The sequence below is a fragment of the Lepisosteus oculatus genome, chromosome 1, assembly GCF_040954835.1.
Source record: "Lepisosteus oculatus isolate fLepOcu1 chromosome 1, fLepOcu1.hap2, whole genome shotgun sequence".
NCBI classification, from domain to species: Eukaryota; Metazoa; Chordata; class Actinopteri; order Semionotiformes; family Lepisosteidae; genus Lepisosteus; species Lepisosteus oculatus.
In genome coordinates, this window is record NC_090696.1 from 29258360 (window position 1) to 29330245 (window position 71886).

General features: G+C 42.5%; 2 protein-coding genes across 6 annotated transcripts; one reads left to right on the forward strand and one right to left on the reverse strand.

Moving 5' to 3' along the window:
- Positions 1-3873: 3873 nt before the first annotated feature.
- foxi2 (forkhead box I2) lies at positions 3874-8363 on the reverse strand. Its single transcript, XM_006629515.3, has 2 exons — positions 7704-8363; positions 3874-5669 (listed from the first exon to the last, which is right to left on the reverse strand). The coding sequence occupies exons 1-2, from the start codon at positions 8293-8295 to the stop codon at positions 5119-5121; spliced, it is 1143 nt and encodes a 380-aa protein (XP_006629578.1). The 5' UTR covers positions 8296-8363; the 3' UTR covers positions 3874-5118.
- An 8740-nt stretch (positions 8364-17103) lies between these two features.
- Positions 17104-42938, forward strand: pik3c3 (phosphatidylinositol 3-kinase, catalytic subunit type 3). Of its 5 annotated transcripts, none has more exons than XM_069189063.1 (26): positions 17104-17494; positions 18408-18596; positions 18782-18925; positions 19964-20093; positions 20748-20774; positions 22751-22837; positions 25515-25610; positions 27868-27939; positions 29276-29380; positions 29521-29613; positions 30026-30211; positions 30566-30708; positions 31946-32042; positions 34578-34642; positions 34983-35088; positions 35266-35382; positions 35616-35747; positions 35889-36017; positions 37280-37349; positions 37933-37997; positions 38212-38296; positions 39300-39374; positions 39858-40026; positions 40232-40322; positions 40679-40804; positions 42588-42938. In XM_069189063.1, the coding sequence occupies exons 1-26, from the start codon at positions 17427-17429 to the stop codon at positions 42600-42602; spliced, it is 2682 nt and encodes an 893-aa protein (XP_069045164.1). In that variant the 5' UTR covers positions 17104-17426; the 3' UTR covers positions 42603-42938. The 5 variants fall into 5 exon arrangements, with proteins under 5 accessions (XP_069045164.1, XP_069045167.1, XP_069045165.1 ...); XM_069189066.1 differs by having other exon boundaries at positions 31946-32033; XM_069189064.1 differs by having other exon boundaries at positions 17105-17494; positions 31946-32033; positions 34575-34642.
- Positions 42939-71886: the final 28948 nt, after the last annotated feature.

Sequence of the window (71886 nt, forward strand, 5' to 3'; positions counted from 1 at the left end):
ACTCTGGTCTCCTGCATTGAAAGGCAGTAATGCTAACAACTGCACCACTGTGCTGCTCATACTGTATGTGAATGTGTAATTTCTAATTAATTGATTGTTGTGTTCAGTGTATTTGTACAGTGCATGTAGAAAGTACAGCAGAATAAAACTTAAAAGGCTGTTGCAAGTATACTTTGGCAAAAACAAATTCTTTATTTTGCAGATTTCCTCTGGGTTCAATAGGTCTGTGTTGTTTTCTGCCTTTATTTTTTTAAAAAACATGCAGCTTCCAGGCCTGTGGTTCATCATTTCAGAAAGTCTATTAAATACAGAAATGTGAATCAGTGGTCATGGGTGTCTCCAGCAGACACCCCGCTCCTGGACAGACAGACTTACAAGCATCACAGCTCTCTCCTGATCCCTGCACTATCTGCAACTGCAATTGACACATTTAGACACACCAGTATAACCTACCTGGTCTATGAATGTTATACAGTAGGTGACGCATGTGTTGAAATTATTAGAACAGGGTATCTCAGATTTTGTTTCTTTACTATTATTGTATAACGCAGATGGATTTATGTCTTGAAAGAAGGCACAGATGGTTGTATTTTCTGGGTGAGATGGGGTGTTTCAAAGCGTGTGCCTGATGTTTAATAACACCCTATTAAAACAACAGCTGTCAGAAGAACCTCCACTAACCAGCAGTTTGTACACAGGGAGTGATTACAGGGAGGTGCAGGGAGGTGTAAGGCCCATTGCAGTTTGTATACTGGCTGTGATTACAGCTGTGAGCTCTATGCCTGGGTGCCAGTGCTTAGATACTCCTGTTTGTCAGCTCAATCCACCAATCAGGTGATCAAACCTGGCTGGAAAATGGAAGATCACGTGAGCACGCTCACTGACAGTGGATAAACGATTACAAAACATCAACCGTACATTACAATACAAACACATACTGCAATTACCTTGGATAGAGATCTAGTTGAGACAGAAGATATTCTGAAACAGAATTGAATGAATATGTATGTTGCTCCAGTAGCCCACTCTGTGATAAAGGTCACAGAAGGCTATTTTCACAACACATTCCCTTTATCAATCTGCCAAAGAGTCAAAGCTCTCTGGGTGAAGATGTGCTTTCTCAGAGGATTATTTTCTTGTGTGATGTTTGGCCCTTGTCTCCCTGTAGAATTTGAAATGAGTGCTTGGAATGACCTTCTCCATAGCATTTAAGACATTCCTCTATGTTCCTGCTGCAGGACAGTCAGTTATTTTCTTTTCTAAGAAATGAGATCGCATGCTGTAGGATGACTCAAGCCAATAAAGCATTTTGAATTTGCACGTAGCAATGCCTTCAGCTCTCCTTCGGCATTCCGCCCTCCAGCTCCCGCCCTTGAACCCCCGCCTTTACACGATATATTCCCACACGCGCGGCCACGTATTTAAAACGGAATAATCACTGTTGTTAAAGGCATGATCGCTATCTTCAATCGGCCTCTGGTAGTCCTAACGGCCTGGGAGACAAGGACATCTCTCTTTAATCACTGAAGCAGCCCATGGCACCGGAGGAGAGTCGGGTTCCTCCCGCGGGCCCGCTTCCTGGGGATTTAAAACGCTTCTGCGAACGCGTGACGGGGGAGAAACTACTGTTTTGCGCTTTCTACTCCACTTTCCAATTAATGTCTTTGCCCCTCTGCTGCTCGCTCGTTACGTTTTGGACATGGAGACCTATCGATGCTAGATTCTCTCAGTCGAGTGTGTAGTCATCCAGGGGAAGTGATGAAGATGCTGTATTGTGTGAGTCCAAACACACCCTACTCTCACGTACACCTCGCTACTCTTCAGTATTTTTTTTTCTTTTTTTTCAATGAAATACAAGTCTTCTAATTGCGCATATTTTATTCTTCTTTAGATGAAAAAGGTTACATTCTGAAAAAAAACATTATAATTTATTTCAATCAAAAATTACAATTTTAACAAGAATGGAATAATGGTTTTAATTAACGAAATTATTTTAGACCGAAATACTACGTAAACAATCTATAGAAAATTCTTAATAGTTTGTAATAAAATATCCCCTGTCAAACTCTGTGATAATGATTTGGACAGTGAAGACCTTAACGCATATGTCGGAAAAAAACTGTATTATTTATTCATTTGCTTTTTGGATTATTAGTCTGGAAATCGAAATTAATTAGTCTAAAACAGGAATTCATAACAAAATAAAATGTATGAATTTTATGAGCACTCAACTTTTAAACAGCAGTATAGATTTGTATTTTTTAATGCAGAACAAATTAAATATACACGTCTTTTTTAATTTATATATATTCTTATAAATTATGTATTTCTTAACTTTATTTGTTCATACAAAAAGGGAGGGTCGTAACTGTGGATTAAAAACGGATCAAAAAACTGCTTAAAACGGTGAAAATCATAACCCCCTAGGAGACTGGATGAGATCCTAAAATCAATTAGCTGGATCATTTATTGTCCTCGCGTTTGTAACTTCGTCGGTTCGTAGGATTTGTGATCTACGACTTCGACGACGTTCGCCGTTGTCTACACAGGCCTGGCTGAAGACACATTAGTGTCTAACAGACCCTGGCTCTTACAGTCCACACGCTCCCGGTGGCCTGTGTCCTGCTCCAGGCCCAGGTGTGCACCGCACTGCCCGAGTGAGGCGAAAGCGCTCTCTCGCTCCCCTTATCACATGCTATTGGAAGACGTCATTGGAACAGCAGAATGAAGCGTGTTTTGTTTTCTGTATCAGGGTCTACATATTGAAATAAAAACGAAATCAGAATTTAGACATAAATAAATACATTGCTTTAATCCGCGTATTGATGAGTCTTATCCCAGCTGTTCCAAATCTTATTGAATGTCTGCCATTATAGTTTGGCACGGCGACTGTCTTTAGTTTATTGACCAATGTGAATTGTTTTATGTATAAGGGCCTCATTTTTTCCCTCTGGGTTTGTATTTATTTTATGTTTCTGCAGATTAAACCCCACAGCCCACAGGAGCTGCTCGGTGTTCGGCAGACAGGCCCAGCTGTCTCCCACGTATACTGTATGTCTGGTCAGAAATGGATTTCCACACTTCATATGTACTGTACTAGACCACGACTCTGCAATCACCGTTGTACTTTACCCAAGAAGCTTTTTCGAATTCTACTCAAATACTTCATGAGGAAGCAAACAAATAATTGGAAAGCGCTTCGTAACCGCTTTATAAATATAAGAGATTAGAACAACTATCATAACATTCCCATTATTTTATCTCTTTTAACATTTAGATTAACTTTCTTTTAGCCGTGTTCTTTATAACCGCTTATTTTTCTACAAATTGTCTTGAATGAACAGCCTTTGATCCACGTTCCTTAGAGGCGTTTCAGTGACGCCTCCTCCCCCCCCTTGGAGGTGGCGGATTTCTTCCATTATTGTGACGGATTTGTTTCCCGTTGAAACGTGCTCTGCCTTCACGCGTGTGCGGCGTTTTAGTGCAGCAAGTGCACCTCGCTTGAGGGCACAGCAGCAGCGCTCCACTGGGCTCCGAACCTGCAAACCCACAGCCGCCCAGGTTTGCCGCCTTTGCAAAACGTGCATGTAAGTGGAATATGGAACAAACTATGATATCATATGAAAATGATTAAATTCTCTCTTTTATACTACATGTTGTCATTTTATGTAATGCTTCTCATGTCTTCACTTGACTGGCATTGTTCTCAATACCGGTTAGAGTGCCTGTTGCGTGAAATTATAGCGATCGTGCTTGTTATCTCTTCTTTTCTCCGTTATGTTATCCAGAGCCCACTGAAATGAACAGCACAGCCGTAAGAATCCCCTATTGTCTCTGTAAGGTTGTTCACTGTAAATTATTTTTAATTAAAAAAATACAACATGCACAGACATCCTTTGACTTGGCTTTTCTCATTCTGTTTACTAACCTCTTCAATTAGTCTGAGCAACCATAGATGACATTTATTTGGCTGAGACAATAAAAGATTTTATAATGAAGAGGTTTCAAGCAAACAGGCGTGCGCCGCTAGTTCAGGCTTCCTAAAGCTGTCAAGACGTCACCGCCGGTAAATCTCCGCCAGTTCTGGCGCCAGATCTGATCAGCAGCTCGGCTTTCACACTGCAACGCGTTGGGTCTAGTTCAGCAACACTTCTCGGATACACTTTGTCACACAATTTGAGATGCTTGGCTACACAATTGAAAAAACAGTGCAATCGAGTTTCACGCTCTGTTCTTCCTTTATTACTACATCTTTAGATACGGAACTTTTTAAAACCATTTTGCCTATAAAACTACTTAGGAAAACCTTACATTTGTACACCGCTATACATTTTATATAAATAATACAAATTTAGAAGCATAATTTACAAAAATAAAAAATACAAAATATATATTTATATTTACACGAGTATCAAACTAGAAACAGGTGTAAAACGTGATATAAAACCCGTTTGCTGTACTACAAATACTTTAAAAAATACGTTGCAGGAAGACGGTGACGGGCTACTGTGTGTTTTGCTTTGGCAGACTGGAATTCTAGACTTGTCCACAGAAGTCAGAATTTAAAAGACAAGGCTTGAAAGGCACATCTTCCCCAGAACAGCCGTCCTATCCGGGTCCCGCTAAGGGCACAGATCCCTCGGCCGACTGGAACACCGAAGTCCACCAAGCAGGCAGGACAGTTCACGTCTATGTGCATCAAGGTTTAATATTCCTTTACAATGTAAGGGCACGGACGCTACAAGTGCACCGTTTCCGACTGTTTTGCCTTGGTTCATCCATGTTGTAGGTCACAACACGACGGCTGAAGTAAAGGAGGTGCGGGGAAGTGGGGGAGGTGTGTGTGTGTGTGGGGGGGATCGCTGCTTCACGGAATCGCGTCGAGTTCCTTGGAAGAGCTAACGCAAAAGAGCGGTTTTGGTGCACAGTTAGTACAGTCACGGTTCCACTCGTGCATGTTCTCTTTAAAGAAGGTAAAAGGGCGCTTAGGTCTCGCCTGTCAGTGCCTGATGATAGAGGAACCCGAACTCAGTCCCCGGCCCTGGTCCACTAGCGAACATCCCTGTCCAGGGGAGAACAACATTTTTGTAAGACACTCCACTCCGGCTTCAGCTGCCCTTACACCTCAGTGCCCTCCCTGGGGTATATGAGACTGTTCACGCTGAAACTGTTGTAGAAGTGGCCATTGAACTGGTTGCCCTGGCCGCTGCTGAATGAGTTGTAGTAGACGCTGCGGCCAAGCTGCAGGCTGTCTGTCAGCTCAGCGCTGCCGCTTTCCTGCTGGGAGTTGGCAGGGTACGGACTCAGAGCCGAGATGTTCCTGGCGGACAACTCGTTCACCAGTCCAAGGGACCCCTGCCTGTTCACAGAGCCGGAGCCGAGGCCCGTCATGCTACTGAAGAAGCTGTTGAAGCAGGGGGCAGAGGGCAGGCCGGGAGGAGAGGAGCTCTTGTGATCCTCTGTGGCGGTGTCTAGCTCCGGGGAGGAAGGCTCCAGGAGCGTCGGGCTGTCGGCTGGCTTGACGGTTGGGTTCGATCGGCTCTCGTCAGGTTTGGCGTTAGCAGGAGCCCCACTACTCGAGTCCGACCTGCGCTTCCTCTTCCTGCGGAAGTTCCCGTTATCAAACATCTTTTCACAGTTGGGATCCAAGGTCCAGTAGTTACCCTTTCCTGTAAAGACACAGAAACATCGTAATTCGACGTTTACATTTACATCTACAGTATACCAATTTCCATACGCAATTTCATTGTAATACACTGCTAAGCTCCATCTGACAGTTCGTAACAACTCACTTTCTAAATGGGCACATTAAAATAACACTAAGATATACACTAGTTACATAAACATCACATTCCAAAATGCACAGTTTTCCAAACCAAGGTACTGTAACATAAAAGAGTAACCATTTAAATCCAAACAATTATCATCCCAGATGTTAAACCACCAAAAACATTCAGATTTAAACTAGAGAATAATTGCCCCATTTTCGCCTCTTCAGAAAATCTCACAAAAGTATGTATTAAGTAAATGTTTAGTCAAGGGAGTGACAATGTGGAAGCCTTAATGACAAAATCTCCAGCGCTAAATAAAAAGTGCTGCTTCAGCACGGGTGGAGTGATTTAGTTCCGACGCTCAAAGAAGTTCGGCAACAACGGCAATTACGTTTTAAGTTTTAGATACGCACTATTAGATATGTTATCAATTAATCTACAAAATAGATTGTTACTGAAATCACAAAAACTCCCAAAATAAGACCCCTTCTGATTGTGCGGTGTGGTGTAAGACTGTCAAAGAAGCCCACATCAGAAGTCTGACATCAGGAAGAATTTGATCGCGAAACGCGATTTGAAATGACAAAACCTGTAAATACTATATAGAGTGCGCGTGATTAGGCCCGAGCTGCTCCTGATCGGGCCAGGAACAGAACTGAACGCAGAATGGGTCTCTTGATGAATTTCTCTCCATGAGTTTTCCAGAGCCCGCAGTGCTTAGGCTATTTATTACACCTCTTGAAGGTCGGTGCTCTGACCCCTCGCGCTTTTCATTCTCACGCGTCAAGTGCGCAAACGGGGCGAGGAATCCAACTGTCTAAGACAGCAGTTTCTATCTCACCGCCGCTTCCCCGCCTGCTCGCAGAAAACTGGTTTTCTTCGTTTCTGTGCAGGTCTGAAGTCACCGTTTGTCTTTTAGAAGGCTGATCAAAGGGTTGGGTTAGCACTTCAGTGAAGCTGTGTTTGGCTTTGGTTTAAGATATTGTAAAGAAGTAAAGGAAAGCAGTACTCTTTTTAGTTGAACAAAATCAGCTCGTCGTCCTTGGACAAGCCAGTCCAAGCATTTTAAAGACAATGAAGTGAAGTAAAGTGAATGGAGCTTTCTCAGCTGATATGGCGTGTGAATAATATTGAGCCACGCGAGGTGAATTGACATAGTATTTGTAAGAAACATACTAGGGATGCAATACGTAAGTATTGGGATCAATACCATTTATTCGGTTGTTAGTTTTGTCTCACTCTGTGTATTTTAATGGTGATTACGTGTGTATTAATATTTAGAAGAATAATACATAAGTGGAGCCTGTAGTTGAGGTACCTTCGCATCTTTATATACTGCATATCTCTTCTTTATTTAAACACGTCGACGTTTTCTTGTTATGCTTAACACCTGATGTTTACAAAAAGTGTTGCTAATATTGTTTAATGTTGTACATAGTTTTATTTCTAGAAAGGAAGTTTAAGACCTATTATGTAAAGTACACGGCATGTTTATTTGTATTGTATCAGATTGGGTTTTCTGGTTTGAATCTGTAGTCCTGAATATTCCACGGCGTGTCTTATGCGTTTATCAGTTGCGGCTTGTGGCTGTACAAAAATGTTTTTTTGCCCTGATAAAATTAATTGTGATTAGTTGATATCGCTGGTTAATAAACGTTATGCATCATGTAGCTGTCTATTGAAGGCCACTGTAAGGCGTGAGATTCTGTCTGAGATGACTCTTTTTTCACCTGTTGGATTGATATTTAATGTTAGGCTATGTATGTTTGAAAAAAGGTGTGAACTGAAGATTGTTGACTCTGACTGACAATAATATGGGCCTATAATAATATGATATACATAACATGGACATATAATAATATGACACGACTGACAATAATATGGGCCATTCTCAGAACCGAACGTGTGTAAGTGGACCGGACTTTGACCCACCTGGATCGTCCTCGTCGCGGGGGACCTTCTTGAAGCAGTCGTTCAGCGAGAGGTTGTGGCGGATGGAGTTCTGCCAGCCCGCTTTACTCTTCTTGTAGAAGGGGAAGTTGTCCGCCACGTACTGGTAGATCTGGCTAAGAGTCAACTTCTTCTCCGGAGCGTTCTGTATGGCCATCGCGATCAGGGCCGAGTAGGAGTAAGGGGGTCTCACCAGCTTCAGCAGCTCCTCCTGGCTGGCTATGGACAGCCAACCCAGATCGGCTCCCCCGAATCCCGACGAGTTCGGCAGGAACTGTCGCTGGGAGCCGTACGAAGGCGGCATGAAGGAAGCTGAGTTGTTCCCATGGAGGTATGAAGTGGACGAGTTCACCCCAGGCCCGTTGAGCCAGAGGTAGGGGTTGGAAGACGGCGCGTAGTCCCCCAGTCCGTAGCCACCGGGTCTCTGCGTGCTGTGCAAGCTCTGCTGGTGGTACATGCTGAAATTGTCGCAGTACACAGCCATTTCAGGGGCTTCCTGGGTGCTCTTGAGGTGAGGATTGTGCGGGCTTGGTGCTGGTGAACTGTGGTGGGCTTGCGAGTCAATGGAGTTCATAATCCCCACAGGCAGCCCTGCTATGGCACAAAATGAACGTTTCCTCTCGGGCTGTGTTTACTCTTCAAGTTAGCAACAGCAGCAATAAATTCCAAGCGGACCGCGCAGGAATCCGGTTTTTATATCCCCTGCGAGCGCAGGAGGCTGACGGCCGGGTGCAAATAGTACGAAGCTGAGAGTCAACCAATCCGAAATTCGCATCCCCAGGACTGGGCGTGCTCAAAGATGCCTCACCACCAATGACAGACAAGGCAGGGGCGCTTCGTTTCATTCATGATTCGGCACAGGGAGAGCGCAGGGGAGACTGAGGGCGGGACGCAGTAACAGAGAAGTCGCCAGGCACAGAGCAACACCTTGCGCGGTCTCACTCAGGGATCCTTCTGATGAGTAACTTTAGCCGCACAGCTTTAGCTTTTCTGTCAGTGTGTCGAGTCGAGCGTATCAAGCGCTCCACAGGTATCCTCTTTCTATTTTTAAAGACATATTTTCGAAAAGGTGAATTGAAACGAGAATAACAACGAGATCACCCTGAGATTAATATTCAAATGGTCATTTTTTTTCAAATATTCGGTTCTAAAATCCCCAAGGTTGACATTAGATATAATGTTACAATATCAAACGCAACGAACACACATTTAAAGTATAATGGGAACTTTTTATTCATCAGAGTTTTCCTCAGAGTTTCCATCAGATCCATAATTGTGAGCGTATGAATTTAAATACGCTCAGGTATTTTTCAATTCGAAAAATTTGAAAATTTGTCATTTGAAGTTAGAGACTTCGACGGCGATGATGATGATGATGATGATTATTGCTGGAGGTTTTGTTCGGAGTAAGCAGCGCCTACTTGTATTTTGAGAGGAAATGTCGTCTCAGGTTGTCCCAGTTGTGCCGAACCTTCATGCTCACAAATTCAGATTCAAAGAGTTTTAATACTACGACCGACAAATTATAGTAAAAACATAGTGGACACCCGGCGTCTCGCGCCTGTTGCTTGCCGGGATAGGCCCCGGCTCCCTGTGACCCCGAATTGGACGATGAATGGACATACTGGAAATTTACAGTACGGACATCGCATACAACATTGGCTATAACGAACTTCAGGTTGTCGGCGCTGTGGGCTCCCGCATCTGCCCCCGAACGAGTGAAGGAGATCGCACTGAGCAGTTTTTCTTTTCCATCACAATCCCAAAAAATCTAAAAATACAAAACTATTACTTCGTTAACCACAATTATCCTGTGCGCAGTTAAAAAGCGCAGCTAAAACAAAAATATTATAGAGAAAAATGATCTGCAAACCCTTGCCAAGAGCAATAATAAAATATTAATGTTTTTATTAGTGAATAGTTAATAGTTAAATGTATATGCTGCTTTTTAGACACACCTGTTACACATAATGAAAAAAAAACGTTAACATTTAAACGCGAGTGTAAATTGCTACACAAAATTTTATATTGAACTTCATTCTGCAATTTCATTTTTAAAATACATTGTAAGACGGTTTTAAAAGTAATGTTTAACACGAAAATGAAATAGTTTATTTTAATTAAGGTGTATAAGTTTGATTGTGCTTAAGGTCGCTATTTTGCTGTCATTATTTTCATTATTAATAGTGATAGATTTGTCTAAACAGCGAAAGGGAGTAACTATAAAGGTTGTCTGAAAGAGCATTTTAAAAAAGATTTTAGATTAAAGATTTAAAGATTAAAGATTTTAAAACCGATTAAATGTATCGATTTCTTGTGTGATTTTATTAAATGTACATTATTCAGATAATTTTAAACTATCAAAACGAATCTTCATTAATCTCAGCAACAATTCTTTCACATTGAGAAATATCCAAAATGAGTGGTTTCTTGTTAATTTGTGTTCTTTTCCTTCTTGTCCTGTGATTAATTAAATGTATGTAACGTTAGAAAATAATGAAGCAAAGAATGTTTTCTTTAATAACTAACACTAAACCACCAAGCGATTTTTGTCACACAGTCTTAAAAACATTTATTATTGTTTTTCAGCTAGCTGCGTCCCTGTACACCAGTCATGTGTGGCTTTTTTAAAGATAAAAATATTATTTACGGAAAACCTTTACTCTTCTAATTCTGCACCACCCTTGGTTTAATTCGCAACAGGAAATGAATTTTCTTTCGCTTAGCAAAGAGCGGGCAAAAGTCTGCACCTTAAATTACTTGATGGATAGATTTATATGAAAAATAATGTTTATTAAAAAGTTTAACCACTCTGAAAAAAAACAGTAATGAAGAAAATACATTACATGTAACAATACTTCAAAAATCAAGATAAAAATATCAGAAATTAATTTCAATTCTACCAGCAAGAAATACATTATTTTAAATAAAAATAAACTCAGTTAAAGATTAACACCAGCTGCATCAGCTGCACAGAGAACATTTAAAAATAAATATCACATTGATAAACGTAATTTTCTAAAAATTAAAATCCACTTTATATATACAGCACAGTATATAAAGCATTTTAAGAATAGGAAATACACATTTAGAATCAGCATAGTGATAGACTAGTCATTAATCATTTTAACACTTTAACATAATTTAAACATTTTTACAAATTAGTCTTGGTCATTAGGTTGTAGATGTCAAAGTATGAATTATAATTGTAAATAAAACATGATTAATGCCACGCAATGTCAGGTGTGATGAGTTATTATAATGTTAACCTTGATAAGAAATATTTACTTCTTTTCATACAGAAACAACAAAAGAATTTCATTTCAGTACCACCTCCCCAGTAAGGACATCAAGCTGAGTGTGTGTCTGAGCAGGTATGATGAAGATATTTTGTCTTTAGATCGGCATATGTTTGTTTGGGAGAAAGGACTGGTCTCTGTTGGAGAAGAGAGATGAGGCTGGTGTCCTGGAAGGGCTCTGCGGGGGGACAATTTTACCCTCTTACCCCGGGGAAGGAACAGTGTCCTTAAAGGGTACTTCTGGGGCACTTTTACACTCTTACCCCAGGAGGACTGTTGTCCCAGGACCAGAGCAGCAGTGTGTTCACAGAAATCTTGTCCATTCAGGAATTCTTGTCCTTGTCTTTTTCTTACTGCCCACTGTATCATTTGTTTTAGAATGTTTTCATTCAGTTTCACCATGTTTTCTAAACGTAAAGAAAAAAAAAACTCAGAGCGAGCGACTTACTTCTGCACACTGCTGTGAGATCCACAGTGGTAAACTGTGCAGCACTGGGTTCTGTCCCTACTTGTGTCGAGCCTCTGTCTTTCAGAAACACGTCTGGCTTGACAGGTTTCCTGTGAATCTGTACGATAAACCTGAAATTAACGCCTTTCTGTGAACTGTAAAAACTTAAGAGTTTCACTAAAATGCAAGCCAGCGGACACAAGGGTGAAACATCCAGAGTATATGGACTGGCTGGGGTGGCTACAGTGTCCAGCTCAGAGGAGGAGTGCACTGTGAGCTGCAGAGATAGAGGAATAGAGAGATGGAGAGATAGATGGCCTGGTGCTGGAGTGAGGAAGTGCACTGAGAGCTGGAGAGCTGGAGGGATGGAGAGATAGAGAGATGGCCTGGTGCTGGAGTGAGGCAGTGCACTGTGAGATGGAGAGATGAGAGATAGAGAGATGGCCTGGTGCTGGAAAGAGGGTGTGCTAGTGTTTCTGCAGAGTGAGTGACAAGCCTTTGATGTGAAGCTCTCATCTCCCAGGCAGATCCAGCAGGTGCACTCACCCAGACATCCAGACACCCAGCCTCAGCCGCCACCCACCCCTGTCTCGGACTCGTCTCAGACCCCCCTCCTCTGCCTGCTCCCTCCCAGGACCCAGGTCCTCTGAAACCTCAGAACGTCAATACCTGGCCATGTACAGATGTGAAACAGATGTATATTTTAATTGAAAATGAAATACAAATACAAATTCTCATTTTAATTAAACATTGAAAGAGGTAGAGGAATCTGAAGTGGAGCTCCATGGTCTGTAACAGCCAATCTGGTGGGTTCAGTGCTATTCCTGGACCTCTGCAAGGACATCTGAGCCCAGACAAACAAACTGGGCAGCCTTGGTGTTTTAAATCACTGCAGATCTAAAGAGCTTCTTGGAGTGTCCAGAGTATCAATTTCGTCTGTGGGGATGGAGAGGGTCTTTCAGACACCCACAAGCCATTGTATGAAGAAGTCCTTCCTATTGTCAGTTTGAAATGTGCATCCCTGTAGTGTCCACTTGTGTTTTCTGGCTCTTATTTCACTGATGATCCTTATCTGATCCTTATCCACAGAATGTAGAGAAGCAGACAGGATATGAGTATATACACTTAAAGGAGAAGCATGCATATCATGAGATATGTTAAAAGTTAAATGTTAAAACGATATTAAGAATATAGTGCTGAGAATTTCAGTCACCATGTTACAAAAAAAGGCACTGCTGTTCTGGAATCAGTCCAGAGAAGAGAGAGGGACTGGAGGAAATTACATTGTTCAGTCTTGAACAGAGAAGACTACGAGGGACCTGATACAAGAATTTACAATCCTCAAAGGCACCGACAAAGTAAGCCCAGCAGTCTTCAGAAGGAAAAGTGTTTCATGAACTAAAGGACACATGTGGGGATGATGGATGATGGAAAGTGGATTCAGTGCTGAGTACGGGAGGCACTTCTTTACACAAAGATTTGTAGGGGTATATAACAACTTGACCAGCCATTTAGTTGAATGTTGTTGATGTTCTTTTTCAAAACACAGCAGGTGAGATCCTGAGATCAACTAGCTACTAAGAACCAAAGGAGCTACTGTAAATGTGCCAAATTACCTTCTTTTGTTTATAATCTGATTTATTTTGTGAAGAATACCTCCGGATGATTTTGTAGCAGATTTTTAAAATCAATTTATGCCTGTTTTATATCCACACAATTTCCTGTTTTCAGCGGGAAATTGTGTGGATATAAATGACTGCAATCTAAATTGATCTGGGTGCACTGTAATTACAGTTAGTGATATGGTTAGTATGTGGGGTGTTAATGTATTCAGAAGAGTGTTACAAGGGATTCATCAATTTTCTTCTTATATATTTTCTTATTCTGTGCATGTGAACAGATTTACTAGAAACGTCTAGGATTGTAGAAGAACTTCTTTACTGGGTACTGATGTGACTGTCTCCTTGTGCTTGGCCTTCTCACAAAGTGCTGGTGCTCTGGTTTCCTCCCCCAGTCCAGAGAGTGGGTTTGTGTCTGTGTGTGCCCTGCCATAGACTGGCATCATGGGTGCATCCTGCCTTGCCAGCTCCCTCATGAACCTCAAATGGACAAAGTGGTAAACAATGGCTAAGAAGGAAAGGAAAAACGAGCATCATCATCTTCCAATTAGAGTTTATGAAAAGTACTTGTCTAGAAGAGGGGGCCCTCTTCATTCTACAGTCAGGTGTAGTCCTCATCGGGGAAATACACAGTGGCCACTCTGCAGCAGCAATCCCCTGCACACAGATCTGGGGGAGGAGAGGGAAACTGCTTCCCCTACTGAGTTCAGGGGGACTTTTTTGGGGGGTCCAGCCAGGACGAGGATCATGCCAGTGCCTTTTACAAACCATGTCAGGGGGTTTTTACTTACCAGGCAGACAGCATCTGGGTTTTACAGCTCAACTGACTGATTAAAAAAAAAAACAACTGAAAATGAAATTTGATGCTATGTTTACCCCTTGAAAATTTGCATTATAAAGCAGTTAGAAAATTCATGCTGGCCTGTGAAGTGTACTAGCAACCCAGAAGAGTCTCTGCGTGAGTCCCTGACTCTTGCCTAGGTTGCAGATGACCTCCTGATGTCCGTCAACCGTAAGTTCCACCAACAAAACGAGACATTAAGTTTTCGTCTGAGCAATACATTTGAAATAATATGCTTTAAAGAGAATAAATGTAAGTCAGTTAGTTTCCTGAATTATGTTGGGGGACTGGAGGCTTCTGACAAAGAGAGGTATTCAGGTGTTAAAAGGCTGATGATCTCAGGGTGGTTGTGAAACAGCTCTTCACTGACCTCAGCTCCAACCGTCTCTCAAGTTACTGTTGCAGCACTGCTGCCACCCTGTGGTTATGCTTTAGAGTTCCATGCAAGCCTTAAAGGAAGATGTGCTATACACTAGTTTCCTATTTCCTTTTTTAGTCTTTATTGACCAGGAAAGAAGGCAGCATAGTGGTGCAATGGCTAGCCTTGCTACCTTGCAGAGCTGGGGTCCTGGGTTCAATTCTGGACCTTGCACCCGTTGCTTGCTGGGATAGACGTCTGCTGCCTTGTGACCCCTTGAATTGGATAAAGTGGTAAGAAAATGAATATATGACTAGAAAAGTAAACGTCCATTACCATTGCTACGGCTTCATATTAGGTGTTGTGCAAAAAGAGCTAACATATTAATATAATGGCTGATCTCAAAAACTGTCATAATCCTTAATTGAACCAGAAGAATGACTTAATGACGAGCTGGTTAAGATCAGTCCTGCAATGGACAGGCGTCCCATCCAGCATGCACCCTGCCTCTGGCTCCCTGACACCCAGAACTGGAAGAAGGTTTTTAGATTTAAGGTTAGAAGATGGATGGATGGACCTGGCCAAGAGGCTTCGTACCGCAGTAGCGCAGTGAGACGAGCAGTGAGATAAAGAAAAGATCAATCAATACAAGGTTAATAACAGACAAGGACAAAATACAGCAGGACGGGGCTGGGTTAACAAGCGCAGGGGTCAGGTGGAAAATATTTAACCACACAACTGAAACTCCCTCAGATACACAAGTGGTACCGGCTTGTTCTCAAGGTTGCTCTAGTCATACGTGGACGGAAATTACTTGCACCCAGAGTTTGTGGTCACACGTAGAACTGGGAATTATTCTTAATTATTATAATCAACACCTCTGCTATTCTATCCTGGTCTTTGTCAATTCTTGTTCAAAGGATGGTATCTTTTTTTACGACATAGTGTCCCCATCACTATACTGGGGCATTAGGACCCACACAGATCACAGGGGTGAGCACCCCCTGGTGGTCCCACCTACTAACACCAACCTTAGCTTTCCCTGGAGGTCTCGCATTCCAATACTGCCCAGCCTCACACCTCCTTAGTTTCAGGGTGTTGCCAGTTGTCAGTTGCAAGTTGCAGGATGATATAGCTGTTGGCACCATGTACTACGTGGACATTGTCACATTGGCTGGAATAGAACCCTAATGCATGGCAGGTGAGAATTATGTGTGGTGACCTTTCTGGTGCATTATGCCTGCCATCGCATCATCCAGGTGGATGCTGCACATTGGTGGTGGTGGAGGGGAGTCCCCATTACCTGTAAAGCACTTTGAGTGGAGAGTCCAGAAAAGCGCTAAATAAGTGTAAACAATTATTATCATTATTATTATTATTCTACCACTGAACCACTAATACTTATAATTCTTAATATTACCAAGGCATTTTTGCAGTTAAAGATGCACATAAAACCAGTTTTTAGTCTTTAGAGAGGATCATATCAGTGATCAGTAACAGCCTTGTGCCGGTTGCTTACCTAGATAACCTCTGGCTTTCCACTGATGGGTGGATCAGTGATGTGGAGGGTGGCTGTGCTCCATCTCGCAGCAGAGCTATTTTATACATTATGTTTTTTGTAAACATCACTACACTCCAAGATGGGGAATACAGACATTTGAAATGACATGACCTAAAGGAACAGGTAAATCACAATTTGGGTTGATAAAGGACACTCAGACATGACTTTAGCTTTAGCTTTCCTCCTAGGAATTGCAAATATTAAAACACTGTTCAAGCAGATCCTTAGATATTTCTAAAGCATTTCTTGTTCCAAGTTTAGCTTAAAGTAAAAAAAAAAAACAGTGATAGTTACTAAATGAGCTCAATTTAGTTTTCATTGAAAAGCAAACATTTAGTTTTATAAGTGTTTAGTAGAAAACAGTTCACAAGCCAGCAGAATGGTATTGGAACTGAAGGTACCGATGATATAGTCAGTGCAGTGGAGTATAAAATGTTATTGGAGTTGTTGGAGTGGAGGTGGATGTGCGAGTTGCCTGTAGTTGGAACAGTGGAGAAAAAGGAGGATTTGGTTTTGCTGCTAATTTTTGGAATCATGCTAGCTTTAATTCAGAGTTAACATCTTAAATTACATTTAAATAATCAATCTTCGTGAACTGCTTAGGGTCCCTAGGGAAGGAATAAAAACATCTGAACCTCACGATGTGTGTACTCTTGAAGGAAATATCATTAAGCAATCTTTAAAACGGGTATTCGAGAGGTTACAAATATTTTGCAGCACTTCATTAGGTTATTTTGACAAAAAAACATAAACTTTAAAAACATTTATAATAAGATAATTTAAGGAAGATTAAAGCAGCTTCTAATATATGCTATGAAATAGTGATCGCTATGATCCTTTCTGAATACAGCTGGATAATATGGTTGATATTTTTTGGAGTGCTGTAACTATACTGTCAAGAGAGGCTGAGTTAAAATATTTTATGACTTTGGGTTAATAATAATTGGGTTGATTATAATCTCAAAAGTTCTGCTTAGTAGGAGATTGCACATCCTTTTGCTTTATTTTAAAATTAATAATTTAACCTCCTTTGATCACCCATGTACTTGCACTCCGAACTCTTCATGTATTATATAGGCCTATTTAGCTCCTCTAATGAGGCAAAGCCGACGTCCATTCCTTGACTGTGACTTTAAGACCAAGAACGGCAGGAAATTAAAAACCGCCCCTTTGCTTCCTTCAACCAATCAAACAGTTCAGCAGACAGGAAACAGGGACTCAGTCCAGGAATGATGAAACAATAGCAGAACATTAGGATCTATCTGTATATCCACGACACTGGATGGGCTCGGCAATGATTATGTTTGTCTTCGAGTGATTGTTATTTTTCCTTTTTTGTTTTCAGAAGTGATAATTACAACATGGCTGTAGGGACGCAGAGCGTTTCCTCTGAATAGGATTGCCACGAAGAAGCGGGGGTTTGTAGAGCACACAAACAGTACCGCACGCTAAAAGAGAGACGGTCCAGAAGGACCGACTGTTGCGGTAGTTTCGGTGCTAACAAACCGCTGCTTTAGTAAATACAGCGGGAGTCTTACATCGGGTGCTGGGTGCTTTACGAGAAACTGAAGACCCAGCCATGTCGGAAACTGACAAATTTAACTACGTGTACAGCTGCGATCTTGACATCAACGTGCAGCTAAAAATGTAAGTGTTTTTGCTGTTATTACGGGATAAAGTTTATCTTTCGTATTGCAGTTCGTATTAATTAATGATGAGGATATTATTAGTTCCGGCAGACTCGCTTGTAATATTAATGAAGATGTTGTCTTTCACAAACAATAATAACCTCGCAGGGCTGGCGGTCACGCTCTCTCCTGTATAGAACTTCTATTAGAAGGAAAGCAAATCCAAATCCAAAACAAGGCATTTATCGGCCCTTTAAAGATGCAAGAAAAGTAAGGTAGATGTAACTTGCACAACACTGTGAGTTCTCCAAAGGTTTTTTTTACACAAGACGCAACTGCTTGATTTCCATACTCAATGAGAAATTCAATTAGCTTTTCCCATAATATTGTTAAGGTCAAAAAAGTTATAAACATGATACTGCAAAGTGATTGTATTTCTTTTCTTTTCTGTGGCTGTGTGTGTGAGAGGAGTATTGCAGTATTGACCCCACAGTCCCTGTCTCGGTTCACTGTGTCAGTATTGACCCCACAGTCCCTGTCTCGGTGCACTGTGTCAGTATTGACCCCACAGTCCCCGTCTCGGTGCAGTGTGTCACTATTGACCCCACAGTCCCTGTCTCGTTGCACTGTGTCAGTATTGACCCCACAGTCCCCGTCTCGATGCAGTGTGTCAGTATTGACCCCACAGTCCCTGTCTCGGTGCAGTGTGTCAGTATTGACCCCACAGTCCCCGTCTCGATGCAGTGTGTCAGTATTGAGCCCACAATCCCCGTCTCGGTGCGCTGTGTCAGTATTGACCCCACAGTCCCCGTCTCGATGCAGTGTGTCAGTATTGACCCCACAGTCCCTGTCTTGGTGCACTGTGTCTGTATACAGTGTTAATAAGGTTTTATTTCTGTACAGTAAATATACCTTGGTTATCTCTCCGTCAGAGGCAGTCTTGAGGGGAAGAGGGAGCAAAAGAGCTACAAGGCTCTGCTGCAGGACCCCATGCTGCGTTTCTCGGGGCTGTACCAGGAGAGCTGCTCTGATCTGTATGTCACCTGCCAGGTGTTTGCTGAGGGCAAGCCCTTGGCCCTGCCTGTCCGCACGGCTTACAAGGCCTTCAGCACGCGGTGGAAGTGAGTATGCACTGGTAGGAAGGGGTGTGCGTTGGGCTTTCAGATCCTGACTTGCCCCGGTGGGCACAGGAATCCCATGAGACTGAAGAGCAGAGGTTTTCAGCAGCTCTGAGCGTGCTGCGTGCGGTACCCAGCCCAGGCTGGGCCGTGGGTGAGCGTGAGTGAGTCCCTGTGTGTCTCTGCAGCTGGAACGAGTGGCTGCGCCTGCCGGTGAAGTACCCCGACCTCCCCCAGAGCGCGCAGGTGGCCCTGACCGTGTGGGACGTCTACGGGCCGGGTCGAGCCGTGCCTGTGGGGGGCACCACCGTCGCCCTGTTCGGGAAGTACGGGTGAGTGCTCCGGAACCCCTGGGCCCGCTGTACGGCGCCCTGCACGGCGAGGAATAAAACACGCCTCCTCACGTCACAGACAAGGCCGTTTTTATCCTGTGTCTTTCACTGTCTGAAAAGGCAGGTGGCATTTTTCTGCTGAAGCTGTAGTAATTTAAAGCCAAAACTAGAGCTGGTCAGTGAAGAGCTATCTAATAATATAATAATAATAATCATCATCATCATCATCATCATAATTTAATAATAATAAAATAATATTTTCCATTAATAATAATTCAAGAATAATAATATTAAAAATACTAATAATATTTGCTGTTTAATGGCATTGTGAGAATAATTTGGTAGATTTTAACCAAAGTTGAAAAGCTCCCAATCTATATGGTTTATTTTATTTTTAATTAACAAAATAAACTTGATTCCACAATGTATATCAATCTTACAGTGAGTACACTCTCTAACACTGCATAGGATTATTACTTAAAGTTGTAAAAAGTTCTTTAATAGTTATAAAATATTCACAATTCACATGTGGGCTGGATTTGCATTCTGATAAACAGCTACCAATTGCTTTCGTCCATGCCTTTTCCCTGTCCCAGCTCTGAAACTGTGGTCATCCAGTCCTCTGCATGAGCTCAAAAGAACAGGTTTTCCCTCCCTGGTCCCTGTACAGGGCCCACAGTCCTTTCCAGTGCTCCCTCATTGTGGACAAGCCCCATTTGGCGACGTCGCCCTGAGGTTTGCAGGAATCCTCTCCTCCAGGTCCTTCACTCCCTGCTCTGTACTGCAGTTTGTGCAAATACGGGTTTTGTGTGTTTGGTTGCTGCTACACTTGTGACGTAGATGCTCAGTGCTTTTTCACAGGATGGGCAATCATGGTTTCGAGGATAGTTTTGTGTGGCTATCAGAGCACAAAAGTTTAAACTGTTTAGCAGTAGCGGTATGAAGGAAACATGTTTGGTGCATGTTTAGTGAAATTAGAACCACTGATTTTAATCTTTTATTAATCGGATGTTTTTCTTCCCTCTCCCTTTCCCTTAGGATGTTTCGTCAGGGGATGCACGATTTGAAAGTGTGGCCAGGAGTCGAGGGGGACGGCTCTGACCCCACAACGACCCCGGGGCGCACTAGTAGCAGTCTCTCTGAGGACCAGATGGGACGATTGGCCAAGGTGGGGCCCATACATAGTGATTGATGGCATGGGAGGTAGTTATTCATAACGTCAGAGTGAGTTGTGCCTGACTGAAGCAAATTGATGGGTTTAAAAGAGTTAAGGGGCAGGACTGTGTGGTGGGTGGGGCCAGTTCATCTACAGGCTGGGTGGTGGGTGGGGCCAGTTCATCTACAGGCTGCGTGGTGGGTGGGGCCAGTTCATTTTAAAAGGCTAAGATGTGAGTGGGGCTATTTCATTGACAAAGGATGTGTGGTGCGTATGGTAGTTCCAAAAGGTGTATGGATGAATAAAACTAAAATTGAATTGAATATGAATGAGTTCATATTTCTAGGTCCCAGTACAATCACAAAACCCGTGTGTTTTAAATGTGATGTATAAACTTTAAACCTTTTGTCTTTAGGATTAGTGTTTTGGAAAGGGCATGTAGACTTTATATCAGCAATGTACCTGTAAAGTAATTGGAACTGTTTTTGGTTTCTAAATTTATGAACCATTCAAGCATTTCAGTCCTGCAGTAGCATTCAGCCAGTCCTCCTCTCCCTGGCCCGTGTGTAGTGGGGCAGGTGCCTCTCAGTGGGGGGTGTTTGTGTTTAGCCCCCATCAGGCTAAAGTGAGGGTGTTCTGGAGACTGACTAGCTTCTCTTCTCACAGCTCCCTGATCTGGAGGTGCTCAGTGATGTGAGTAAGAGCAGGGGAGGTCTCTAGGCTAAGCCCTTTCCTTGCTGTGCATGGGCTCTTTGTGACGGGGTGTGGATGGATAGTGTGTGTATAACAGCAGTCTTCACGTAGCTTCTTTGAAAACACTGCACAGAAACGCAAAAAGATTTATAGAAAAAATGTATGTAAACTAAAGCAGGAAACAGTAACAATAAGAAAAGAGGGAACAGAAATTACATTTGACCTGGCATGTCTGTGCATTGCAACCTGAATGTCCTAACACCCACAGAGCATGGGCGTACAGAGCTAACCAGAGCCCATAGCAGAGCAGACGTGTCAAGTACCTCCATCAGAGAAGCTGGGACATTTTGATGGATGCTCGGCATTTATGTTATCAGAACATAACAGAGGTTTCGCAAACAGGAAAGTCTGAAAGTCACGAAAGAAAGGTAGTTGACTTGACTGGCAACACATCTTTTGCAGGAGTACACAGGTCTCTTGCAAATGCATGAACATAGTCCTGAGGGACAGTCAAACAAATCTGTCATACACCAGATGTTAAGTTACCCTCATGACCTTAACAGGTTTTGATATAAGCTGGGACTGTTCTTGAGGTGCCTGTACAACACTCCAGGCACTTCACCCTTGCCTGGCTGAGGCAGCAGGAGAAATGTGCTCACATAGGTCATCTCCCACATGCTGCTCTGAGGAACAGGAAAGAGATGGGCGAGGAACACCTACCAGTGTTTACCTCACTTTCCGCTTCTTGTTAAATTTTAAAAGGTTGTTAGCGCTCGTTTGAAAGCTAAAACTGGGTTAGTTTCTAACAAGAAAAAATGTCAATAATTTAACCAAAGACAAAAAAGAGATTATACCCATAAGTGTATTGGATCTTGAAAATTATGGGTCTGTAAACAAAATTGACACTGTAACAGCTGACCGTTTGTGTCTTAAATTTGCATCCAATGTTAATTTTGATTTACTACTACTGTAGCGTAAATGACCTAATCAGAATTAATGCAAATGACCGCCCTTACTGGGAGAAAGGGGGAATGTTGCCAAGGTAGGAAAAGAGATAAAGAATCTACACTGTGTTAGAGATGAAGGGGATAATTTACTTTGAGCTGTTAAATTCTAGTCCATTTCACTCCTTTTAATTCAGATATATCATTGTTGATCTAGCCTGGGTAATTTTGCCTTTGGCTAGCCTAATTCAAACCTGACCAGTTCAGTCTAATCTAATCACATCTGATCAGTCCCATTCCAGTAGGTGAGCCAGGATATGAAATACCTCCATCTGAGTTACACAATCAGATCGGTTTGTACATCCTCAGCTAATAGTCTGTTAGAAACCCAGCAAGCCAGTTTAGCTGAGTGGCTGCTTTTCATCTGTGACTTTCTCAGAGTTATTGTAATCCAGCACAGGGGTTCAATGCTTTAGATGAGTTATTACTTGGGGATGTGTGTATTAACACTGTGGCGTTTAAAGATATGTTTGTCCTTCCTGGTAGAGCAGATCTGAGGGTAGGGCTTTGCTCATCAGTGCTGTGCAGGGGGAACCTAACACACCCATCGAACAGCAGTTTGATCAATTTCAGGTTTTACCAACCACAAGCTCTTTCCTAGTCAAAACCGGGTACTGGCTATGCAGACTTATTTTATTTTGACAACATTTTTGAATATTGATGTTGATTTAGAAAGTTTGAAATAAACTGATATGTGGGTGTACTATATTAGTATATTATGTTAAAGGGTGCACAGCTGGTAAAGCTGAGATGGATCAGACTGCTGTGTTTATAGGAGTCTTGTGTCAGGCCCTGCGGTGCTGGTTTGCTGCCGTGGCATGCTCAGAGTAAGTACTGGGACAGCTGTGCTGCACAACCTGCTCTTGCACACGTCAACCACCACTCGCGCTCTCTTTCCTGCCGTCCTGCCCTTGCCCGAACCTCCTCTGCCTCTACCCTTTATAACCTCTGTCCTGCTCTGCCCCTCTCCAGCTGACGAAGGCTCACCGGCAGGGTCACATGGTGAAGGTGGACTGGCTGGACCGCTTGACCTTCCGGGAGATTGAGATGATCAATGAGGTGAGCTGCCCATTGGTGCTGTCTGTCCATATGTCCCTCTGTGGGAATGGGAATCCTCCTCACTACCCCCCAGTAACTCCCCGTTGGAAGTATTTCGGTTAGTATTGGCGTATCGCATGTTACTACAGCTTAGTTACTAAATTGTTCAACTGAACTTCTTCAAGAGATGATCCATTCCTCAAGGTGCTGGAGTGCAGGTGTGATCTCGGACACATGTCCTTCCCTTTGCAGCAGTGTCATTCACTGGTTGAAGAGTAAAATATGTTGTAGAAGTCTAAACTGGGATTATCACTTTGAACTTAACAATAATCATGATAAAAATATATTTTATTTCTGTAAAAACAGTATTTTATTTGTCAATACAGTTTTCCCCCCTTGGGACACTTGAACAAACCGAGAGAGTAGAACCTCTATTTTGAAAGAGCAAAAGCATTGGGACAGGTGTCTCTTGTTAGTTCAGGTGTTTGTTGTTGGACAACACACTTTGACTTCAGTGTCACAATGGAAACCAAAGAACTTTCTGTTTAAGAAATTACCAGCATTTAAGTGAGAATATTTGAAAAACTCGTTACAACTACAGAATAGAAACCAGGCAGAAGAAACATCGGCAATATACTGAAGAAGAAAGACACCACAGGTATAATTCCCCGAACAGTTTACAGAAGACAGAGGCAGCAGGATTACAAACACAGCACCACAAGATAAGCACCAAGAACACAAGATATTAATTTTATTCTAATAAAACTTATGATTATTCTAATTTTATTCAGCAATACAAAGATGGGGCAGTGCAGTTTTGGGCCAGTGACACCAAGATAAACCTTTTCCAAAGTGATGGGAAGGTAAAGTGTGGAGAAAGAAAGGGACTGCAGAATGATGGTGACCCAAAACATACAGCCGCAACCAAGGAGTTAATGAGGAGAAAAAAGTGGAAAATCGTAGACTGACCATGTTAGTTTCCAGATTTAAATAAAATTGATAATGCCTTTTACAATCTGAGGAAAACACTGATGTCCCAGCAGCCCTGTTATTGTCTCAAAGGGAAAAGCAGCCAAATATTACATTTTACAAATCAGCTTGAAGTGAATGTGCCCCAGTACTTATGGTCACCTGGAATTACTGGGTAGAACACAAAGTTTTTTTGTTTTAATGTGATCAAATGTATACAACAGATTACCCAAAACCAAATATGTATTGTGTTTTTTAATTTTTGTTTTAATTTCATGATAACAAATAGAAATTACTTGACTGGGAAGCAGACATAAGTTTTGATTTTGCTCTCCCAATGCCTTTAACACTTATAGCTCTTTTAAATTCTGTAGTTTTGTGCCCTTTACAAACAAGACACACTTAACTTGAGCAACTTGAGAAATAGGGTGCTGTTGGTGGTCATGTGTTACCAGAATTATATCCTCATAAAACAGTGATGATTGCAAAATAACGCAATGTTATCTTGTAACAGCACAATAATAATTATGAAATAATCAGGCACACCAATTGCATGAACACCGACGAAAAGTACACAAGAATCCATGTTGAAATACTGTTTAATATGGTGTACCTCAAGATCAGTTGCCAGCCAGCAGCCATGATGCTACACAATCACATAGCATGTATTGGGACCACATGTCGCGGTCTCACTGTTTGGTCTGGAAATCTCACCTATTTGTAGTCTAGGTTGATTTTCAAAAACTTAAGTAATGAACATAAAAATTGAAATTGTTGTATAAACTTGCAATTCCATTAATTAACCAACGTACATGAATAAAAGTAACCATCAGTACAGATAGTATGCAATCACAGTTCTTGACGGAAAATCTCTTGCATTAGGATTTGGACCCTTGAGAGCTGTTATACAGGGTTTCCTTACAGCTGAATGTCGTCTCCTTACGTCACTTGCCACTTAAATTTCAAAGTGGAAAAAAGACTTATTGCCTCAATGAGCACAAAATAATAAACGGCACGTCAATAGCAAAAGGAACACTCTGATGGCTTGATACTGACAGAAAAGAGAATATAGCAACGTGTTTCAAGCACAAAGCTCTTCCTCCATATTCTTCTTTCTTGGTTGGCATCATGTGTAGCCTACATCTTTGATGAATCCTATGTAATCAAACTAGTTCTTGTGGTCAGATAATGTCCTGTTCAGGATAGTATTGTGTAGTTACAATAATAAGATTGCTTGTTAGTTCGTAAACTAGTACATTAATCTTGCCTTTGTAGCTAGATAGTAGGTAGCTACTGTAGATGGGGAGTGGAATTCACCACCTGGCCTTAGTTTTTTCCCCATGACATTGAAAAACTTCTGTAGTAATGAATAGAGGAAGTGTGAATAATTATCAAGTCAAAATCAGGTCGTGACACCCACTTGCGAATAAGCTAATTATAAAGATGAATAGTTGCACCCTCTACTGATGGGGAATAAAACACAGTGTGTGCTTGTCATAGTTTACGATTTCTTTATTCACTGGGACAGCTTGGAAAAAGGCCCTTTCTTAAAAGTTCATTACTCTTCCAGTGCTCAGATTACTGGGGCAGTTTCTGGCTCTCTCTGCCACATGAGGGAGGTGTCTTATGGTCCAATCAAAGCTGCTCATCTGAGATCTCTTCTCCTTTTCATTGTGTCCTGTTTATTATGACTTGAGGCCACCTTTATCCTACTTGTCTCTGTCTGCAGAGCGAGAAGAGGAGTTCCAACTTCATGTACCTGATGGTGGAGTTTCCCCGTGTGAAGAACGGAGAGAGAGAGTACAGCATCGTCTACTACGAGAAGGTCAGGGCTCTACAGCATTGCCTACTGCTCTGCTTGTCTGTGTCACATGAGCTTGTTGATTGGTTTATGCCTTCTGACGTGCTGCTTACCACTTAATACACTGTTACTCCATCAGGCCTCACTGTTACTTATCTCGCTGTTATTTATTTTATTACTGCCGTGTGTTTAGGATGTCTTTATGGCTGTACGTTGTATATTTTTATTGTATATCTTTAATTGAAAGAGCTAACCAAAGCAAATTCCATGTAACTAGTTGTTATGGTAATAATGTATTGAATTGAATTATGTGCTGTAAAGTTTCTAGATTGTTTCATTCTGTTAGCCATTTTGAGCAATCTGCCCAAACACTCTGTATAGAGCAACATGTAGGCATTTGGAAGGGTCCTTCAACTGGAAAAAAAAAATATTATGGATAACACCGGCTTCAGTGATGCTAATAATGCTTTCAGTGCTCTGTTGTGGAAAAGATAACTCTCAGGACACAGGGTTAACGGAACTCATCTCCTGTTTTGAAACTTCTGTTTTCTTGTCATGTTGTTTTTAGTTGGTGGTGGTTTAAGAATATTACACAGTGAAAGCGCTGCTCGGTATGCAGTATGGCTTTGACTAGAGCTAACAGATTGTGATTGAGATGGCTGAGACTCTGTGTGTAGGATGATAATGAGGCCCTGTGACCTACTGTGTTAAAAAGCAGTTTTATTTGGATGACCTGTGTGTGCTCTTGTGTGGTTTTTTTGCAGTTTTGGACAAGTAGTTTGTTTTGATGTGATTCTTCTATCTGTGTGTGTCTGCTCACAATGATACGGTTATACAGTTGAATGCAGAAGTTTGGGGACCCCTGGTCAAGTGTCATGTTTCACTGACTCTCTAAGTGAAAAGAAGTTAACACAACCTCTGCCGGGTACAAACTTAAACATTACGTATTTTTTTGCATTTTGATGCACAATTACTGTTTATTTACTTAATTTTAACAGATTTTAAAAAATAAAGCAGTGAATGTGGCATGTGCAAAAATTTGATTTATTAATACTTTTTTTTAAGGCCTCAAAACTTGATTGAGTCCTTAGGCCTTAAGTTAAGCCTGGTGAAGACAATTCTAGAGTTGAATAAATACTCTGACCCTTCTAACCTCTCGGGATGTTGAGATATCATTAAGAAATGGAAGTTAACTAGAAGTCAAGGCAAGATCTGGAAGACCCAGAGAAATCTCTGATAGAACTGCTTGTAGACTGGTCAGGAATGCAAAGAAGAACCCCCATATCACAGCAAAGGACCTGCAGAAAGGATTAGCTGACAACACAGTAGTGGTCCACAGCCTGTTGCACAAAAATTATCTGCATTATAGAGTCATCAGAAGGAAACCTTTCCTGCGACTTCATCACAAAAGCCAATGTCTTAAGCCAGAAACATTTTGGAACAAAGTGCTGTGGACTGATGAAACAAAAAATGAACTTTTTAGCCACAAGTACAAAAGATACATTTGGAGAAAAACAGGTGAACCTTTTGAAGAAAACAACACCTTGCAAACGGTTTAAGCATTTTTTTAGATTATTATATTTTGGTGTTGTGTGGCAGCCATTGGCACAGGAAATATTGTGCAGGTGGAAGAAAGAATTGATTCAACCAAATAGAAAAAAAATCCTAGATGATAATGTCCCAGAACCAGTGAGAAATTGCAGCTGAAAAGAGTTTGGATATTTCAGCAAGACAATGATCCAAAACTTACCTCAAAATCAACCATGAAGTATAAACAGGAGGGAAAGATTACGGTTTTGGAATGGCCGTGACAGTCCCCAGACTTTAATATTATTGAAAGTCTGTGGGGAAACCTCCAATATGCAGTGTGTGCAAGCAAGAACATTTCTGAGGTAGAGGAGTTCTGCAGGGAAGAGTGCGGAAACAAATCCTAAATCAAGAGTAGAGACTTAACTAGCTACAAGAAATATTTAGACGCTATGATTTCTACCAAAGGATGTGTTCTTCAGTACTGAGTGGCAGGGCACCTGAACTTTTGCACATACCACATTCACTGTTTTATTTTTTCAATCTGTAAAATTCAGTAAATAGGAGTTGTGCATTAAAATGTGCAGAAATATGTCATGTTTAGGTTTGTGCCCTGCAGAGCTTGTGTTAGCGTCCTTTCATTTAGATAGTCAATGAAACTTGCAGTTTGACCAGGATTGCCCGAGCTTTTACTTACAATTGTAAGCGCTGAATGGTCAGTTATGGTACAAACTTGATGGCTCTCTTCCAACAGGACGGCGATGAGTCTGCTCCTCTCCTCACCAGCTCTGAAATTGTTAAGGTGCCTGACCCTCAGATGTCCATGGTAAGTGTTTATGCATCTCATGTGACATCTTATGTCACTCTGTGTCACTCTTTTAGTTCATTTTCCACTTCCTTTTATATTTTGCTCTTTTCAGGAGTGGAAGCAGTTTGAAAGGTCTTGTAAAGTTTGGTCGTCATTTTCGAACAGCAATGCACAGGGTCTTGCTGTGTGTGAATTTCTTTAGTGGGAGCTAATATAGATGCCCACTGTTTCTGTCATCAGTCTGTGGCTGTGGTGCTCAGTCTAGGCCCTGCTGTTGCACTTCTCTGTTCGCAAGCAGCACACTACAAAGTACAAATGACAAAAATTGGTGATGGTTGTACCAAGTTGTACTTACAGTGTATGTCTGGGCCTGTGGCAGAATACTTCAAAATCTGTAGCTACTCCCTTCCTACTGTCTTTCTGCAAACCTGCAGTTTCTCCATCAGGAGCCAAAAGCTTTTCTCAAGTGTTGAATATAGAGTAAAAAGTGTGGGATTTAAAACCAGGGCAGTTATGCTCAAGCTTTGAAATCGACTAGTCAGATCTTAAAATACCATGTTCAGTTTTGGTCACTGCACCACAGAAAGTATATTATAGCCTTGGAATAAAAAAAGCAATAAGAATGATTCCTGATCTCAGGGGACTGTCATATGCAAACAGTTTAATGGAGGTAAAACTCTTCTGTGTAGAATAAAGGAGATTGAGAGGAGATTTGATCCAAGTATATAAGATCCTAAAGGGTGTAGATAAAGTTAACTCAAGTAATGATTTCTCATTCAATAGTGAAACATAGACCTGGGCTTGCAAATGCAAATTCATTTAGGAGAGAGTAAGATACGCCAGATGGTGGAGGACCAGCCGTTGAGCTCTTTTTAGAACTTGCTGGATAAAGTATTACTTCCACTTGTCTGTGAAACAGTCAAACAGCCAGTGACGGGTTGAATATCCTCCTTTTGTTTGCATACTCTCTTACATTCTTATGCATCAGAGTGCCAGATTTGTGTTTTTAGTAGAAAGAAACCAGGTGTGAGTTATCAAAGATCTTATAAGCACCGTGAGGTAAATGTAACTCTTTGTTCATTCATTTATACTGTATGTCTGTTTCCAGCCTGTAAAAATCAGCAACTCATTGATGCTGGAATGAAAAAGTAACACAATGCTAGAAGGTTCGTGTATTCATGTTGTTCTCATGATTCTGGCACTATGAGATCTGTCGTGGTTGGGTTTTTCTCCGACATGCTGTCACTTTCTTTCACCTTGTCTCTCTAATTTTGCTTTCTTCCAATCGCCAACTTGCTGTCGCTCTCTTCTTTCTGCTCCTCCCTGCTCACTCCCTCTCCCCGGCTGTCTGCAGGAGAACCTGGTGGAGAGTAAGCACCACAAGCTGGCTCGCAGTCTGCGCAGTGGCCCGTCTGACCATGACCTGAAGCCCAACGCTGCCACCCGCGACCAGCTCAATGTGAGTCTGTGCAGCGTATCTGAGGGAGAGGTCCCTCTGGGTGTGGACCTTCGGAGACAGTGTGTGCCTGTGACGCTGCAGAGTGAGTTGTGTGTTTGTGTCTATGGTGTCTCCCATCATCAATGTGTCTCTGGTTTTAGATCATCGTCAGCTACCCCCCCACCAAGCAGCTGAGCTCGGAGGAGCAGGACCTGGTCTGGAAGTTCCGATACTACCTCACCACTCAGGAGAAGGTCAGGACCTGGAGACAGACTTGACTATCCCTGTCTGTCTCGCAGTGGACATACTCGCACCTGTCCTCTCCTCATCTCCCAGTGGACGTACTCGCACCTGTCCTCTCCCTGTCTGTCTCTCAGTGGACAAACTCACGCTTGTCCTCTCCTTGTCTCTCAGTGGACAAACTCACGCTTGTCCTCTCCTTGTCTCTCAGTGGACAAACTCACGCTTGTCCTCTCCTTGTCTCTCAGTGGACATACTCACGCTTGTCCTCTCCTTGTCTCCCAGTGAACACACTTGCTCTTGTCTTCTCTCTGTCTTTCAGTGGATATACTCACTCTTGTCCTCTCTCTGTCTCTCTCTTAGTGGACATAATCTCTGGACTCTGGCGCTCTTTGTTAATATCCCGTCTCGGCTCTCTTCCCCCAGGCTCTGACGAAGTTCCTGAAGTGTGTGAATTGGGCACTGCCTCAGGAAGCCAAGCAGGCTCTGGAGCTGCTGGGCAAGTGGAAGCCCATGGATGTGGAGGACTCCCTGGAGCTGCTGTCCTCGCAGTTCACCAATCCGACTGTCCGCAGATACGCTGTGGCCCGGCTGCAGCAGGCTGACGACGAGGTCAGGGGTGGGGCCAGGCTGTCGAGGTTCAAGTCTCAGCCAACAAGCATGCGAGCGAATGAGTGTGTCTCTATATATATCTACAACCTTTGCAAGTGGCAGTAAGCAGAAAGTCTCCTGAGCTCTCCTGGGATCATCAGAAATAAACCAGTTGTGTGGCAGGGGTGATGCTTTCTGGTATCCAGATTTAATTGCCTGATATTTTTAGAAATATTTACAAACTATTATATTTCAGAGTTTTGAATCGGATCCCAGCAGCAATAGGGAGCCAGGTGGGAGGAAGAAAAATGTTGGTGAACTACTGAATTTTATATTTGGATTTGGAAATTACATCTCTTGGTCTTCTTCTCCCAGGATCTGCTGATGTACCTGCTGCAGCTTGTCCAGGCCCTGAAGTACGAGAACTTCAATGACATCCTCAGCGGGCTGGAGCCTGGGAGCAGGAAAGACAGCCAAGGGGGCCTGGAGGAGAGTGGGACACTAGGAAACATCGACAGGTAAGCCTGGCAACAGGAGAATCAACCATGGGGGCTCAGGAGAGCGGGACACTGGGAGATATGAACAGGTGATAATATTGACCCAGCAGTGAGGGCATTGAAGAAGGTACACAGGGATTTCTACACCATGAGAGGAATGCTCTGCATTATCAACCCCACTGATATTGTAACTCCATCGAAAACGAAAACGATCACTTTTGTCACTTTTGAGAAGGAATTAGACAGCAGACAAGCTGCTGTCAGGAATGCCAAACAATGTGTATAGGGCTGTGCTCATTATACCCTTACCATTGCTAATTAATATACAGAAGAGAATAATATAATATTGGGTTCAACTGAAAAGCAGAACTCCTACTACCACAAGGATCTGCTGAAAAAAGCTGAAGACAGAGGAGAGCCCCCTCAGCCTTTTGGGTTTGAAGCTCTCTGGCCTGAGCCAGGTGGAGACCTGCACATAGAAACTGAACAACACAGGCAGATTTGGCTGCTCGGAGAGGCAAGCTGTGTTCCCACTCCCAGGAGGGAGAAGCAGAGACACAGATGCACTGCAGGAAGTGCAGAAAAGAACTCATGGATTTGAGAACCCTTTTTCCTTATAGCAAGTCAAATCCCTGAGTTCACACACTTGCCAAAATCAGAAAGCTATAAATTACTGGGGAAGGGAGAAGGAAACACAGCTGGCAGCCCACTATGTGATCTCCTGTCACAGCCTGAGGAACAGTGAGCGATCCTCTGTGATAAACATATGTCACTGTTCTAAATGTTTACTAATTGCTACTGCTGCAATTCACCAGTTATGCCAGTAAAGCTCTTTAAATTTGAGAGAGAGTGGAGCAGAGGGGTAGAGTCCCCAGTGCAAGGTGAGCCCGGAGAGAAGGAGAGAGAGGAAGGAGAGTTGATGGAATAGACGAGGATCCTAGGGGAGTATAGGACATGGGGCAATTATCTGCCAGGCCGAACAAGATGTTAAGCAAGAACACGGTAATGCAGTTCTACATGTTTATTATTTCATTTTGTGTCTTTAATATTTTTCTGCTACTTGTCAGTATCTTCCAGCTGTATGGCAGGATCACCATACACCTTTCCCTGACTTGTCACCTCAAGAAGTATTTTTGAGTATTTTATTTCTGCTACTCGAGATGTAGCAGGCACAGGGCTGCATACTGTACGTCCTGAGTTCTTGGCTCATGTCTTTTTCTATGTTGGAGATCCTTTATCCACGGCTTCTGTTTCTCAGCTCTCAGATCCTGTCTGGTCCTGCCCCCATTGGCACTAGCGCTCCCACCCAGAAAGGAAAGGAGGCTCAGGACAGTGAGAGTCTGGAGGTGAGGAGGGTGAGGGTGACTTCCAACAACAGCTTCTGTGTCTCTGTTTGACAGGGACTGTTTAAACAGCCATATGTACTGTATCTCATAGATATTAAGCGTCCAGTGTTGGCCTAATGCAGGGATCTCTAACCCTGGTCCTGGAGAGCCCCAGTCCAGTGAGTCTTACAGGTCACCCTAAATCTGGGATCTCCAACCCTGATACAAGAGAGGCCCATTCTGTGGAGTTTTATAGCTCACCCTAAATCGGGGTTCTCCAATCCTGGTTACGGAAAGCCCCAATCTAGCGAGTCTTGCAGGTCACCCTAAATCTGGGATCTCCAACCGTGGAGAGCCTCTGTAGGTCACCTATAAGCTATTGATCAGTCAGTCAAGACATTCAAGAGAATGCTGGTCCTTGAGGGTTGAAGAGTACTTAGATTTTAGTTCTAAATAATCTTGACTTAATAGAGTTGTTCCATATCTTTAGAAATTGGATATCTGATGGTATTCAGACCCTGCTATATTGGCGCTGTCTGGGAACAGGGCTGGAAATGCATGTTTTAAAATGCAGATATGGGATCTCGGGTCTGAACTCCTCAGCACTGAAAGCAAGCTGGATTTTTTATTTTTCTCAGATTTAGACAATACAGTATCAAAGTTGTATATTAGGTATGAAAGACTTGATATAAGCATTAACAAATGAAGTACATGTACGAAATGAATGAGAATAATATTTTCACATCCCTCCCTGTATAATGATACTGAATTTTTTTGTCAATCTGTTTCTTGATGTTGCATTTGGTTGCACTGCAGACCTTATACAGTGGTGTGAAAAATTGATTTCTTATTTTTTTGCATGTTTGTCACACTGAAATGTTTCAGATCATCAAACAAATTGAAATATTAGACAAAGATAACACAAGTAAACACAAAATGCATTTTTTAAATGAAGGTTTTTATTATTAAGGGAAAAAAAAATCCAAACCTACATGGCCCTGTGTGAAAAAGTGATTGACCCCTAAACCTAATAACTGGTTGGGCCACTCTTAGCAGCAACAACTGCAATCAAGTGTTTGCGATAACTGGCAATGAGTCTTTTACAGCGCTGTGGAGGAATTTTGGCCCACTCATCTTTGCAGAATTGTTGTAATTCAGCCACATTGGAGGGTTTTCGAACCTTAACTGCTTTTTTAAGGTCATGCCACAACATCTCAATCAGATTCAAGTCAGGACTTTGACTAGGCCACTCCAAAGTCTTCATTTTGTTTTTCTAAGCCATTCAAAGGTGGACTTGCTGGTGTGTTTTGGATCATTGTCCTGCTGCAGAACCCAAGTGCGCTTCAGCTTGAGGTCATGAACAGATGGCCGGACATTCTCCTTCAGGATTTTTTGGTAGACGGCAGAATTCATGGTTCCATTTACCACAGCAAGTCTTCCAGGTCCTGAAGCAGCAAAACAGCCCCAGACCATCACACTACCACCACCATATTTTAGTGTTGGTATGATGTTCCTTTTCTGAAATGCTGTGTTACTTTACGCCAGATGTAATGGGACACACACCTTCCAAAAAGTTCAACTTTTGTCTCGGCAGTCCACAGAGTATTTTCCGAAAAGTCTTGGGGATCATCAAGATGTTTTCTGGCAAAACTGAGACGAGCCTTTATGTTCTTTTTGCTCCGCAGTGGTTTTTGTCTTGGAACTCTGCCATGCAGGCCATTTTTGCCCAGTCTCTTTCTTATGGTGGAGTCATGAACACTGACCTTAACTGAGGCAAGTGAAGCCTGCAGTTCTTTGGATGTTGTTGTGGGGTTTTTTGTGACCTCTTGGATGAGTCGTCGCTGCGCTCTTGGGTAATTTTGGTCGGCCGGCCACTTCTGGGAAGGTTCACCACTGTTCCATGTTTTCGCCATTTGTGGATAACAGCTCTCACTGTGGTTCACTGGAGTCCCAAAGCTTAAGGCTTTATAACCTTTTCCAGACTGATAAATCTCAATTACTCTGTTTCTCATTTGTTCCTGAATTTGTTTGGATCGCAGCATGATGTCTAGCTTTTGAGGATCTTTTGGTCTACTTCACTTTGTCAGGCAGGTCCTATTTTAGTGATTTCTTGATTGAGAACAGGTGTGGCAGTAATCAGGCCTGGGTTTGGCTAGAGCAATTGAACTCGCTTTCCAAAGATGTGATCAACCACAGATGATTTATGTTTTAACAGGGGGGGCAATCACTTTTTCACACAGGGCCATGTAGGTTTGGATTTTTTTTTTCCTAATAATAAAAACCTGAAACATTTCAGTGTGACAAACATGCAAAAAAATAAGAAATCAGGAAGGGGGCAAACACTTTTTCACACCACTGTATGTATCACAGAGTTAAAGGACTCAAGCGTTACTTCTGTTTCTTATTGTCTAAGATCTGATTATATCATTTAGCAGCTGATTGTAGAAGAGGTAGAGTAACTCGTGCAGTTTCTGTTTTTAGGTGGAACAATGATGTAATTAATACTCTGAGAGTGTTTAATTGATGCATAGTGTCTAACAAACATTACGTTGTGTGTTACAGCAGGATCTGTGTACTTTCCTCATCTCCCGTGCCTGCAAGAATTCCACATTGGCCAACTACCTGTACTGGTGAGAGCAGAGCACTGTGCTGTGTGGTGTTGCAGTGCGTGTTACAGTGACAGCAGTGCACTTTGCTGTGTGGTGTTGCAATGTGTGTTTCAGTGACAGCAGCGCACTGTGCTATGTGATGTTACAGTGACAGAAGAGCACTGTGCTGTCTGATGTTGTAGTGTGTGTGTATTATAGTGATAGCAGTGCACTGTGCTGTGTGGTGTTCCAGTGCAGGGAAGTGTGTGTGTGTGTTGGTGAGGGCAGCAGTATCAGGTGGCATCAGGAGAGCTGTGTGAACCAGTTTGCATGAAATTGCATTCTGGGTAGGCTGCAATATGCTAACTGTCTGTGTCCACAGGTATGTAATTGTGGAGTGTGAGGACCAGGACACTCAGCAGAGGGACCCCAAGACCCACGAAATGTACATCAACGTCATGAGGCGCTTCAGCCAGGCACTTCTCAAGGTCTGTCTCTCCTTGGTCCCTGTCTCTCTGTGCAGACGTGTCTGCAGCTCAGACTGAACCCCAGACATTACAGTAATACCATCACAGCACACTCATGCTTTTCTTTCTCTGTCCCTCTCTGGTGCTCTTGCCTTCCTCTTCTCCGTCTGCCTGACCCACTTGCCTCTTCTCTCTCAGGGTGATAAGAGTGTCAGAGTGATGCGGTCACTCCTGGCAGCCCAGCAGACATTTGTGGACCGGCTCGTTCAGCTGATGAAAGCCGTGCAGAGGGAGAGTGGCAACAGGAAGAAGAAGGTGAGCGTGATGGTGCCCTTCGGTGCCCATGTGGATGGTTGGTGTTGCACACTGGGAATGGTTGGGCAAGGAATCATCTTGACAACTTGGAACAGGTTCATAGTTGAAGAGTGAGGACACATGGTAAAAATCACAGTCATTGTGATGTACTTTCCCAGTGGCACAATGATAATTACTTTTGCACCCCAGCTTGTGTATTGAATCTGTGTCTAAGTGAGAGTCGTGTATTCCAGACGGAGCGTCTGCAGGCCCTGCTGGCAGATAATGAGAAGGTCAACTTGTCTGAAATTGAACCCATCCCTCTCCCTTTGGAGCCGGGGGTGCGCATCCGGGGCATCATCCCTGACACCGCCACGCTCTTCAAGGTACGAACAGTGAGCCCGTTTCCCGTGGCCTGCCTGTCTCGGGCAGTGTCGTGCTCGTGAGAATCATTTGCTTCCTCTCTGGTGTTGTCGCGGTGGCAGTCCCAGGCTGTCCTGACTCTCTTTCTGCTTGTCCACGCTCAGAGCGCCTTGATGCCAGCCAAGCTGATTTTCAAAACGGAAGACGGGGGTCGCTATCCCGTCATCTTCAAACATGGCGACGACCTGCGTCAGGACCAGCTCATCCTGCAGATCATCTCGCTCATGGACAAGGTCAGGACAGGACAGAGCCTGCTGCTGGAGCGGAGAGTATAGTTAAGGGGGGCATTCTCCAGCTGCGATGATGTAATTAGTGAAATACAACAGGGATAGTATTAGGACCACAACTCTTCTAATTTCTAGAAATGATCTAGGTTCTGCATTCCCCCCCCCCACAATAAAGTGCATATTAATACCCAACTGCTGAATTTGCAAACCTAACCTTATCCATCTCTCATGTGTTTGAGCTATTTTTGTACTGCTGCTGATGCTGCCTTTGTGAGTTGGTAGCTAAAATGAAATCTATTGCTTGTATCTTGTACCCCATCCCTTCATCCGTGCTCAAAGCTCATAGCTTCCCAATTGTTGATCTGTTAATTAATCTCATCACTGAGTTGCTGAACTTTACCCTTGTTCCTGTAGGTTTAAAACTTGATGTTATCATCTCATTTTTTAAAAAGCACACATAAACCACACCAAGCCTCAAATACTCAACTACTGTCTCAATTACAGTTTATAGTTTCTTTTATTGAACAAATTCTGGAACAAAAAATTGGCAGCTCAATTACATGTCAATGGCTTTTTTGAACCTTTGCAGTCAGGGTTTAGCCAGAGAGACAGCACTAAAACAGACCTTGTTAGCTGTTGACTTCTGACTCCAGGACACCAAATATCCTTCATGCAGCTTTCTAAACAGTCAGTCATGCCATCTTACTGGAGCTCATGGAAGAAATCACTGAGATTTCTCTTCACTGGGTGTGTATTTTTTAACTGCCAAGAACCAGTTTATTAGTCTTGGGTGTTATAAATCTGATGTTGCACCAGGGGCTCTCTGCACAGATCTTTAATAAAAATATTTACATTTAGCTTTTTGGCCAGATTATTCTCCATTATGGGCTTGGGTTCTTGAGTTTCACTCGGGAAAAGTGTAGAAACTGCATTTTCTCTGCAAATAAATCTCTCTGAAGTTAAGATCGGCAGCACTTTCCTAACTAAAACTTCTGACACCTGAAGAAGGCTCCATGGCCGAAACCTTGTGTTTTCTTTCTTCTCTTTTCAGCATGGAATAAACCTATTACCTGTTCCTTTGCTAACTAAAACTGCTCTGCGTAGCATGTTCCTCCTGTCCTGGGTAGTTTTCACTGATTCCCTTTCCTCCTTTAAGGTTTTCATGTTCACATCTATGGCACTGAACAGTATAGTTTGCAATAAAGGTGCAATAAAATAATCAAAGCAAATCAAATTGTAGTCCTCAACCTCACCCTTCTCTCTTCTAGCTGCTGAGGAAGGAGAATCTGGACTTGAAGCTGACACCATACAAGGTCCTAGCCACCAGCACCAAACATGGTGAGACCCGTGACACACCATGCGGTTCAAAGTGTTATCAGACTTGCAGTCCAGGACCACCCTTTGATTTAGCTCCTAGTCTACAGCTGAAGCCATATTGTTGAAGTCTATACCCTGTCTTCTCTGAAGGAACCATAGATACTAAGTGTATCAAATGGGCTAGATGGGCCAAATGGTTGCTACTCATTTGTAACCTTTCATATGTGCTCCTTTAAATTGATATTCCCAGCCTGTGACCCTCCAGAGACGTTTATGAATTTCTGGAAAATTAAACTTAATCCTCTTACAGCATGCATGCTTTTAGGAACAGTGCTGCAAACATAGTTTAACATGAGAAGAGTACCTCCCTTTGGTCACTGTGGGTTTTTATTGGGAATTACCTTTAGAACTAAAGGCTCCCGAGATAAACGGAGACTATAAGTAGCCAGTGCTTCCAATGTCTGTTTCAAGAGAAGAGCATCAGGATGTCAGGGTTGTTTTGGGCTTGACTGATCTAAGTTCAGTTTCTCATCCAGAGAATTGCACAGTATTCGATTGGTGCTGTTTCCTCTTTGTGAGTTGGTGTTTTTGCTCCTGTTCCCAGGGTTCATGCAGTTTATTCAGTCAGTCCCTGTTGCTGAGGTCCTGGCTACTGAAGGAAGCATACAGGTACAGTTACAAACTATCTGTATGGCTCTTTGTCAGTTCCTGCTTTTCCTCACTGCTTGCTGACCCCTGCTGTTACCTACAGTCTTCCACTCTCTGCTCCTGCCTAACCTGCCAGCCCTCATGTTAATACATCTTCTACCAGTTTAATCATTTTCTAATGCCTCCAGTCTAACCAGTCACAGCCTGTCTCTCGTCCCCCCTCTGATCTCTGCAGAATTTCTTCCGGAAGCATGCTCCTAGTGACAAGGGGCCATATGGAATCAGTGCAGAGGTCATGGACACTTACGTCAAGAGCTGTGGTGAGTCTCCCTAGTGAGCCTGCACTCACACATCCCTCCTCTTTATCCCTCTTGAGACCAGCCTGCCACAGCCTGGGCCCAGAGGCATGTTATTTATCACCTCTGTTCTCAACGACACATTTGTGCACGTGCAGAGAGACCAGTATTCACATTGTCCCCACCTGTACAGTTGAGCCACTGTTTCCCCTGTTAATGTGTCTCTGGTGTTTTATCTGTGCCTCAGTATAGCATGACTGAGCTTGTCAACATCTATTCTTGAAGTCAGAAGTGTCTCTTGTCCCATCTCTGTTGTGAGCCTTGCTGGTGCCCAAGCACAGTGTTGCCACCCTGTAACCTGGTCTCACCTGAACACTGGGCCTGGATAGGGATCCGCTAAGGAAAAATTGGTCGCTCCTGTAAATTATGTTTTTGGACTCACAGGTGGTGCTCTGTCCAGAATCTGGACTAAACTTTCTAAAACAAAGCCCCCAGTATGATGACCAGGACCAGTGTGCTGTAGGAGGTACAGTTGCTTTGATGAGCCAAGGTCCAGACTACTTGGTCATTAAAGATCCCATCACACTTTTTGAAAGAGTGGAGTGGTAACAGTGGTGTCCTAGTGGAATTCTGCTCTGGGTTTATTCAATCTGGTCTTTGTAAAGTTCCCTTTTAGTTGAACAGTTTATCACTCCTCCCCATAATCTTCTGTGCGGTGCGGCTACTGGTGAAGAATGACCTTTGTCTGTTGCTCAGGTAGGACTGCTGGTGCAGAATTGCTGCTGTGTTTTGTCCAGGTGGAGCTGCTGTATTTTGCCCAAGTGGGTCTGCACTTCAGTACTGGATAGTGGGTCCCCTGGTATAAGTAATGTTTTTTGAGATCCTTTGGGTTTTAAACAGCTATATAAATACAAGGCATCAGTATTTTTATATTATTATATGAGGACATACATAATATATTAGGTATGTATTTGATATTTGAACTGCTCTGTCTCTAACTCTCCTGCTAATCCACTTTGTCCTACAGCTGGATATTGTGTAATCACCTACATCCTAGGAGTGGGAGACAGGCATCTTGACAACCTACTGCTCACCAAGACAGGTTTGTCCATGATCGTCTTCACACAGCATCACACTAGTACATTCGTAGACAACCTCCTCACACTGACAGACCTATATAATCACTGACACACCTATCCCCACACAGACAGACCTGTGATAGTTACTGATAGTTGATCAATGATAGTTACTGAAAGACCTGCACACATGTTCATACCTGTCCTCACACTGACAGACCTGTACATCATCACACTTGTGTACTCACTGACAGTCCTCTATACAAACTGTCAAACCTGAATGCATGTTGATGCTATATTGAGTGTAGAGGGACAGAGTTGAGTTTGTTTATTGCTTAGGAATTATGTTTGACAGATGCTGTCTCACTGTTCAGAGGAACAAAGTCAGTAATTAGAGTAGTACAGAACCAATTTGTGAGGAAGAGTTTATCAGTTCTGGAGAACAAAGATCATGACCCACCTAATCTCTCTCTCTTTCTGTGTTTTTGTTTTGTTTTCTTAATATTCAGGCAAGCTGTTCCACATTGATTTCGGATACATCCTGGGACGGGACCCCAAGCCGCTACCGCCCCCCATGAAGCTGAGTAAGGAGATGGTGGAAGGGATGGGTGGCATGCAGAGTGAGCAGTACCAGGAGTTCAGGAAACAGTGCTACACTGCCTTCCTGCACCTGCGCAGGTACACACACAGCCATCTGCTGACAAGGAAGGAGCTGTCTTACAGCAAACTCTACCGTACCTCTACAGTAAATGCACACAGAAGGTCACAGACACTGCTTCACACACACCGCCCTGACAATACTGGCCTTATAGTCAGACTCCGTATGATTCAGAGGTGGTGTCCAGGTGTGATTGAGCTCGATTCCCTCCCCTGTGTCTCTCAGGTACTCCAATCTCATCCTCAATCTCTTCTCTCTCATGGTGGACGCCAACATCCCTGACATCGCCCTCGAGCCCGACAAGACTGTTAAAAAGGTGAGCTGGCAAGAAACTCTCCTGTTTTAAGATCATAAGAACGGTTCCAAAAGTGAGGAGGCCAATAAGCCCTTATACTCATTTTTGTCATTAGTTGCTGATTGATCCAAGGATCTCATCATGCTGTTTCTTGAAAGAAGCCAAGATATTAACGTCATGGCTGGGTAGCATGTTTCCAACTCCCACAATCCCACCCACATTCATGGATGGGTTTTATAATACAAATTTGCAACTGTTTGAATTGGGGTGAGGGGTGGTTTTATTGGCAGATGCCAATGGTGAGTGATCTATGTTATTGGAGGATATGAATGAGAAATGAGCTAATCTAACTGATTTGTGCTTTTGGCCTTACACAGGTGCAGGATAAGTTCCGACTGGACCTGTCCGATGAGGAGGCGGTGCACTACATGCAGAGCCTAATAGACGAGAGTGTGGGGGCGCTGTTTGCTGCCGTGGTGGAACAGATCCACAAATTCGCCCAGGTCAGCACTCTGCGTCTCTCTCCTGCAGTTGTGTTCCACTGTCTGCATCTCTGTGTGGGCCTGCATGTACCCGAGGGTCTGCGTGGGTACTGCTGTGTATTTCTGCGTTAATAACTTTGATCTAGGCAAAACGAAAGCTTCCGCCCAGCCGCCAGTCTTGAAATCCAGAAGCATCATTGGATGGTCCTGCCAGTGTCTGTTATTAGGGGGTGCTATCGGTTATCCATTAGCATCTGTTAATTAACACAGGAACATAATTAAAATGTAAGGCTTTTCCAGAAGATAGAAATGTATCAAATTTAAAGTTGCTTGTTCTTGAGTAGCGTGAACACACTAATTGCTAGTACAGTGCTTATCAGGGAATCATCTTCTCACCATTTGTCTGTCTGTTGAGTTTTCTTTTCATAGTGTCACCTTTCCACACATGTTGTTCAAAATGCCATTAGAGGTGCCCAGCGTCTTTCACTATAGCATATTAATTGAAGCATTCAGACAGGTACAAAGGAACTGGGATTGTGAAAATGTGCTATTCAATACTCTGCCTCAAGCTGATAACAGATGCTTTTCCCTGCTGCTACTCTTCTCCCCTTGGCCTGACCTGCTCACAGACTGCAGATGTCCACCCAGCTTATGTGCTGCAGAGCTCAACCAAACCCCAGTGGCCAGTTTTCAGATGAGTAGCTGCTAAGTAGAAATTTCAAGCTGAAAAGTAAACAGAAAATAAACCATTTTAGCTGCAGAAGCCCTTGTGGTGACAGGTGTGTTAACTGTAATAATATTTGTGAGCAGGTCATCCTGGGTTTACATCCCTGGGTTAAACGCACGTCATTTTCACCATTTCTGTGAAAAGCCAAAAAGACGCCTTCACAAACATTTATTCCTGTTGTGAAACTGCAGAAACATGTAGGCAGGCTGTTTCCTTGTCTTTAACTGTTGAAGAGAATACATTTATGATGACTTAGCAGTAAGTATACATATTGTTGGTTTGCTTTTACTGTTGGTTGATCTCTGAATATTTAAACATTAAAACCCCAAATGCTTTCAGCCTATGCTTACGTTTGAATTTGAATTTACACAGTAATTACTCAGTTATGTGTTTCTTGTTCCTATTTCTTATGTGATATTAATTCATTTTGACCTGACAGTGTTTACTGAGTGACATCCAAATACAATCCATTGGACCCAATGCCATTTATTGTATTTTTAATGCCTCTCAGTATAGCTAGACTTCTGGCCCTTTAAGAGCAATCCGTATTCTGCCAATTACTATTAGATTGTAATCTTGCTTGGTTTCAATGCAATAATTCGCAGTTTGGAAAATAGAAAATTATAGTCAGTTTTAACTGATTTTTCATTAAGCGTTTGTTCTGGCCAAACTCCAAAAAACAATTATAATTTAAAATACTGCATTTTTCAATAAGTGTTCCCCACATCTTTGATATGAGAATATTTGGTTTCTTGGGGGTGGAATTTCCACTTTCCTCTACAATAGCAGGCCATGTACTGTATGAAGTACACATGATATATAAAATGACATCAACAGAGTCAGAAATCATGGCAATATTTGTGTGTATATTTCTGATCTGGACAGCATTGTACAGTATAAAAAAAACTGAGACTCAATGGTTTTAAGCAGCAAAGGCAAATGTCCAGAATCCAGAATTATCAAGATCCTTACTCATTCAAACCCCAATAACTTACCTGTTCCCAAATGTGTGGGGGAAGGCTGTCTCATCCTCCCCCTGGAGGTGACTGATGGCACTGCATTACTTTTTTGTTGCAGTACTGGCGCAGGTGATGAGTTGCTTCAAGAAACAGACTACACTGAGGGACAGAAAGCTTTGCTGGACTGGCTGAGACTGCCCAAGATGACCAAGATTCTCACCTGGTTGTCTGGGATGATCAGAGAGGAGCACAGAGGCATCCCCTTAAACTCTTATAGGGAGGACAGATGAGCACAGCATCCTCTCCAGACATTCGCTGTCCTGCTCTGAAGAGTTCTAGTGCTATCGTGTGCAAAATACTGCACTGTTATTATAGGCATGATTGTATCATTATGTACCTATTTTTTAACAGGAGGGTTCGAGTGTTTACTTCGCCACATTGCCAAATAAATCAAAGGTGATTCACTAGCCTCTTTACTAGCAGGTGGGTCTTTTGTTTAAATGTCAGTGTGTTTTGTCAGAGATGTTAATCGACGGAGCTGTGAAGCTGATATCCTGGTTTCTTTCAAGAAATGGCTGGATCGTGCGATCATCCAATGCTAACTACCCAATGGGCTAGATCGGGCAAATGGCCTCCTCTTGTTTGTAACTGTTATGATGTTCTGCATCAGCAACCACACTACAGAGCAGGTCAAGTGGAGAAGTGAGAATGAAAGGAGAACTTTTGATAGGCCAGACTGGATGAATCCAGATCAAGAGTTTTGCCAGGACACCAGGCTTCACACCCATATTCTTACGCGCTATGTCCCTGGTCATCATAGCAATACAGAACAGTGCCCTTACTGGTCTGACAATGCCACTTACAATATCATCCTGATTATTATTTGGAGATCCCCATCCAAGTATTGACCAGTCTCAGCCTAGCTCAGCTTCTGAGATCTGAGGAGATCAGGCTCCAGGGTAGTAAATGATTCATGATTAGGGGTCGTGCAGTGAGCCTTGCACATCAAATTCCTGTTTAAAGAAACGGGTCATGAAATATGCACAGTTCTACTCACAGGAGATGAAACACTAAAAAAGATGCAAATAAATATTATGAATATTAAGAAAATTGCCTTTGTATTTTGGGTTCCTAGTGACTCTGTCAGACTGAACTAAGTCTGATATACACTTCAGTAATAGTGACAGTGTTCATCATTCACACTGGTGCTCAGTCTTCAAATGCCAATGTTTGCCTTGGCAAAGGTTTAATAATTAATGTGTTAATTACTTTCAGTTACATGGAAAATTAAAAATGAGGAACCATTCCATCTCAAGCTGTGCTGGGAGTCATGTGACCATCACTCAGTGGAATTTTACAGTTTTTTAGACTGGCAGGTGAGGCACGTGTTTGATTTCATTTGGGGCTTAATCTGCAGGCTTTTCTCATTTTAAAGTATTGGCATGTTTACAGATGGACACAGTCTGGTTCTTTTTAACGTTCATTCACAGACTTAAAACCCAGTTAAACCAGTTCTTACAGTACATTGCAGCTCACTCTCAGCTCTTACTCCAGCACTCTGGACAGGGCTGCTCAGTCGGCAGTATACGACTCACATGCATCTTCAATGCTGGACAGGAAGGGCACTGGTGACCAGAGTACTGATTCAGGTGGGCTGAGTTTATCATTTATCTGGGTCCTGGTCAGTAACGTCCCTACACAAGCAATTCACCCCAAACCAACACTCAGAAATCGAGGCTTTACACCCACTTTCTATGTTCATTATTTGATTGTCTTATCCAGGATGGCAGATATTTAATTTTATTAGCATCAGAATATGCATTTAAAAAATATATGTATGTGTGTCTTTATGTTTTCTGATTGACATGAATGTATCTTTTTTAACCTTATTATTGTGATGTATTGTATGGTTCAAAGTCAGCTCAATGTCATGGATGGTACTTCCAGGGGGTTAGACAAGGTCTACGGTATGTGCGCTGCTGTGTCTTCAGACTGAGTAGCCTCTGACCCACACTTCCACTTTCACAGGGCACTTTCCTGTGAAAGACCTTGGTTGTTTCAGAGCTGGAGTTCCACAGGTCCTCAGTTCTGTAGGCTTTTCAAACCATCACCAATTTCCAAAGACTCGGCAAGCCTTTTGAGACCAATTCTGCAGACGTATTTTAATAAAAATATTTAATTTAGACAATGATGTCTGTCAGCCCTTCAGTCTTCAATCAGATCAATAGTTTATAGGTTTTTTCCAATATTTAGAAGCAGGTGACCCCAAAGAATAACTGATTTGGGGTCCTACAGGAACCATGTTGGGGATTCCTGCTCCCCCTTCATATCTTATCTCAGTGCCTTTAGCGTCTTGTTGCTTCAGTTACCAGACTGATCATTGATCTGTCTGTTGCAAGAGAGATTCGTCTTATTGGGATGGATTCTGAACAACTGCATACTTGTTCTTACATAAATTATGTAACTTATACAGAATTGAAGAAGACAGGCACAGATAGACAAAGAGAAACGCACACAGAATCACGGAGAACCTCATAGACATAAAAACAAGGACGCATCTTTGGAGAAAAAAATGTTTGCTTAAAGAAAAAATAGGTGAAGAGAAATTGTGGTAATTTAACAAATCAAGATCAATTTTAAAGAAGAAGAACAAATTGAAAAGGTGTCGTGTTTATATGAATTTTAATTAAAATAAAACCATTCAATCTTACCATTGGTTCATGACAATAATTGCTTAATTTTTTTTTCTTTTCCGTTATAATATGCTATCTTCTAATAATTGATGTTCTTTGCTGAGCTGGTATTTGCTTTTTTAGATTGCAGGATCTAAGAATAGAAGAAGTCATTGTTATAGACAGTTCCTGATGAATGCAAGCAAGGATAGGGCCATTTGATGGTCTAGCCCATTTCATATTTAGCTTATTGATCTAGAGATCTAATCCAGCCATTCCTTGGAAGAAACCAGGATATCAGTTTTAACAACACTGCTGTATAGCTTTTTCCAGACTCTCACAACCCAGTTGAATTATTCATGGAAATATTCTTCTATGTAAATGGTGTAATAGCTGAGACAGGCTTTACTAATTGTTGAGTTTAGAGCATTAAATAATTATAATATCCGTTCCTTTCCTGATTTTGAGTGCCCATGTTTCCTTTCTCAATAGAACATGTGACAAACATGGCAAGTTTGTGTCATTTCCGGCCTAATTGTTAATTCCAACAGCTGTGAACTCATAAAGGAGAAACACGTCTGAAGAGTCATCTAGTCATCTTTTTGCTTAAAATTCAGCTGAAGTGCTAAAGAAAGAGTAATAAAGTTTCCAAATAAATGATTGTATTCCATTTAATCATGAGGCAAACACTTTAATCCAGCGTGACACCAACGCTGGCTCAGCAGCTGCAGTACACAAGCTTCTGAGCAAGCATTGTACTGAAACCCCCCAGGAGCTCTTGGCTGAGTGCCTCAATGTGCTGTTCTGGGTCTAAGTCTCTACACTTCAGTGCTGTTGGTGTCGCTGGTGGTCCAGTGGCTAGGTGTGCGCAGGGTCTGCTCTGGGGATGAGACATGAACCAGAGGGAGGTGGTAGGAGCATCAGTGTCGTCGTCAGGGTGGCACCCCAACTGCAGGCACTGAAACCCAGCACACCATGGGCAGACTCTGTTACAGAGGGCAGCCTCGTGCACAGGCACAGAGACACACTGAACCAGAAGAGGATACAGGGACACAGAAACACAGGGACACAAAGGCTCAGAACAGGACACAGGGACACAGAGATGCACAGTCCCAGAACAATACTCAGGGGCACAGAGACTCATTCTCAGAACAGGACACAGGGACACAGAGAAACAGAGACACACAGACTCATAACAGGACAAGGGGAAACAGAGACACACACAGAGACACAGGCCCATAAAAGTACACAGTGATACACAGACACAAAGATACACAGACACAAATAGGATGAGTGATTGGACAGTGTGGCGTATACTCACTTTTCCCAGAAGGTTGCTCAGGGCGATGTCGCTGTAGGCTGAGAGGAAAACTGTCAAGCAGAAGACGATAAGAATGCTGCTGAGGCTTTGGACAAAGGGCAAGTCCAAGTAAGCTGATATAGTCTATGTCTCCAGCGCCCTGAACTAAACAGCATAGTCCTTTCAGCATAGGGCACCTGTTGAAATTGGGCCAGAACCCCTCTGAAGTGAATTCATTCATGTTCAAATGGAAGACTGTCACTTCATGTACAGTAACTTTTTGTCAGAGACATGCAGAGCTTAGGGTGCACAACACTAAACAAACTTTATTAGCCTGCAACAAGTTCAAGAGCAACCTCCTCTTGTGTTATTCCAACAGCGTTTAACAAGACCGGGGCTCCGGGGAGGATGTTTCAACACGAAATAAAGATTTACAAGGCTGACGGAACGCGCTCAGCATAATCTATTTTAAACTGGTGTAAATCACAGCAGAGCCTCCCAGAAGCTCTGTTAGCAGCAGCCCAGAAGCTCAGGGGAGGCTGCCGGTTCAGGGAGGTCTCTTCTGCTCTGACAGGCTCTACGTCTCCCACCACACCCACAGCGAGCATCTCTCTGACTCACAGCCTCCCCCGGGCCGTCGCTGCAGTGACTAATGCCCTTTCAAAAAGTTGCTCTAATGAGTTCTGAAACTTGTACAAGCATGAAAACAAATTAAAGGACGATAAATAATGCATTTTACTGCCGTATTAATGGGACTTGCTCACAAATCACTGGCCCCATCTATCCCAGAGACACACAAGCGCTATGAGTGTCTAGCTGTGGTCCCAGAGCTCCTCAGCCCTCAGATTTAGACTAAAAGTCTTCACTAACCTACCTGTCAACAATAAATGTAATGAATGCACACAGAGTAGTGTATTTTACATTTTAGATTTCAGTTCTCCATAAAATCTTCTTATATTGCAGGCAGTAGCAATTCCAGGTAATACAGTACAGGTACTGAGGCTTGAAGAGTCTGCTTGCAAGAAATACTTATGTACTCGATGTAGACACATCATTTTTACCTTCGAGGAAATGTGGAAAGGCAAACAGAATGTTCGGACATTAATATAGAATAGCTGCCTTCTCAGACTAAGCTGTTGGTAGGACAGTTCAGAGAGAGGTTGAAACGATGTGCGTTCTAACTGCACCTAGTTACAATATCTAAAAATAGGTAGTGAAAGCATGGAAATGTATCTTTTGGCCATTGATAAGGGGAGAAGAGTTCAGTTCAACAAAGAATGAGAAAATTTACAAAAGATGTCCCATCCTGGTTTGCAAGTTTGGTAGAGACTTGCAGCTAGAATTGTTGCCAAATGTGCTTCCACTGAGTACTGACCCGGAGGTGAATAATTAGCAATCAATCAATGGTAGTTTTTGCTGACATTTCATTTCTTCCCTCCATAAATGTGTTCAGTTTGGACATTCAAGTTATGTTTAAAACTATTCCCTTAAAAATGAGTATTTAATATTTTATCATTCAAGAACATGGGGCATCATTGGAGGGAATTTATATTTTTCCAAGCACTGAATGGAGTTTTGAAGCAGAATGATCTTTTATGCCTTTGACTGCCCCCCTTAAAATGTGCGGTTTGTGATCAAAACATGGTTAAGTCAAGGTGCTTCTCCAATTTAGCTTGAAGCTGTCTCCAGAACATGTCGTTGTGTGGGTTTGTAATGCTGTGTGAAAAGATCTTACCACTGGCGATGGTGAAGAGGTGTGTGCTCCAGCTGAAGGTGAAGGACAGCCCCCCCACTACCATGCCACACCCAGAGCCCTGACAAGCTTAATACAGCGAGGTGTGATGCACTGCCAAGGACAGACACGAAACACATTGACAGTGTCCATGTCAGCCCTTGCACTTTACTGATCTGTTTCCACCTTATTCTATGCTCCCCTCTGCCTGCCAGTGTCCGGGTCAGCCCAGGGAACTGCAGCCCTCATTGTCTACTGATCTGTGCTCTCTGCTTATCAATGTCCAGAGCAGACTAGAGGATTCTACAGCCTTGGTTCTCCAGCACTCTGTCTCCAGCCTGGGCTCTGTGCTCTCTGTCAGTGTGCAATGCAGCCCAGGGGACTTTTCAGCCTTGGAGCCCTGTTGATCTTTCTCCAACCCGTGTTCTATGATCTGGCTGTCAGGATCCAACAGCACAAGGGACTCTCTAGGCCTGGAGACTGATTAGCCTCCAGCCTGTGCTCTACGCCCTGTTCTCTGTGGTCTCTGTTCTCTGCTCATCAATGTCCAGAGCAGCCTAGGGGATTCTACAGCCCTGGTTCTCCAGCAGTCTGTCTCCAGCCTGGGCTCTGTGCTCTCTGCAGTCTGTGGCTGTCAGTGTGCAATGCAGCCCAGGGGACTTTTCAGCCTTGAAGCCCTGTTGATCTTTCTCCAACCCGTGTTCTATGATCTGGCTGTCAGGGTCCAGCACAGCACAAGGGACTCACTAGGCCTGGAGACTGATTAGCCTGTATTCTCTGTGGTCTCTGCTCTCTGCTCATCAATGTCCAGAGCAGCCCTCTACAGCTCTCTTGCGTTACTGATCTGTCTCCAGCTAGTGCTCTATCTTTCCTGTCAGTGACCTGCAAGTGGTTTTTCTGCAGCTTTGATTTTACTCTTAAAACATCAGAGGGTTCCTGGGTAATTCCTAGGATCTAGCCTGCACGTCTGCTTCAAATGACCTGAAAGCTCAAACCCTTTTCTTTGGAGGCAGATTCCCTTCAGTGTTTGTAGCATCTGGACAGCAGGGGGCACTATTAGATAGTTTTTTTTTAATTTGAATTTCAGCATAACAGGAGCTGTGGTGTAACAGAAATATACAGGTGCAAGATACAAGGGGAGACATTTTTGTCAAAGAGCAAGTGGGTTTCAGGCATTAACCCTACAATGAATTGCTCATTTTCAGTTGTGGCCTCATGTCTTTCTTTTGGTGCTGAGTCGTTTTTTGATCTACCCTATCAACACCTGTTAAGATAGCAGGTCCCCTGATTAAATCTTTTAATCTCCATGTTTAAGACTGAAGAGATGTATCTCTCCTAATTTCCACAATCCATTCTTGTTCAGGAGCTCTTCTTGGAATTCGTTCTAAGGATGTCACCATTTTTCTGTGGTATGGTGAGAAAAGCTGAAGCTGCAATTTTCTAGATGCATAGTTTTCCTGGATTTAATTTCTACACCCTTTGCAATGCAACGAAGAATTTTTTTTGCTTTTTTATTGCTTCCCCATGTTGTCTTAATGAGGAGAGAGACAAATCTATATAAACCCAGATTCCCTTTTTGTGCAGTTTCCTGCAGCAAACTATCACCTGTGTCATGTGTACAGTGATGTTCCTACTATCTCTGCACTTATCAACAGTAATTTTCAATTTGCCAGGTGTCTGACCCTTCCATGGTTATATCAAAGGCATAATTAGTTATTGACACTGTTTCTGTATTTGCCACTGTCCCTGTTTTTGTGTGAGCTGCAGGTTTAACTACAGTAGGACCTATGAGCAAACCTTACAGCCCTTCACAAACAAGAACTGAGCCGTGTGTCAGAGCAGGTGACAGAGCAGTGGGCACTGTGCTTCTCAGCATCCTCCGGCAGCATGGCTGGTTGAGTGTGTTCTTGTTTATTCTGTAGAAGGTGGTGCTGTACAGGCTGTAACAATGTTGCTGTTGACCCCTGCAGTGAAGGGCACTCAGCAAGATCAGCGTTACTGTGGCTCTTAGCAATGTCATGTGCTGCAGAGAGAAAACACTTGAGAGAGTTTGAGAGTCAATTTGAATGAACCATTCCTGTTACAAAGGGAAGGTCTCACAAATGCTTTTATCCCATCACTGTAAATGTTGTTGCTGTGTTTCCTACTCATCACAGTTTGGGTATCATCACACTTGAGTATCTTCCTCTAAAAGTCCTATTGAAGGCGTGACAACTGTTTTCATAACACCCACATAGATGGGCAGGTGCTTGTGAATTTAAATTAATCAGAATTGAATGGATATACTACTTCCTGAGTGGGCTCGGTTTCTGGGGCTGTGTTGACTACATCAATAAAAGAAAGAAAATAATGGCTGTTTTTTTTAAGTTTATTCCCATTTACACACAAAATAATTGTGAAGTTTTGTGAAATTGTTGTGTTCCCCCAAACCGTAACATTAGCTGTGACCTGAGCGACACATGAACATCCAACATGTCCTACTTACTTTGTGTTATTTCCAGCTACAGTACTTCCCTTTTTTAATTGAAATAAGAGCTCTCTATGAGATATTCAGGAAGCACATCCAGCTAACCTGTAGGATTTTCTTTTTTGAAAATGTTGTAGAAGCTCCAGTTATTTTTTGGAAGTGTTTTTGTCAGGAGTCGTGCCTGAATCATTCCTTCCGTTGTCCACTCAGTTCAATGGGATGGTTTCCTGGAGACAGTGAACTGAGCACTGCTGCCGTTTTACCTAGCCTGCCTACGCATCAGACACCCACACACAGACAGGCTGCCGTGGAGCAACAGAGTGCACTGATTGGCACTCAGCTCTGTCTGGGCTTTCTCCAGCAGCCACAGCATGCTCTCTCTCACACTGAGGACTTCTGGGATTGCTGGGCTTTCCATATGCCAGTCTCTTGCTGAGATTGAGGACTTCTGGGGCTGGTGGGCTGCCCCTCCACCAGTCTCCACCTGAGACTGATGATGCCTGAGATTCCTGGGATGTCCTGGCTTTTTGCTGTAGTACGACCCTGACCCAAGTCACATCAAGACACAGACTACGATTCAAAGGCCTGAATCATACTGCAGACTAATGTCCCAAAGAAACACATTTTTGGGGGTGTTGAAGTAATGCACAAGAGGTTAGCTTTTACATTTTTCTCAGACCTTCTGTCTTGGTTTTTTAATTTGAGACATCGGCTGCTTCTAGCACTTGTACAGTATGTGGCACATTAATGGAGGAAATCAAATGACCAAATACTATTTTGATAAATAATTGTACAATCCTTTTTTTGTTTCCTTTTTTAAACTTAGGCCAATGAAAATAAATTAGGTCAATTAAAATCAAAATGCATGATTGTCCAATCTATCCATCGCAAATTCTGAACCCGAACAAAAAATAAGATAGTGGTTCTTTTAGAACACAAAATAAGCTTTGACAGAAAGATGACACCGGGTAAATTGGTTTGTAATATGCTCTTGGTGTACAGGGTAAAACTGTAATGAACACCTTTGCCTCCATTTCATTTTCAGATAGAGCCTTGAATGCAGAGATTTTTTACTCTGATCCTGGAGGCCCACCATCCATCAGGATTTCTGAGCATCTTTAATTCACACTTTAGGCACCCAAAGAAAGGAGCAATAATTACCTTAATTAGCTGAAGACCCTGCTGGCCCAAGGGCAGGACCTTGCTCTGTGAAACCCTGCCCTCACATCCCCATGTCTTTCACAATGAAGAATCACTGACTGAGAGGCCAGAGGAATTCAGACAGGTGAGCTGGGTTTCAAAGCTTTTTTCTCCAGGACTACATGTTCAACCATTTCCTAAAAATTAATGTAGATGTCAACAGGTGTGATTTTAAATAACAATTCCTACACTAATATAGCGCTTTTCTGGACAGAGATTTAGAGAAGGTCCTGTTTCACTAACATGTTTAAGTTCTTATCACATATGTTATCAAAGGATATCTATAACAAACACTGTAGAAACTGTTGAGGAAATTCAGAAATATTTAAATACATTTCAAGCTAGGGCAAGCACCTGGCAAATGATGTTTAATATGGCCATGTGCAGGGTTTTGCATGCAGGTAGTTAAAACATAAAACTAAAATACAAAATTCGAAATGTTGAAACAGGAGAGCCTACTCATGAGCAAGACTTAGCGTTTCTATTGTCTCATCATTTTCACCTTCTGGGCACCTACAGTTAAAAGAGTAGAGTTTAAAACAAGAGATGTTATGTTAAAAATTCATAACACTTTAGTTTGGCCTTATTTAGAATACTGTGTACAAGTTTGGTCATCAAGTTTTGGTTATGAATCAGTGCAGAGAAAAGCATCCAGATGCATTCCTCAATTTAAAAGAATGTCCTACACTGACAAGCTGAAGGAACTGAACCTTTTTAGTCTTGAACAGAGCAGATTATGAGACCTAATCCAAACATTCATTATTCTCAATGATCCTCACAAAGTCAACACAGCTGATTTCTACAGAATAAAGAGTGAAATTGTCTGCTGTCAATTTAGGAAGTTACCACAAATAATGGAATGCTATAGAGGACTATACATTGTGTGCTCTGTGCAATAGACAGTGGTTCTCAAAATTCTATGGTCCGTGGACCACTTACACCAAGTGTAACTTTATAAAAGGTTTGGACCCGCTTTGCGTCAGTACTTTTATCATTTTAAATCGGGTTGGGTGGGTGCGGGTAAAAAAAAAGCCGACCCGTGCATCACTAATGGCAATAGACTGCTGCACGGCAGCAAAGACATCGCCACCAAACTGACTGTCTCGTTTTCAATGTGTGACATCATTTCATTCGTGGTGCATAAAACGGAAACACTGAAGCGACAGGCGCTAATGGGGAGAATGAAGAGGCGAGGTGGTCCGCCATAACTCAAGCTTCATTAAAACACAAAGGCAACAGAATGTCCCTACATCAAAATACTGTATGCTCAAAGATTTGGGAATTTTTGACAAGACGCAACTTTATTCAGTATCAGAAAATGGAATGAATAGATTCCAGATGCCATTCTCCTGCCCCAAAGCTTGTCTTCCATCCCTCTTGAGCAGAGTATGAGCAGAGAGTTAGAAAGTCCCTGTCTCACACTGTCTGAGAGGCTTGATTTCCAGGGCCTTCCAGTGAAAACACAAGAGAAGCTACAGTTGAGAGGAGGCCATTAGGCCCCGTGCTTCTGATGTACTACAAGCACAAAAGTGCACAAGAATCAAAGTACTGTCAGTCTAATGCAGAAGATATTTTAGGAGACTGACATTTTGCTCTGGCCTTCCTCCTTTAGAAACTACAAATCTATCCTAAAATTAGTCACTGTGCAGCTTGTTTAAACCTATTTGTCACCTCAGTCTGTGAACAACGTCAGTTTAAAGAGCTGGGATGTCACAGCTGTAGCTTTGTAGCAGCTTGTATTTATTTATTTAATACTCATGCTAAGGCATGACATTGTGGTTAGCATTGCTGCCACACAACTCCTGAATCCGGGCTTGACTTTGGTCTGAGGCACCTGTCTGTGTGGAGATTGCAGTTTTCACTGGATTCTCATGCTTTTTACTGCATTGGATTCCTCCTAGCAGTAGTAATAATAGTAGTAACAGTCCCAGCAGCAGTACTATCTGTACAAATAGTAGAAGTATTAATATTACTAGCAGTAGTAGTAATAGTACCAGGAGCAGTATCAGAAACAATACCAGCCGTAGTTGGTACTAGCAGTATCATTAGTACTAGTAATAGGTACTTTTGTAACAATTTGTTGCTGATGCTGGAACATTTCGGATATAGTATTTTCTCAGCTGGAGGTGCCCAGATCTAGTGGTTTCTGAGCTAGAAGTGCCAGCCTCTACTGGTTTCAGAGCTGGCCGTGCCAGAATCTAGGGTTTCTGAGCTGGCAGTTACTGGAAGCTCTCCAACCGGAAAATAGTGCAAAGAGTGATGTGATATTACTGCTTTCTTGGTGATATTACATTGAAAAACATTACACAGAAGCTTTTGATACAAAATAAATACATAAGAAATTCTTTTGCACTCCTGGCCTTCCATGAATTTTCGGAGCTCAGCCATATCCCCATGTGTAGTACAGGAATCGGAAGCAGATGAACTGGGTCAGGGGTTTGTCTGGTGCGTACATCCTTTGGGGACTCTTGTCCTGCAGGTGTCTGTCTGTCTTTCTCTCTGTCCTGGAGACTCTGGTCCTGCAGGTGTCTGTCTGTCCTTCACTCTGTCCTGGAGACTCTAGTTCTGCAGGTGTCTGTCTCTCTTGTGTAGCTGCCTATGCATAGCTGTCTGAGTAGGGGAATTGAGGTATTGGGAGTGAGAGGTCTATGCAGATGGCTAAACAAGAGTCTGGAAGATTTGAGATAATCTGAATTCAGTGCAAACAATGCAGACTGTATAAGTGAAAATCAATTAGATGATGATTCATAATACTAATACTAATTAATGTATAATTAGTAACTAATACTAATAATGTAAGAAATTACAGTGCAGTTTGGCAAAGGTTTGATATTTGTTCTAAAATGTAATGAAAAAAGCCATTTTCTGGAGAACACCCAAGAAGAGACACACAAGGTGTTTCTTCTGTGGTCTCTGAGGTCTGGCATTTTTAGAAAAGTTATTATGCATTTCCAGTTGCTCTTGTGCCCAGGGGTCACAGACTCTGCTGTCTATTTTCAAGGGCCACAGTCTCCCCTGTGCACATATACTGTAGTTGCTATAGGAACAAGTAATAGGTTTATTCCATGCTGGAAAGAGAAGAAAGAAAACACAATGTTTTGGCTGTGGAGCCTTCTTCGGGTGTGAACAACCCTCAGACTCCATTGTACATTTCTAGGAGCACAGTCTCCTCTGTAATTTTCCAGGGGTCACAGTCTCTCCAATGCACATCCTAGGGCCACAGACTCCCTTGTGCATTTCTAGGGGCTGCAATTTCTCTTGTGCATCTCCGACAGGGGCCACAGACTGCCCTGTGCACATCCTGGGGCCAAAGAAGCTCAAGTGGCCCTTGGGCCCTGCATGGCTATATGTGTCACAAACTCAGAGCAGCAGTGAGTGCCCTCGATCAGGAGAACATTTGTTCTGCTGCCAGACAATGTGTCCCTTCTGTCCTTCATGTCTGTATTCACTTATATAACACCATGGGCTGTAGCGCTTTCAAGGAATTTGCACCATTATAAAAGACTTAATTCAGCAGGTAAAAATATATAATCCTTACTGGTGAATAAAATGAAGCAATACCTGTATTTCTAAGACATCTACATTATCTTCCTCCTCTAAGCCTTTTCCCAACCATGTCAGGGGGGGAGAGGTGATCAGATTAGTGGCAATGGGCCCCACTGCAGTCCTCGAGAATCTGGCAATGAAACCTCGCTGCAAGTCTCTTTGGTGGGAGGAAATTAGAGCACCTGGAGAAAACCCATGCAAGCTATTGATAGAACATGCACACTCCACACAGGATCCTGAAGCCGTGAGGCAACAGTTCTAACATTGTGTCATTGTCAAGTCAGCTCCTTTCATCAATCTAATAAAAATAACAGTAATATGTCTTGCACTGACTCACCTAGACTGTGATTCATCCTCTCATTACATCTGACGGAAGCTTCTATCTGTTCATCGGCCTTCTAATGCTATGAAGTAAAACAGTTATGACTTCTCTCTGCTTCTCCTATTCAAATTTAAATTCTATTTATGGCACTGCCAAAGCAATCATGGGATTTTATGAACCATTCCAGTAATGCAGTAATAATATGATAATACAATTCAAACATGAATGTTAAGTTGAGAAAGGAAATTAAAATTCAATTGACAAAAGAGAGGGAAAAAAGACTTTCTTACGATACAAGAAAAGCAGCAATAATGATGACAATTACAACGCAGAACATAAGAATGATTATGAATTAATTCATCTTGACCATTAAGTAGCTAATTGTTTAACTGATCTGTGTATTGCATCCAGCCATATCCTGAATTTAACTACAGTATTATCTTTCAGAACAATGGCCTAGATAGTTTGTTAAATACTCCAACAACCCTTTGCATAAAGTGCCTCCTGTTCTCAGCTTAAATTGCCCTTCAACATAAAGTAATCTTCACCTGTCTTTTCTGGTTCATGTTTCTGTGTTGATGCTGAAGAAGTTAATTGGGTTAACTTTGTCAGTGCCTTTTAGGATTTTGAATACTTGAATTAGGTCTCCTCATAGTCTTCTCTGTTCAAAACAAATAAGGTTCATTTCTTTAAGCCTGTCAGTCTTGGAAACTCCTTTGCAGCCAATGTCTGGATTGATTCTACGTCAGCAATATCTTTTCTATATTTTTTCTGTAAATGTCTGTAAAATGGTGACCAAAATTGAATACAATATTCTAAATGAGGGTTTACTAATTTCTTATCATAAAAAAACATCCATATATTTTTTAATAGATATGATATATATATATATTATACAGGTATAACTGCAATAGGATGGCAGGGTCAGACAAGATGACCCGCCATCCTTGGTCACCTGACTAAGTGCTGGAGGCCAATTATATGCTGGAGGCATATAAAACCAGGAAGCTGAGGCTATTGTAGCTATTGTAGTCATAGCTATTGTAGTCATGTGACCTATAGAACTTGTGAGTGTTGTTGAGAAGAGCTTTGATGTCTGGAGAAAAGTGCTTTGTGCCAGTAAATACACTACAACACTGCAACACTCTGGTAAAACATGCTTCAACACCCTCTAATTCAACCCCCCTCTAACACAACACATTGCAGCTCTCTGTTGCCTCACCCACTGTGTTTGGCTGAGACTACATGTAATGTTTTTGCCTTTGTTCTTACAGCACTGTTACTCAGAAACTCATTGGGTTACTCATTTTGTGAACTCCTTGAAGATTATGTTGCCTCACCCCTGCAGGATATAACAGTTTAAGGATGAAATACACGCACTGTGTGGAAACCATATGGAAATATAAGCGCTGTTTGGAGCCAGTGGCTCCAGCCCCTGAGCTGTGGTCAGTAAAGGGCTCGCACGCCTGACACAACAACTAATCTGTCTACAGGCCAGGACAGTGCAGTGAAGCATGTAAAGCAGACTAGAAAAAAGGTAATCATTCCTAATTAGCTCACTGTTAACAACAAAGCGCCAGCTTCTCTTTGCAGCTAAAGGGATGTGTGGGATAATTGCCATGTACATTTTCAAAGCAAAAATTATAGAAAAAATTAGATGCAGTAATTACTGCTATTTCTGGATGATGAGCTGTGAAGCAGGAGCTGTGCAGAAATGAGAGCCATGGGGCATCAGCTAACTGGGCTTCGATGAGCCTGGAAGCAGGAATCGTGCTTGTCCAAGTGCTCTCTGGGGAGCCAGGTCAGCTTGTGACACACTGTTTTTATGGCCAGGCTTTGGTCTCTGAGCCTGTACTTCATCAGGGTCTGTTTCTCCTTGCTGTCTTTTACTCTGGTCAGATACTCAGGCAGTTTTTAGGCATCACTTGTACTCCAGTTTGTGGTCTTCTTACATTGAGTGAGGTAGTGTTGGTCTGGTGCTGTGATTTGGTTGACTTTGGTTTGTGTTGATTTGTGGTGTTTTAGTTGTACTGTCCTGAGGCTGGCTGGTGTCAGTGAGCTTCAAGACCAGCTGGCTGTGTAGGCTTTTCTCCGGGCTCATCTCTTGGCTCTGCAGAGCCTTGTGGTATTAATTGTTTGGTGTTTTTCTCTGCATATGAAGAAGGTTTTACTAAAATCTGCATGTAGGACTTCTTTGAGCTGTTTCACCATAGGGCAATGGGTTGGATTATTCATTCATATATCTGCAGCTGAGTTTTGGTGAGGGGGTTGGTATTGTGCAGCTGTCACAGACATTCAAAGGGACTAACCATGGAGAGGAGGAGAGCGGAAAAAGACCCATATGCGTAGCGGCGGAACGGGAAAAAGGCCCGGGCTCGTTCGTGCAAAGAGGGTGAATCTGGGTGAATCTGAACTGCAGGAGAGTGCACATGAAAGGGACTTGAGTGTTTATATAGATCCACCCTCATCAGGATAATGTGGAGAAATATTAAAAACGCAAGCAAAATGCTTGTGTATGGAGCAAAAAGCTTGAAATACAATTCCGGGGAAATTATACTCAAAGTTTACAATACATTCAAAAACCTCACATAGAATATAATAGAAGTGTTTAGTTTCGGTCAACACACCATACAAAGTATATTGTAGTCTTATAAAGTAAAAAGAAGTGCAAGGTCTCAGAGGATTGTCCTATCAAATTAAGAGATGTGATGTGATGATGTGGAGGAGGAGGATTATAAAATGATTAAATTTGGTCTTGCATGATTCCCTTCCAAGTATACAGTAGTTGTACTTAGACGATAGGGCAGTGAAAATGAGCGCTGGTAAGAAAGCCACAAACAAAGGGGCTCATCTGAGTCACACTGAGCACTTCTGACTTTGCTGTGCTGGCTCACTCCCTGTCACATTCCTGAAGAACATTGTGCTTCCTGTCTAGATCAAAGACCCTTGGCTGTACATATTCCATGACATGAGCATCTCTCCAGCAACATAAAGGTTACAGAGAAGAGGGCACAGGGGCCTTTTTACCCATCTAGCCCATTTAGAAGTAGTAATCGATTCAAGAACTCACCCAGTTGCTGTTCCTTTTGCAGTTTTTTCAAGTTGAAAGTAGTGCAGCAGTGTTTAAGGAAAACAAGCGTTCGATGGAGGGAAAATAGGAGTTCAGCTTTCAAACATTAGAACTCAACCAAGAGTCCAGGGTGTAATCTCACAGCTGGGCCCCATCTGATTTTCACCAACACAAAGGGGAGAGAACTTAACTGTGCTGAAATGTTCTGTAATTGTAATTCAGTGGTGATATTGCACTGGCATTTTCTTTTAGGAAAGTCGTTGTTATTCTTTAAAACTCATTTAGAATTTGTGTTTTAAGTTGTCTAACAATGCAAAAACAACCAGCAATATAGCCATGGACGTTTTTTTATTATCAGCTTGTAGTGAACATGATGGAAGTACACTCCTGATATTTGTTATTTTAGCAGACGTCTTGTATTCTCTATGCCTTCCTTCATAACTTATTCAAACATTGGTTTCCGCTGCAGAAAACACAATGTAAAATGCCATCAAATTATCAAAGTATTTTCTGTCTTGTGTAGAAATATTCTCTTCCCTGTCTGTCTAATCTTTATTCATGAAAGGGAGTCTAGGAAAAATACCCTTGAACAAGTCAGTGATGCTTTGAGAAGTGTGTGCCAATGATTCTGCTGCACATTTTCATTCCATTTATAGTCAGCGGATACCTTTCGGGAGAGTGTAGTCAGTACCATACAAGACCTGTGAGTGAGCTTGGGCCCAGGGCCAGCCCTTAGCATAGTGCACTAGGCGACTGTTTAGAGCCCTGAGGCCACCAGGGGGCCCCCTCAATGTGCAGCACAACATTTCTAAAAAAAAAATTGACAAGTTTATCAATGTGACACAAAAAATTCCCTCCAGTAGCTCTTTCTGTCGCTGCTGTGCTAATCTAGGCTGTTGAAGTTTGTTAGTTATAAATTAATAATATGATTAGTTGTGAATGTAAGTGTAGTAATTTATTTCACTGCTGACACATCTTCACCGTAAGATGACAGTATCAGTGAGCTTTCAGTTGCTGCTACACTGAATGCTATTCATTCAATTTAGGAAAGTAGTAAATATTGTTAATGATCAGTTTTATTAATCTTTCATTACATCTACTTACTGTACTTGTAATGAAACATTACAAGTGACCTTTTACTCGCGTTGCAAACAATGTTGTAATGGTTAAAAATTAAAATCATGTTGTTGCTACTGGTAAAGCACATAGGTATCAGCTACCCAGTGCAGAAGGTTAGGGGCAGGGGCTTACTGGGAAAGACACTGGGTAGCAATACCCACTCAGACACCTCCAGGAAAATACATTGGCACTTGACATGTCTTTCTGGAAGGCTTCTTGGAAAACATGAACAACAATCCATTGCACAATGCACAAAGTAAAGGTTTGGTGCACCATAGTGCTTTTCCTTGGTAAACTAGTATAATACGCTACACATAGTAAAATGTTACAACTATCTGAAGTTAATACACCTTTAAGTAAAACTCTGCTGCATTTCATAGTTTTGTCTATTAATAATTTAATAGTGTTGTTAGAATGGCAGTAACCATGCAATGCATTGTTCCTTGAGTTCCTGTGTGTTATAACAACATTGTTGTTTTGTGTTCTATGCAAAACGTGAACCTGTGTCACCAGCTTTCAACCACACAGGTGCTAATGCTACACCTGGAGATGACACAACTTTGATAGTTCTCAGTGCAGAGTAAGTGCCTCAGGATATAAGAGGGAGTCCAGCAGTTTCTCTCAATGCTTTGCTAGAGGCTCAATGTTTTGTTTGAAGTTAGTAACAGTGTGTAAAAAAGCATTAGTTGGTGTGGCCTCGCTTCATGAGTGTGAGGCACCTGTCCGCTGTACTGCAGACATGAGGACACTGATCTGCCTCATGCGCTTCCCAGAGTTTCACCTCCGCACAACGAACGTGTTGTGTTTCCTGGTACAGCTTATTTTGGAGCACAACTGTGAGAGCTGCAGACGTGAGAAGGCATACATGCTATTTTTCAGTTTCAAATGAAATACCAGTTTCCTCCTTAAGCAACACTTAAGCAACATCCTTTTTAAAACACATCTTGTTGTACATGACCACCTGACAGAATATTTTCTAAGATTTCCCACTTGTCAGAAAGCCCATATCAGTCCAGTGTCTTGGAATTCCTTAAAAGACCCCAGCAAATAGAACCATCTTTGGCTTCAGTCATTATTCAAAGCACTGCCTTTCTTCCCAACAGCACAACCCCACCTCCAGGATTATAAAAGTTATACTGTAATGTTGTTGTACTGAATCCTTCTTTCTTTGAGTTTTATCCCATCAAGAATACAAACCTGTGGAGCTAATTCTGTGAGGCTGTGTGTATCTTGATTGTGCATGTGGCAGATGTCTCTCTCAGCAGGGGCAGATCTGACTGCTCAGTGGAGAGAAGCCAGCAGGAGAAGGCCTTCCAAGATGAAGCAAGATGAAGAGCTGGAGCTGGGAACAGAAGAAGGGATCACCAGTGAGTGTGAATGAACTGCACAAGCAGTGTGGCAAAAGCCTGAGGAGAAGCTGCTAAACAGCACATCGATGTGCTCACCCTGGGCCCGTCAGTGTCTCACTGTTATGGACAGGAGTGACACTTTCATTCTCTGCAGCATTTACAGAGCAGAAAGACCAGCTGGGTAGAAGAGATCTGAGTTTTTCCTTTCACCATTCTGAGCTCCCAGAGAATAAGACGCACTACCACATAAAGAGACACGAATGGATGTAGCTAGCAGAGTGCCGACAGCGGTAGACTTCCCGTACTTTGTAGTTTCATCACATGACTATCCTACTCAGTCAAGTGCAGGCCTGCATTGTGAAAACTGTTTAGCTGTTCCAAATTTTAACATATTAGATTTCTGGCACTCAAAATGTTTTCCTTGTTCACAGGGTATTGAATTTTAAATAATAATGCACAACACATTCTTTTCAGAATGGATTACGTTATCAGGTATGTGACGTTTTTCTTCACAGCAACAACAATAGTGCTAATAATAATCACCAGCAGAATGACCACCTTGTTCTTGTCATGCACCAGAGGTTAAGCAAGGCTGCTCTTATTAGGACTGTGATAGGAGACCTCTGGGGAACAAGGTTTCCATTGTTGGTGGAAAAGTAGGCAGAGCTTTTCCCTGTGGACCACAATGTCTATGCCAAGGTTCCATTATGGTAATTGGGGACACTACTCTGTAGGAGGTGTCATCCATTTGGATGAATCATTACTGACTAAATAGTCATTAAAGATCTCAGATCATTCAAAAGTGTACTTCTGGCTGAAATTCAAACTGAGTTTGCATAGTCTAGCCTCCCTAAAGGTCCCTCTTAATTTAAATGGTGATCTTCACCTGTGCAGTGGGGCTACTGGCAAAGAATGTACTTCACTGGTGGATGAGGTGGATTGGATTCCCTGCTAGGTAAAGTGCTTTGGGATCCTTTTTGATCAAATTCTATATACATATACTGTACATGCAAGGAATTATTATTTTATTATTGATACAAATGGGGGGTTACGAAAATAGAGAATACCAAAAATAGACTGAGCAAGTTAATCAATGATTAAAGAAAACAAGTAAAAGAGTAATAAATCAGCCACACTTTGTTAAACAAGTATTTATTAATAAGGACATAACACACATCATAAACATACAACATACAAGTTACTCTATTTACAAACATGACATCTAGGAAAACCTACATGCTCAACAACCAACAAGAAAACCCCAGACTGCTGCCAAGCATTCAAATCTTATATAACACCTTACAGGCCCAGAAATAGAGATTCACCTGCTTTCTGCAGAAAACAGAATTCAAAGTAAAGTTAAATCTCTCTCTATTTGTTACAAAATAAATGAGAATCTTTGTCCCTGTTCTAAAAATGCATTCACTAACGTGGAGAGACAGCTTTTAACCTAGAAATTCATTAACAGGAAATCAGAGTTTCCTTAACAAGTTAACCTCTTAACAAGGTTTAAATTCTTAACTCAGATCTGGTCTTGAAGGCTGATTGGAACAAGGAACTCCCCCCTGGCACTGTCTCTTCTCTTGTGTTTTGCTGTACATTCCTCCTTCTCTTTCTGCTGCTTCTCCCCTCTGTCTTTTCGCGTCTGTTTTCATCCTCTTTTCCTCAGCTGTTGGTGACTCTTAATCATTTACCCAGAACTTAATTAACCAAGAAATCTTGGTTTGATCAGTGTGTCTCATACTCAAGTAAACAATATGGCTCATTTTTGTTGTTTTGAAGCTCCTACTACCAATGTTGACACTGCCTAGATGTTTGACTATTGTCCCTAGATTTTTGAGACACCTCAATAGTCACTTCCAATAATCATAACATAAATAATAATAATACAACCAACATGTACAGTAACTGCACTGCAATAGTGTATCTGCTGTAGAAGCAAAGCTAATTGGACAGATGAAGACATGCACTGACAGCATTAATTTCCCAGGGGGACAAGGCCTACAATGCAAGCTGTTGCCATTAATTTGCTACTACAATGCAAGAATGGATTATTGGTCCTGAGCTGAGCAGGGGAGCTGGCTGTGTGCACACTGACAGACTGACACAGTCTACTTTACCACCATTTTCTGCAAAAAGCCTGTCGACCTGCATAGCACAGCTCATCTTGTCAATGTTTCCTCATTTCCGTTCATTTTATGTAAGCGGACATTTCACATCAGCACTAAGTTACGCAATTTAAAAGACACATTTTTAAAATGTTTTAAAGCTTACTGATGCCTTTGTGTCTGGGGAATAAAGAGCACCGGGGAGTTTTTCAAATCACCAACACTATTTGGGGAAGATTTTACACATGAACTGGACAGAGGCGCACAAATGTAATGTTTCAGCACTGAACCTTCATCATCTGCCATCAACTCCTTTGGGTTGGTCATCTCATCTGATTGTCACATGTCTTTTCAACCATCTTAGTCAAGGCAACTAGATCAGAAGAGGACAGATAAAAGCATTTAAAAAAAGATGTGATCAAATCAATCTTGAAGAAATTTAAATTCAAGTCCAACCCCAGTGGAGACTGTGACAGCGGGTAACTCCTCCAAGCCAAAAGACCGGTTCTCTGCTGGAGCAGAGTGTTATACTGTCTAGATTGCAGTGGGGGTGATGTCACTTGTGTATGTGGCTCAGGTGTGAGCCCTTGTGCATGCGTTTTAGGTCTGTTCAGGTTGTTGTAACATGATGTGTATCCTGGACTCCAGAGTGGCTTAGCTGGGGCAGGTTTCAGGTTGAGCTCTGTGATCCAAGCAAGATTCCCTGGGCCCCTGCTGTTGGTCAGGGATGAGCCTAATTGGCACTGAATGTCCTGTACATGACAGCATAAGAGAAGAATGGCTCAAAGAAGTCTGCCTGAACAACCTCATTAATTATAAGAAGTTATTAAAAGGGACTAGGTTCTGCTGTGATTTTTTTAAAAGCACCATACAAATCTTCAGCAGCTGTTACTGTTTGGAACAGAGATTTGAATGTTTGAAATATCCTCACTTCAATTATCTACAGAGAGTGTATCTGGCTCTTGTAGAGTTTCATGTGAAGCCTATCCTTAGTGCCCTATGCTCACCCTGTCCATTGGGGATCTTTCTACACATGTTTTGAGACAATACAAATGTGGAATGTTTTGGAAACCTTTCCGCTGCTTTGCCCACTGCTCCAAACAATAGAAGCAAAAGCTCTCTTTTCCCTAATGAGATAAATATTTTGGATGTAATTATCGATATACAGTAAACAAACAGGAAACTTTCTTTTGCTGGTTAATAAAACTGCATAGTCAGTGCACAGAACACATCGACTTGTTCAGCCTCTGCAGTATATCCTTCTTGCCATAATTTGGGTCTGAGATCAAATAGTGAGAATACTGTTCAGTACTACGGTCTTCAGAGTCCTTCTCACTAAACTTTTACCATCATGGTAAAGGAAGTCTGTGCAAGTTCATATACGGAACAGATACTGGACTGAGCTCCAATCAAGTGCTTTCTGTTCCCCTGGAAAGGCCTTTTGCACTATTGTTGTCTTAATGTACAGTATAACTGCATAATGTTTGGAATTATGAGCTGTATACTGTTTGAAATTTAGACAAGACCAGAGTCTTGAAAGCTGCTTCAAGATGTTTTGAACTATTTGACTTTCAGCCAGACATTGTGATCAGTGGGAAACATGCAGCAAATGGCCTGAGATCTAGGAGAGCGGACTGAGCTGCTCTTCACAGGCAGTTATGGAACATTTCTGGACCAGCTTGCATCAGGACATTAATTACTATCAGGAAACCCGTCAGCCTGAAATATTAAGTAGCAATTTCTTTATTACATCATTGTGTTTTTGTACTGTTATTATGCCAGCGATGCTGTTAGCAAGCAAGGCCCTATGCAGAGTGTTTTAGATTGATACAAGAAGGCAAACTATCCAATAGACACAAAGCAAGAGGCAAATTCCAATAATCGAGACAAAGGTCGAGAATCCAAAGTGTCTAAAGAAAGAGAATAGCGTGGTGCGAGTAAACTGAGCGAGCAGCAAGCTGACAGGTTAGTGACTATAATATCAAGCTTGGAAATGCGGAACGTGAAGGTTTAACATAGTGGAGAAAATGGGACGTGATAGGAAAATGAGGTAATGAGGTGTGGACAGGTGCGGTGTGTGGACATAACAGCTGTTGGTCTTGGGTTTCCCAGGGATAATTCCCAAATAGCCACAACAGTTTAACGATCACCAATACGTCCCCCTCCCCCCCAGCCTGATGGCAGACTTTGTAAAGAGATTATCTTTTGACCTTCACAAGTGGTGCAAAGGGATGTGATCAGAAAACAGCAAAATGTCATCGGTGCTCTTCTGACACTACGTCCCGGCAGCCAAGAACTTCAATTCATCAAGCCCGTCTCGTTAATACCTGTGCAGCTCTGTGCTGATTACAAATTAAAGGGGATCGATAGTCCCAGTAGGCACCCACAGGTTGCGCTTGCTTCAGCCCCATTAGGCTGACAATACCAGCAGCCCTGGAAATGCAGGCTGGCAACAGGCGGCTGCTTGACATTTAAAGAGCCATAGCAGAGAAGATGTTGCTCATCCTAGCAGTGCCCAATTAGAGATGCATAGAGAGTAAGTGCTCTCCTAGCTGCAGCATTGCTAGTGACACCACTGTCATCCTGTAATTGTTCCGTTCAGGTGAGGCACGCACTGATTAGCAATGAGCTTGTTAGGTACCCAAAAGGTCTCTGTCTTTTGAATCTTCAGCCCAGGGGACACAAACCATTCCTCAACCAATTTCAGAGATAATAGGAGCTTTCTGTCCTCGACAATGAGAAGAACAGAGGTTCAAAGGGTGTTCATGCAAGTCCAATTTTCTTGCTTTGCAAGTTAAATAAAAATTCAGTCATGGGAAAGCAAGCAGTTTAGCTGTTTGACCCTTCAGCTCTCCACAGAATATGATCAAGGGCATTTGTGCTCCTCCTGTATGAAGTTACCTGGTTGTGGGATTTTGAAAGATTGGGGAGAGGAATCTGCCAGTCTACTATTTTACCATGAAGCTACTGTCTGCTTTGGAATGGGTGAAAGTGTGCATAAATTCTAGGATTTCACATGAATAATCACATGGGTATAGATTAGAGAATAAATAAAGATCATGATGGTGTCTTGAGTGCTACAAAACTGTGAACTCTGGCCTATTTAATTTTTTTCTTAAGGCTTCCAGTGCTCTCCCTTTTGATTCTTCTATCCTGTTTGCCTTTACTGACCTTGTGTCACAATAACCAATAAGCTGCGCTGAGCCACACAGAGACCCCATTTCTCTGGCATCTTCAAGCTCATCCAGCACTTCCAGGCCAGGCTAGAGGCAGACAAGTGCTTTATTGGCGTGACTGAGAAAGTACTGCACTGCTAAAGCACAATACCAATTAACAATTAATTACAATCATAATAAGTAATTAAGAATTACAGCTTATAACTAAAACGCACAGGCAGCAGGAGAGTGAAAAGATTAATTTTCACCACGCAGCTGAAAGAGCTCAGTTGGGGGAGTGTTAAATTGAGGAGCTAAAGGTTGCTGGTTCACTTTTGGGTTTTTGAATTTTGGACATTTTTTAATCATGGTTTCGTTCAAGACAGGATTGCGTGAAATCCTTGGATCAATTAACACTAACTACTAAATGGGCTAAATGGGCTGAGTGGCTCATTTCATCTGTAACCTTTTTGATGTTCTTAAATTTGAATTCACATGCTTCAGATATACATCATGATTGTACATTGGTGGTTCCGCACTGATTCTGTCACCATGATGGCCTGCTGTTTGCAAAATTTGCTGGTTACAACAGGCTGAACCAATTTATATTTATACGTTATTCACAAAGAATGACTGAGGGCAAGACAAGGTGGGGAGGTCAATTCTCCAGCACATCCAATTTCCTGCTGTATGTTTCAATCTGTCTGAGACACACAGAGCAGAGTGATGAACACAGCTGAAGTCCCAGCAGAGAGGACTTGACATCCCTACTCAATACGGCAGTAAGGCTTGTCACCCTCAGCCTCTATACTGCACAGTCTAGCAGACCTGGGCTGCAGACAATGCTTTCACATAAATATACATGTGCAGCATGATGGGAACAAAGTACACATGTTGAACTCCTACTTTAAATTATTTCATTATGATGTTGTTATCCTTTTTGAGTAAATTGAAGACAAAAACAAAGTCTGCCCCAATCTGTCTAACCCCTCTGCAATCCAGTACAGGATCTCAGGAAGACGGAGCCTCACCTTACAGATATTCAGACCTATGGCAGGACACACATTCACACACTGATCCTTCTCAGGACGCACACACACACAGAGGGAACACTCAGAGACGTCTTTGGATTGAAAGAGGAAACCAGTGCCCCCAGTGAAAATCCATGTGGCTACAGGGGAACATGCAAACTCCTCACAGAAAACACTCCAGGACAGAATCGAATCTAGGATTGGCAGTGTTACAGTCACACCAGCCACACCCGAGCCTAATGCTGAGAAGTAAAGAAAAGTGATCAGAAAACACCAAGAAAGATGAAAAAGGAGAAGGAGAAGGAGAGGAGGGGGAGCTGTAGTCCCATTTCTTTAAGCTGAAGCCACTCGGTCCTTCACCGTGTCATTGTTATGACCTTTTTTTTTAAAACCAGCAGGAAAAAAATGAAGCAGAGGATGGAGAAACCTGCAGATTAGATCTTGAGAAGAAATCAATACAAATATTTGTGTTAGATGACTCTGTGGGGCAAGATGAATGTCCGCAGGGCTGGTGTGTGCAGAGATGGATGGTCCATGTGAAAGATGGCCAGGGGGGCTCACGTGCACACAGGGGGTGTGTGGGGGGTTGATTGCTTCATCCCCGGAGGGGTGGCAGGAAGACACACCCAGGTCCAGACTCACAGAAATGCTGGCTGATTGCTGCTCCAATACAAAACATGCTCGCTATTTTCTGAAATGCAGCTGCAGAAATGTCAAAGAGACAATGGAGGTGAAAGCTTTTGAGAGGAACTCGGCTGGTATTGATCTGAGTTTGAAAACCTGCTTTGAAAGTCTTCCCATCAGTGTTTTGAGCAGCTTTCAGTCTAGTGCGCTATGTCAGATCTTTGCCTCTCTTGCGGTGTGTTGCTGGTGCACAATGTGTATGTCTGTGTATGGCAAAAATATGTATGATAGGCTAGGTCAGAATGTTTGAGATATGTCACATACTGTATATTTTCTAACTCCAGTTAGTGTGGGGGAGCTGGAGATTATCCAGCCAAGCAACAGGTACAAAATGAATACAGCCTGGATGGGATGCCGGTCCATCACATAAATACAGTTTTTTTAATTAAGACTGATCAAGTAATTTTTTTAATTAATACAAAAAGCTGTTTTGAAATGCTGATAAAGATTTTTGAGTGTCTGGTCGGAATCAATGCTATTATAAGTACAGTTCTCTATACTCAATTGGGTTGCTACACATGAAGCATAATGTTACCTTACCTTACAGACCCTATCGTTGCAGTATTCCAGGGGTTCTTACACAACAACATTCCTATGGTCCCTGTCGCCTTTGTTTTACACTATTCTTATGGCGAAACATCTCCCACACGAATCTTTTTGCTATAAGTATCCCCTTTCTTTTATGTAATGCCAATACAGTTAGCTGAAAATATATCAGAGTTTCCATGCATATGAAATAAACTGGCTGCATAGTCCGGGTGTTAGTGACATCCCCATGCTCTGTACAGATCGCAAAAACATGTCTGATGTTCCTGTTCCAGCCAGCGCACTGCCGCTGATCACAAGAACACACCCATCTGCATGCTTTGTTAGAGAGGAGCCCTGCTACTGCCCCAGGAACTGCAGCCTGCATACCATTTCCCACAGCCTCTGGGATTTGATGCAGATCTGTCTGTGAGATTTTCCCCCTTGCAATGAAAGAGAAAGAGATCAAGCGGTGGATGAGAACCTGCAGTTCTTTGACATATTCAGTGATCAGTGCTGTTTTACACTGGCTCTCTGTAGGGGTTATGTTTTAATTCCTACTGACACTGCTGCTGGGATTCAGAGCGCTTCAGTCATCTCTGGGTCAGAGTTCACAGGGCCAGTCATTGAGTGGTGGAGTTAATCGAATACAGATTTGTATTTGTGAGAAAAGACAGATATCATGCCTTTCCTATTATTTCTTTTGTCTCTATGTTCCCTGCAACTATGGCCCATGGAGAATTATTCAGAGAGATAGCAACAGTGGCACCAGTGAATTCAGTCGTATGAAGTGATAAGTTTAATTTGACTGCTTTTGGAAAAGCCTGGAGGAACAGCGGGGCAGCGTGTCAGCATATTCTCCCATGTGTGTCTGAAACAGTGGCATGGAGTGGGCGGAGCTACACGTGTCTCCCATCACAGAGCCCTGATGCTGGAGGAGATCCCACACATTGAAGACAGGGGGCAGTAGAGCACGCCTTAACCATTGTATACTTAGTCACTGAGGTAATGTACAAAGCGCACCTTATTAATAATGGAAAATAAAACACAAGAAGTGCATCTTTCCACAGCTCCCACAGGAGGGTGAAAAACAAACACAAAATGAATAATGAACAACCAGAAAACACAGCCACGCTTCGCCTGCCACACAAATCAGAGCATCTCAGGACAGGCACCCTGAGACAGGAGCAGGCAGCACATTATGTCATCCTGGCCAGGCTGGGAACACCTGCGAACAGAGATGCTGCTGTTCCCACCTCCCTACCGTAACCAAGGCAGAACAGCAACAACAGAAACTGGGGAACCACTGGGGAGCAGTCATATTGTCATGCAATCTCTTTGAATCTCATCTGAACTCTATTTCAAAAGACAAGAAGATACTTCCTAACACCTTAGTTTAGAGCTAAGTTACTGTGAGAAAGGGGAAAGCTATGAGCTGTGGGAGATGGATGGGTAAATTCTAGCTGTGCAGGTCCAGTTCTCATCAATGAATTTCAGTGTCAGATTGGAAGATAGAAGACAGTGCAGTTTAGCAGAACATCAAAAATGCTGGTTAAGGACTGATCAGCTGGCCCAGTGCAGCTCAATGGATTGATTAGTGGTCGTTCTAGAGAGAGTCAAGAAAGCTAGATCCTCCATTAGATGAATGAAGAAAGATGTACTGCAGAGGAGTCAGTAGCTGAATTCCAGCTGGACTTGCAGCAGCTTGTCTCATAGAGGAGAGAGAACACAGCAGCTTGCTTCTCAGAGGAGAAGTAAGAAAGATACCAGGCTTTCTCACAGAGGAGAGGTAAGAAAGACAGCAGCATGTTTCCCAGAGGAAAGGTAAAAAGACAGCACCCTGTATCTCAGAGGAGAGGTAAGAAAGACAGCGGCCTGTCTCACAAAGGGGAGATAAGAAAGACAGCAGCCTGTCTCTCAGAGGGGCATGCTACAAAGCTAAGCAAAATTTCAGTAATCAAACCCTGCATGCAGTATATACAGCACTTAACAAATGTATCACACATACTGTAGTTTCCTTCTACCATGTAGTTGGCTGCTTCTTGACCTTCACACTGGCACTCAGGCTTTCTCCTTCCTCTTGCTCAGCCTATTTAAGGGAGGGGGAGTTTCCTCTCTTCCTTTTTTGCGTTTGTGGTATAAGCCTCTGTCTCTTTCCTTTAGTCTTGGCACCTCACCCTCTCCATGATCAGCAGCCCCAGCTGCACTGCTGAAGGGCAATAAACCTGAACCTGAAGCTGAATGTGGCACATGCTGAAATGCCTAGGGAAAGGAGAGAGTCACTGCAATAAAACTTAATAAAGACAGTTTGTCCATAAGCTGAATTGGTGCTTGATAACTAACAGGAATGGGACTTGATTTTTTCTAACTGCTCGGCAGAGATGTATGAGATGAGGCAATTTGACAGATCTAGAGTTTGTAGGACAAACAAAGCTGTAAGGCTGTAAACTATATCTTTATAAAATAAAAGAACACACAAACCTACTTGTGTTTTCCCAAAAGTCATATTTAATAACATTTGCCTTGGCATTTGAAGGAGGATATCAAGTGAAGACTCTGCCTGGAGACTAATTCTCAGCAAAGATCCTTCTTTATGATGTATGACAGCTCTCCTCTCTCCCGGACAATTCTTCATGCAGGTTTCCTCATCCTGTGTGTTTGTTATTGTTTATACGCTAGCATGTATATACTGTATGTATTATAGGTGTGTGCTCTTACACAAAAAAAGACAGTTTCTTATTTTAAATACTCTTCACATTAATTTCAGAATCAATGTATTGATTACTGCTGTCTGTCACTGAACCTGTAGGGAGCGTGTGTTTTTTTTCAGGTTTTTTTCTCCCTCTTGATCTTGCTATGTGTTCTTTATTTTTGTTCGTTTCATATATTGTTTTAGCATTTATTGTAGTTTACCTGGAGGGGACCTTTTCCTGTCTTTCTGATCGCTTGGTTTAGGTGGTATAATGACATGTCTGTGCTCTTGAAAGGAAGAGTGTGCAGAGAAAACCCCTGCACTGTCTATGTACTGTTGCAGGCCAGGGGGTGTATAAGCCTGGCTTGATCTGGAAAGTGGTTGAGGTTGGTCAGTTCCTCACAACAGAATAAATGAAGAAATGGAGCCCGATGGTTCCTGGGAG

Excerpts from the sequence above, each read along its gene's own strand:
- foxi2 (XM_006629515.3), bottom strand. The coding sequence starts at position 8,295 with ATGAACTCCATTGACTCGCAAGCCCACCACAGTTCACCAGCACCAAGC. Across the intron at positions 5,670-7,703 it reads CCGCGACGAGGACGATCCAG|GAAAGGGTAACTACTGGACC; the intron begins GTGGGTCAAAGT and ends GTGTCTTTACAG.
- pik3c3 (XM_069189063.1), top strand. The coding sequence starts at position 17,427 with ATGTCGGAAACTGACAAATTTAACTACGTGTACAGCTGCGATCTTGAC. Across the intron at positions 18,926-19,963 it reads GCCCTGTTCGGGAAGTACGG|GATGTTTCGTCAGGGGATGC; the intron begins GTGAGTGCTCCG and ends CCTTTCCCTTAG. Across the intron at positions 25,611-27,867 it reads GCATCGTCTACTACGAGAAG|GACGGCGATGAGTCTGCTCC; the intron begins GTCAGGGCTCTA and ends CTCTTCCAACAG.